Genomic DNA, 72,089 nt, shown 5'->3' with positions numbered 1-72,089 from the left:
AATAACACAATTAAAAATGGGGTTCAGAGCTAAACAAAGAATTCTCAACGGAGGAATGTTGAATGACCGAGAAGCACCGAAAGAAATGTTCAACATCCTTAGTCATCAGGGAAACTAAATCAAAACAACCCTGAGATTCCACCTTACACCAGTGAGAATGGCTAAGATCAAAAACTCAGGTGACAACAGACGCTGGTGAAGATGTGGAGAAAGAGGAACACTCCTCCATTGCTGGTGGGATTGCAAGCTGGCAAAACTACTTTGGAAAACAATCTGGTGGTTCCTCAGAAAATTGAAAATAGTTCTACATGAAGACTCAGCTATACCACCACTGGGCATATACCGAAAGATGGTCCGTCATATAACAAGGACACATGCCCCATTGTGGTCATAGTAGTCTTATTTATAATAGCCAAAAGCTGGAAACAACCCAGATGCCCTTCAACAGAAGAATGGATAAAGAAAATGTGGTACATTTACACAATGAAGTACTACTCGGGTATTAAAAACAATGACTTCATGAAATTCTTAGGCAAATGGATGAAACTAGAAAATATCATCCTGAGTGGGGTAACCCAGTCACAAAAGAAGACACATGGAACTCAATGACAAGTGGATATTAGCCCAAAAGCTCAGAATACCCTGAGACAACTCACAGACGATATGAAGCTTAACAAGATGGAAGGTCAAAGTGTGAATGCTTCAATGCCACTTTGAAGGGGAAACAAAATAATCATGAAAGACAAACAGAGGGAAGGAGGGGGAGAGAGGGAGAGAAGGAGAGAGGGAGGGAGGAAGGAAGGGAGAGAGAGAGGGAGGGACTGGGTGGAAAAGGAAGGAGGAGGGATAAAGGGAACAGGATCAGGTAGGGAAGAGAGAGGAAAGAATACCAGAGGGCCAGGAGAATGAATAGAAATATGTAGTGGTGGGGGTGGGGAACAGGGCAGGAGGGAACCAGTAGAAAATCCCAGAAACCTGGGATGTGAGTGACTCCTAGGACCCAATAGGAATGAAACTAGCTGAAATACCCAACAGTGGGGAGAGACCTGAAGAGACCACCTCTAGTACATAGACATGGCCCCCAGGTGAGTGATGGGGCCACCCACCTATCTCAAAATCTTTAACCCTGAATTACTCCTATCTAAAGGAAACACATGGACAAAAAAATGGAGCAGAGACCAAAGGAAAGGCCATCCAGAGACCGCCCTACCTTTGGATCCATCTTATCCACAGAGACCAAACCCTGACACTATTGCTAATGCCAAGGAGTGCTTGTAGACAGGAGCCTGGTATAGCTGTCCTTTGAGAGGCTCTGCCAGCACCTGACTAAGACAGATGCAGATACTCACAGCCAACCATTAGACTGAGCCTGGGGACTCCAATGGAAAGGTTAGGGGAAGAACTGAAGGAGCTGAAGGGGATTGCAATCCCATAGGAAGAGCAACAATATCAACTAACCAGACCCCTTAGAGCCCTCAGGAACTAAACCACCAACCAAAGAGTATACATGGGTGGGTCCATGGCTCCCTCTACATGTAGCAAAGGACTGCCTTATCTGGCATCAGTGAGAGGGGAGGTCCTTGGTCCTGTGGTGTCTTATAGCCCCAGCAAATGGGGATGCTAGAAGGGTGAGACGGGAGTGGGGAGGTGGATGGGTGGGTCGGAGAGCACCCTCTTAGAGACAAAAGGGAGGGGGAAAGAGTAGGGGGTTTGTGGAGCAGAGACCAGGAAGGGGGACAACATGAAATGTAAATAAATAAAATAATTATTTTTTTAAAAAAAGAAAGCATGAGGTAGTTGCATTGCGAAAGGTCACCTTCGTGTTGTTCAGGAAGGCAAGTAAATACACAGGAAGGTACAGTTTCTTTCCCTAATAACTTGAAGACAGGGACCATATTGTCTCTGATTTCTACAACTTTATAGAGAAAGAGGTCCAGCTGGCCGTGGCAGGAGTGGATCTGAAGTTCTGTCTATTCCACTTACAGGACAAATTTGTTCAGAGCCTTCTCTTCATACCCAGAATGGGGCCAAAGCAGCCACGCTCTCGTCCAGAAAAGACACAGGTTTTGATAACCCCAACCATAAATAATAAAAAAGAAACAACTGCCTCTGATAGGTTATTGTCCAAAGTTTATTATAATACCCTCATCTTGTTCTGCTCTTGATATTCCTCCAGTGACAGAGTCTATGTCTCTTCTGCTTGGACCTTGGCAGACCCCTGTGGCTTCCACAACCAACAGAGCAGAGATACTCTGAAACTCCTAGATCATACAAACACCTTCACACCCACCATGTTGTATTTGGGTGCTTACTTTTGGACCCTAACCACTGTACCTCACAGAAGCCAGACCAGACCACGCAGAGAGGCCACGTGCAGATGTACAAGATAAGAACCTATCTGTGGACCCAGTCAATAGCTAGGATCAAGTGACGGACTCGAGAGTGGACATACCTCCTGATAATGTCCACCCCAAGCCATTAGGAAAACCCCAATGTCAGGACCTAGGCACCTAAACTTCACAGAGTCACATGTGACAAGTTCCTGGATGATTCTTCACCCCCAGAATCTGCTCTGTATGATCAAGGTGGTTATTTTGGACCACTGAGGTTGGGGCTGTTTTATTTCACTGGTAAATCATCTTGCAAAGCCTATGAGCAAAATCTTCCAGCCCAACATATCATCTTTCCTGAGAACATTTATCCTAGTTTTCTTTTGAAAAAGAAAGCCTTCCATTGTATTACTACAGATCACGTGATTTCTTTTTCAATGACAGTAGTACAACATGCATTAAATCCAAACTCCTACGTCTTTGTCTTATCATCGTTCGCCATGACTAATTAGGGCCCATTGTCAGTTATTTGTGATAAAGCAGGACTTTCTCAGGAAGCCAAAGAAAGCTAAAGATGATCTCGACTCTAATACACCTGGACTCAGAGTTCTCTGTATACCTGCTATTGCTAACTTCCCTTCAGGCTTGGCAAAGTTGAGAGTCCCCAAATGTTCCCTTCCCAGGCTATAAACAAAAGCTCCATCTGTTGTAGTAACTCTGGAGGATTTCAACATCTGATTCTACTGGGATGAAAACGTTGGACTCAGTTGACCCACTGACCAAAGAGCATACATGAGCTGGACCTAGGCCTCCCCGCACACATGCAGCAGACGTGCAGCTTGGTCTTCATGTGGGTCCCGAACAACTGGAGCAGAGGCTATCCCAAAAGCTGTTGCCTGTACGTGGGATATGTTCTTCTAGCTGGACTGCCTTGTTTAGCTTCAGTGGGAGAGGAAGGGCCTAGCCTCACAGAGAGTTACAGACAAGGACATCCAGTGTCATCTTCTGGCTTCTGTGATGCCCCAACTCCCTCCTCCATCCTCCAATCACTGACTTTCAATACGGAGTAAGCAAAGCAAAGCTGCCATAGCTAAACTTTGAGACTTGGGAGCCTTGCTTAGCAGACTGTGACTTTATCTCTTCATCTAGATGATAAATCACCCTACATCATCAAGCAAAGCCATTGGTTCTCAGAGACAAATTCTGGGCATCTTATTTTTCTGAGTTTTTTTTTTTTGGAAAATATTAATTAGGCATAATATCAGGTTTTGTTATGATGCTTTATACATTTTACATGTAATGTATTTTGATTATCCTTACCCTCTGATCTTCTCTTGTCTTCCATTCCTACTGATAGCCTTCTTCCTCCCAAGTAGCCAATTCTACTTACGGGGCAGTAGAGTGTGCCAGGAAGCTTGGTAAGGCTGAGTGGGTTCAGAGACCCCGGCACCCATCTGAGGACAGTAGGAGTTTCCCTCCTTCCTACCGGATTCCTGGCCTGGAACATATGACTGTACTCTCCACATAGAAATGTGACCAATAATCACAGCATAGAACAGAGTTCTCTATGCTAACGAGGTATCTAAATGGCCCCCCAGTGTTTAACCAATTAACTTCCCTTCCCAGACATTCCTTCTTCCAAAAGGTATTTAATCTCTGCTCCACCCTGAGGAAGTGGTGTGCACCCATTTTCCAGGATGAAAAGTCAATGAACCGTATGGACAAGCCCGGATTGTCTCTCTCACTGCCCTGGGGAGCATGGAGGAAGACTTTGCCTACAGAACCACACTGCCTAAGTCTCCTGCAGAAGGCACCTCCATGCCCTGCGACGTTCACCCCCTGAGCTAAGCTGGAGTTCTCCCTCCCCCAGCCCCAGGCTCATCTTCACAGCCCCCTCCATTTTAACTCCTCCATGAGGTTTCCAGCGGTGTCTGGATAACCCCTGATACCTCAGTCTCAGCCTAAGCATTTCATACCTGGGCTGAGATCTCCACCCCAGGCTAAGTTCTCCCACCCAGTGAGTAGTGACTGCATCAGGGCTTCCCCCAAGTCCAGGAGCCAAGCACCTCCCATTTTGTATGCCAGGCCAAGTTCCCATACCCCAGCAGAGAGGCAGAATGCAAAACCATGTCTACTTTCATGCCTTTTAAAAATATGCACATACGTGTGTGTGTGCATGTTCATATGAGTGATAGTTATATGTAGGTGGTGGCCAGAAAATAACTTTGAGCATCATCCTCAGAAATGCTGTCATTTTCTTTGAAACAAGCTATCTCATTGGCCTGGAACCTACCAATTAGACTCTTTCCTGTGTGTGTGTGTGTGTGTGTGTGTGTGTGTGTGTGTGTGTGTGTGTGTGTGTGTGTGCATGTGTGTGTGTGTGCATGTGTGTGTGTGTGTGTGTGTGTACACACGTGCACGTGCGCGCGTGCCTGCAGCTGCCCTGAGAACAGAACAAAACCCCCTCCCTCCTCCTCTGCAGGGCTGGACCACAAGTGCAACCACCATACATCACAGCTGCACATGGATCCTAGAGATGAGACTGAGGGTCTCATGCATATGAAGGGCACATTCCACTGGCCAGGCTTCCTCTTCAGCCCTATTGTTCTTTCCTTGGTGACACACTGAATTTAATCAGTTACTGAAAGAAGCACGGGCACCTTGATAGTGTCTATGGTACTGAAGAAAATGTCTGTCAACCCAGCGACTGCCTAGAGCCCCTAATAAGGAATGGGGGTCCATGACATGGACAGTATCTGTATCCTATTTACTGTTTTAACAAAAGAGTTTTTCACTGGGTAACAGGTTTCCTCAGGGAAATGGAAATAGAAGGTGACCACAGAATTCAAAGCTCAGCACATCAGAGGAACTCACTATCATCTTTCTTTCCTGCTTTCTTTAATTTCTTATTACTCTCCCTGATCTATCTGCTTTATGCTTTGGGTCCCTTTTAGCCCCAGTCCCTCTGGCTGCCCCCTTCTGTGATTCAAGGGAATGATCCCTTCAAAGGCAGAAAGAACAGAGCTGAGAACAATAAACTTGAAAACTAGTGAATGTTATCTACACAGCATTTCAAGAGAGCCAGCCCCATCCCTCCCGCTACCTCAGTCTTCCCACCCCAGTCCTCCCATGCCTTCACCCAATCCTCTAAACTACGCCCCCATACACAGTAACACAGTAGATTCAACCACGCAGCCTCTTGGCCCATTCAACGAGTAACTGATGTACACATATGCATCTTGTGCCTCTCTCTCTCTCTCTCTCTCTCTCTCTCTCTCTCTCTCTCTCTCTCTCTCCATGTCCTCAGCCCAGGATCCCAGCCAGGGAACAGTGTCACCCACAGTGGCATGGATCCTCTGACTTCAACTAAGGAAAGCAAGAGAATCTCTCACAGGCATGCCCGGGGTGATTCTGGATTCTCTCAAGGTAAAAATTAGCATTAAACACCTCATACCCATTTGCATCCGATGAGGAGTTCTTCCAGTAGGCAATTCCACCATCAAAAAAAGAAATTAAAAAGTTCCCATTTGGCTGCAAGAGAACTTGTTTGCTTAGCACCACGGTGGATTCTCCCTATACAACCCTCCCCCTCCCTCATCTATCCCACAAAACTCATTGTTCTTTTGTAAACCTTTAGGTTCGAGTTCAGGTTTTCAACATCTTACAAAGCCCTAAATGCAATGTTTAATCAACTATCACCAGAAATTTTTTAAGTAATACAACAAAGATAATGAGTAATTTAGAAGAAAGGGTCCTTTCTTCCGGCCATGAAGGGATCGAGCCAGCAATCATGCCCCTTTGCCACATTTTGTCCAACGTTCTCTACTTCTTTTCTACCCAGCATTCCAAAGTTAACAGCCTACCAGTGCCACTAAATCTTGACTGCAACTCAAGAAAGGCTTACTGGTCTACCAGTGATACCGGTGGTAGACAAGGACTTGTTTCCAACCCCTTCCTTCTCCTCCAACCACCACACCTTGCTATTTTCACCTGCTACCCCATCTTGGAAGATTAATTAATAAACTGTCATTCTGAATGATACAGACCTTGAACACTTCTGAGCCATTTATCCTGAATGCTTCTCCTATGTAACCTTGAGCTCCCAACTGCATGATAGATAGTTGGGGATGAGATTTGACCTGATTTTTTTTTTCATTTTATCTTCTACTGATACATCTAGAAAGATTTATAATGGGAAAGAATTGTGGCCTGTTTACCTGTTCAGCAAGGTAGTCACTAGCAGACGCTTTGGCCTTCGGATTGATATACTCCCCAGTGTGACTTCCTTTGCATCTAGCCTCACTAACATGAGCACTTGGCTTTCACGAATCAAATACTTTAAGCCCCTCTTGTTTGTGAAGCTATCATTTCTTCAACTTCATCCAAAGTTAAAGATATAATATTGGATATATAATGACTTGTAGTCCTTAAAAATGCTGCTATGATGGTTAAATTTGTAAATAGGTTGCTTAGGAAGTTAGCAAGGTTCAAGTCTAGGTGTGCATGTGGTGACACTTCCTGCAGTGACTGAATCATGAGGGCCCTGATTGAATCAAAGGATTAATAATACGATAGGATTCATGTCATGCTAACATGATGTATGGAAACAAAAAGAGGTAGGACCCAGTTGAACACAGTAGGCAGTGGGGTGGGGGTTCTTGGGGCCTGTATCTACCCTGGGTGTTCATCATGACATGGAAATTTTCCTACTACATGCCGATGCTTCCATAATGTCCTATGCAAGCACATAGAGCAGAAAGCAGAAGCCAAAATCATTTCTGTTAGGCGTTTAGTTGCAGTGATTCAACAGTAGCTATGACATCTGCCAACAATGTGCATGTCTTTTTCTGCTCCTCCTGGACCTGGATGGTCAGGGGAGTGTTTTGACCTATGCATTATGGGAAAAGGCAGTGTGCTTGGAGTTCAGGGGTTAGATCCGAAGCTTTATAGGCATCTCTGCTTCTTCTTCAGCTACCCGCCAGCTCTTCTATGAAAGGCCCAAGCCACATGGCACCGTGACAGCCAACACTGGCACTAAAGAGAAGAGCTACCTTCATCTCTTTGGCCCAGTGAGCTCTAATTGTGTAGCCTTTGACTGTGTACCAAGGAGTTGGGAAACAGCCAACAGAGTCCAGTAAGCTGTAGACTCCTAGTAGAACAACATGGGTACAAAGCACCATTTTGAGGTACTTTCTTATATAGCAATAAATAACAGCAAATTTGAAAAAAAAATCCCACTTAAAAACTAACGTGAATGTGTGGGCAATGGATACCCACAATCCACAGGTGGGAGAAAATCCATCTGGTTACTACAGTAGGTAGTTTAGAAGCATGTATTCACAATATGAGTGTGAATGTTCTATAATTGAGAAATTATACTTCCAAGTACCTCTTCTAAGATGTCAACCATACATGTGCCAAGGAACAGATATAAATAGACTTGTTTCAATTGGACGAAGAGACAAAAGGAGATGATCCATCACCAAAGGAATGTTCATGGGCCTAATATGGAATTTTTATGTGCTAAAATAGAGGTATATCCTCGTTTCATTCCGATGCTGTGAGGAAACACTTAGACCAAGCAACTTGGGAAGTAATGATTTATTTGGCTTACATTTGCAAGTTCCTATCACTGAAGCGAAGTCAGAGCAGAAATCTACAGACACGGAACTATGAAATAATTCTGCTTACTGCCTAGTTTCCTGTATCGTTTTCTGGGTTATACTGGGATCATCTGCCTGAGGAGTGGAGCATCCCACAGTGGGATGGATCTTATTTCGTCAATTAATAATCAAATCAACAACCTATTGCTAATATGACTAGGGTAAACCCTAAGCTATTTCAAGTTGACAGTCAATGCTAACTAGGAGAGTATATCCTTAGGAACCAATGTAAAACACATCTCCTATATACTGCTGCGTGAAAATAATAAAAAGTGACACCACAGCATGCAGAATAAGAGCTTTAAGAGCAAACATGCACGCGACAATACGCACGTGAATATATTTTTGTATTATATTATTGCCTGTATATCAGAACACTGTTGAAAGTCTGAAGGAGTTAACTGCTTTTGCTCTTGTGATAGAATTGGTTATACAGTAATAAGCACCTCTAAGATTTCCACAGTTTAGCATAATGAGAGCGAGTCAATTTCCTCCTCTTAGAAAATGTGATGTGGGTCAAGTGGCTTTCCTACGCAGCTCCCTCCGTAGCAGCTCGTGGATATCTTGCTTCCATTCCATTGACAATGTGGCCCACATGGTCTTTAGCCTGCTTTCACCTGGGAGAAGAGCTGTGTGGGGGGCACATTAGCTTTTAACTACCATAGCTCAGACACGGTAGCATATCATTACTGGCTAGACCCACAGTAGGTGGGTCCCAACCTACTGCAGTCTTGTTTTGAGACATTTACATAATTCTAATTATTTCTCATCATCATAGATAATACCACACTGTGCGTGCATGTGATAAGCTAAAAAAAAAAAATCTCTTAATCCGTTATCTCACTTTAAGCTCACAACAATCGCGTATGAAAGGCAGGCTGTGAGTCTCACCGTTGAACAATAGAAGAAACTGCAGCCTGGAGACTCTTGACCAGAATTTCGTGGCTATGAGGCAGCTGTGATTCAAATGAACTCCGTGGTGGGCAGGTTTGGTTCTCCTAGGATGAAACTGCTGGTTACCTTCCTTCTCTGCATCACGTCTTTTGAGCTAGCCCCAGTACGAGAGGATGAAAGGAATTTAGCCAGAGAATAGATAAGGATTTTTAGGACATGAAAGAAAGAACTATTTCAAGAATCTGGGTCAGAACGATTTTGAAAAATGTTTGTATTCATGTCTGCCGCCTTGGCTGGAATGTGGTGTTCTAAATGGGATAGGCCCTAGTCTCCCCCTGCAATCCCACTGTCTGCCACAGGGCCTACCCATGAGCAGTAGACAGACATTTATTGGATGGATATGTATATGGACGGCTGGACGAAGACAAAGATATGCTTTCTAGAGCTGGACTAATAAAAATCATTTTTTACCTTGAATAAATCTAGACCCTGTCTAGTCCAACTGACTTCCTGAAGCAGCCAATATCAGCTGCCAAGAATGTAGAATCCACAAAGAATCTCAGCCCTCACTGTAAGACGCACTAAACTAAAAACCTTTATTTTTAATAAGACCTCACGGTGAGTCGTATGCATCTTAAAGTCTGGGTCAAGACTGATGCACTGTCCTGAGTTACCTCTTCTTACTACAGAGACAGAGCAGCCCCGTAGATCCCCGAAAGTCTCCAAGATGCCCCAACTTGTGTGGAAACTGATCTTGAAGCAAAACCATACCCTCAACCTCACCAACCTGATGCTTGTTTGTCTGAGAGCCTCTTTTCAACATCAAAGAACTACACGACAAACTAAGCCTGTTCAAATTTGAAGCATTTAGTGTCTGCGTGTGGGTAGGGTTTCAGGATGGGATCTTTAATGACAAAATTTGATACATTATTAAACATGTACATTTTCAGAAAATGCAAGATGAGAAGCAGCACACGGGGGGGGGGCCACACGTAAATCTTCTTTTTCTTGTTCTAGTGCCCCCTCCTTTCTTCCAAAGCTGCTCCAGAGGCATAGTTAATCATCATTGCTCAAACCCATTCAGGGCACAACATGTTAAAAAAAAAACTAGAATGTATTCACATCTTGAAACATACTAAAATTAATGCCCACACAGGTAATTCCTGTAACTCGTATAAACGGAGGGTGGAGTTATATTTGTATCACAGACACAGGAAATTAAGACAAAAAATTATTAACTTGTCCAAGTCGCTTTGGAGATTCAGAATCTTAGCATCTAAAGTCCAAGATGGCCTGAGATGAACCCTGTTAGACCAGCTCGATAACTAACAGCCGACATGGGCAGCAATATCCATTGTTCCAGCAGAGGATGACGCAAAGGGGCAGAGGTCAGCTGGCTCTAAGATGATAGCATCTGGGCCCATTAGCCAACAGTGGCAAGAATTATCAGAGGGCTGCCCAATTCTAGACCTCCTGGCTACACCCCAGCCACATGCAGAACCCCGGAGCCCTGGAAGTTTATTCTGGTCTCTTCAGAGATTGCATGTAGCTCTTCTCCAGCCTTGGAGAGACGGATGTCCTGAACAGCATCCACTCTGTGACTACAGACACCAAAGCAGCACCGCATAAGTGACATCGTGAATCCACCTTATTCCATGCTAAAGAGGTAACAATAACTATCCCTTTGATTAGATAATACTCTTCTCTTTCCCAGAATTCCTCCCCTAGCACAGTCCCTGTCTTAGGGTTTTATAGCTGTGAAGAGACACCATAAACACAGCAACTCTTATAAAGGAAAGCATTTAGTTGGCACTGGCCTATAATTTTGGAGGGTTTAGTCCATTATCATCATGGCAGGAAACATGATAGCCTGTAGGCAGCCATGGTGCTGGAGAGGTCACTAAGAGTTCTGCATCTGGATCCTCAGGCAGCAAGCAGAGACAGTGAGCGCCTGAACTTCTGAGTCCTAAGCCCACCCCTAGTGACACACTTCCTCCAGCAAGACCACGCCTACTCTGACAAGGCCACCCCTCCTAAGGGGTGTGCTGCTCCTAAGAGGGCCTATGGGAGCCATTTTTATTCAAACCACCACAGTCCCTATGAGCCACACGAGTTCTGGGTCTGCCTGCTTTCTGAATGGCATTTCCCTTTTTCTTCTGGATGCTGGCCAGAGTCCATGTGTGCCTTCTCTGGTCATTCCAGCTTACATACCTTGCTCTCTGAAGCTTCCCCACCTCCCCACCACTTAACTGTCAATCTGACACTCACCTCCATGCCAGCTTAGTTCAAATGGCATGGCATCCTCGCCCCCTTTTCTCCATCTCTCTCTCCTCCTGTCAGCTGTTGAGATTCACAGCTAGAGTTTCTGATGAAGTCATGCTTGGACTTCCTTTTGAATCTATTCTTAATTTTTTTTATTCATGAGACTAGGAACATCCCAAAAGGGACTCCTATCTCCCCTTTAACAGGTGCAACTCTAACGAGTCTCCCAAAAATTTCTGGTGACACACACTGTTTCCGGAATACTTTGGGGACTCGCCCAGCATCAATGCTCCCTTTCAATTCTACTACCCCCCCACACTTACATTCTGAGTAGCCCCCACCAACTTATCCTTTATAAATAATAAAAATCTGTGTTTAGAAAATGATAATATATTATGAACCTTTACCTGAAAAAGATAGGATTATATAACTACTGGAAAAGCTTGTAGCTACAACAGGAGATTGAGTTTGAGTGAAAGAACTTCTGGTTTAAATGTAACCAGCCCCAAAGTTCTGGAGAGGAAGCAGGATACAGAATCCCCAAGGGTAACTATGAATCCTTGCCCATCCAAGACTAACAGTAGCCTCTGTAATCCACAGAAGCACCTGGCTGAGCTAACTGTTGCCAGGGTCACTGATCTGGCCCCATCAGCTCACTGAGAGAAGAAACTGTGATGTTTCTCCAGGAACACAATTGCATACTTGCTACCTAGTGAGATTGAATGAGACTCTGAACTTCAGGCACCTCAAGGGTTGAGAAGGTATTGATGACCACATCACTACAATTTCTGGAAAAAAGAGGTTTTCAAGGAGTAGGGGACTTTTGAGTTAAAAGCAAATGATTTCAATAAAATCTCTTGGGAGCCCATTGTATACAGTAGCTAGAAAAGAAAACACATCGCTCTCTAAATGGGAGTTTGTTTCCTCTATGGACTATGGGAGATTTGGGAGTTATACACACAGGGAGGGGGGGAAGGGAGAGAGAGACAGAGACAGAGAGAGAGATTTTCCCTCCTGCTTTTGAATTATGATTTCGGGGATGGGGAGCAGTAAGGGGTACAGATGTTTCTGTTGCAAAGCTCTAGTCTTCTGGAAGTCTCTGAGTCCAAATCAAACCCCATTTTAGTAATTCTGTAAAAGCTCAAATTGGTTTCTTGACAAAGTTGATGGTGAGCACCATCTACTGGGCATTACCCAAAGTCTGCTTTAAGGATGTTTCCATGAAGTTTGAAAAAGATCGGGATCCCTGTTACACAATGGCTTTTTGGTACATTTAGGCAATATTCTGGACGACTGGCAGCTCTGCTCATCCAGAAGTACTGTCTTGGTTCTCAGAAATTAAGTAGAGAACAAAGGCCCCTAGACAACTTTATTAAATGGCTATAATTCATGGGTAGACATCTGACAGGCTGAGGAGTTTCTGTGCATCCCCTCCTGCTCTTCTTATTGCTTTCAACTGGCTGGAAAGAAAGGTCCAATGCCTAAGGGACTATTCTCAAAAGGTTGCAATCCCAGAATCCTCATTTCTAGTTCTTTAAAGTAGACTGGTATTTCCTCCTAAAATATTGTCCCTGCATTCATTTCTCTTCTGGGGACAAAATACACATACACACAGACAGAGAAGAGCGAGAGAGCGAGAGAGCGAGAGAGGGAGGGAGGGGGGAGGAAAGAGAGAGAGAGAGAGAGAGAGAGAGAGAGAGAGAGAGAGAGAGAGAGAGAGAGACTAAAGTAGCTGGTCTTTTAAACTTCCAATACATTACATTCTGGTTGTAGCCTCTGACTGAAAAATGCCACACTTCTATGAAGTAAACGAAATGTCTATCTCTGGGCTTTCCTTACATCAGAATTAAGCTGATGTCTGTGTATGGAAGATTTCACACAGTTGCTGCTGCTGCTTTCCTCATGAATCCTTTATGATGCTATTAGTCTCTGGGGTGCTCTCTAAAGTCAAAAGAAGATCTGACTCACACTGAAAAGTTTTCAAATGAAACAATAGCAACAGAAGCATCCTATGGAGGAAGGAGAGAGAAGGGAGGAGGAAGGGAGGAGGAGAAAGGGGGTAATTTTTGCTAAGAGTGGGACAGCAAGAAACTACACAGGGCCTGTTTGAATTCCACCTTGCCCATTTCCTAGAGGGATAACTTTGAACGGATCTAAATCTTAGAATCTTCTTTTTCTGAAGAAAAAAGGGGGGCTAATATCACCTCACCAAATGATATATAAAATAATGTTTGAATTGTCTGGTGTACATTGACCATAAAATCGCTCTTTGGTTTCATTTTCCTCTTCAAAAGACTTTTGTAAACTGGAGGTGTAAAGAGGTCCTCCCAGGACGTCTCAGTAGAGCCCTGAGGTTCCCTTTGCTGTTTCACTGCAGAAAAGATCTGCACTGGAGCTACAGAGTCAGCTCATGAACTCACTCCAAATAAGTGTCTTCACCCAAGAGCCCAACCACTTCAATGCAGGAGTCTAGAAATAAACAGGAAGGTTTTAGACGCTTCTAAGGTACACAAGAACATTTGCCAAAGAAGTTGCCCAAAACGTACTGAGAAAAACTTACCCAAGCAGAGAGATCAAAAACAAGCAAACGGCATCTTAACAAATGTAACCCCCTGACCTGCCCAAAGTTAAGGCTAAAGACTTGTTTCTGACATTGAGCCCCTTCCTTCCATTCATGGGTCACAGTTTCAAAGACCATTGGTTTAAAGCAGTAAACCCCAAAATGTCTTCCTAGTCCTTCAGTGTCAGCAAGAAATGCTATTATCTATTCATTTGCTGACTTACGCAACGCTTTCATACTGCAGTGGGTGAGACAGTTAAAGTTCCCCTGTGCCATGGAACATTGTAACAGGACATGGGTCCCTAAGGTCTGTACTCTGGGATCCTCTCCGATAAGGTTGTTCGAAATCTGAATTACAAAGCAGGGCCATGAAACCATTGGGGAGAAACCGTTACACAAAAAGAGAGGTCAAAAGCTGTCTGAGGTGGGAACTAGCAAGGCTTGCTTAGAAAGCAGAAGCAAGGATGCGAGTCAGGCCGTGGGTAAGTAGGCCTGGGCGGGAGCTGAGAGTCTTCCTTTCTAACAGACTCCCATGAGGTGCTGATGACGCCGATCCACGGAGCCCACTTTGAATGGCAAGGACGTAGAGCCTTGGGTGCCATGGAGAAGTGAGTTTCCCACTAGGAACATTGGAAAACCACGCTTATCTGATGCTCTTTTAACCTATGGAGCCCTTCACAGCTATTTAAAGGTCACAAAGCTCTCTAGCATTTCCATACGCCTCACAAAGCTAAGTGCTCAGTAGATACATTGTGAATGTCGGGATTAAAGGATAAGAATGATTATCCAGGCCCTGCTTTGTGGGATCCTGGAGTTTAAACTAAAAAAATGAAAAAAGAAATGAAGAGTAAGTAGGAAAGATCATACACAGGCTTTGAATCATGTATTTGTGGCTTCCAATCTTTTTTTTCTGTTTTTTCTTTATTAACTTGAGTATTTCTTATTTACATTTTGAATGTTATTCCTTTCCTGGTTTCGGGCCAACATCCCTAACCCTCCCCTCCCTTCTATATGGGTGTTCCCTCCATCCTCCCCCATTACCGCCCTCCCCCCCAACAATCACGTTCACTGGGGTTCAGTCTTAGCAGTGGCTTCCAATCTTATACTAATTTCTAAAAGACTTTCAGTAAATGGCCAGGTTCTCTGGGAACTCTATTTCATTAAAAAATAGTATCAATAACTACTTCATTAGGAGAGATATGAAAATCACATTCACTAATAAAGAATAAGCTATATGGTTTCATAAATACTCAAAAAATGTTCATTTTCTTTTCCTCTCCTACTTCAGATTCAATTCCAATCCCACGGCATGTCACTTAAGTCTGAAAGTTTTCCAAATATCAGCCAGTTTATGAATAATGAAATAAAATGCATATGCACAAATTGGAACACTGTTCAGCAATATAAAGGGGGGAACTGTTGACAAAATCAAAAGCAAGTGAAATCTGTATCAGTTACTTTTCTCACGGCTGGGATAAAACATCTGACAAAAGGAACTTGAAGGAGGAGGGCTCTGCTTTGGCCCACAGTTTGAGGGTGCACAACCCATCATGGCAGGAAAGGCAAAGCAGTGGGAGCTTGAGGCAATGGACATCTTGGACCCACAGTTGGGAAACAGAGATGAATGTTGGTAGTCCACTCACTTATCCATTTTTATTCAGTAGGATACTCCTGCACCATGAAAAATTGCCGATCATATTTAGGGTTAGGTCTTTATACATCAACTAACTTAACCTAGAAAGGCCCTCACAGCTATTTCCAGAGGCGGATCTCCTAGGTGATTCTAGATCCTATTAAGTTGACATTAACTACTAACCACCCCAAGTCCACTCCTCCTCAGGAGTGATCTCAGGTTGATCACATAAACATATCAATTTTAATCCAAAACGTTTTACCTCTGTCTCCATAGGTTCATGTTGTCTCACAATGCAAAATGCATCCAGACCAGCTTCACAAGTCAACATCATCTTTAACAGTTACAACGGTACTCAAAAGTATCCGTGTGGCTGGGGAGATGGCTCCACAGATAAATTGCTCAGCACACAGGCCAGACAACTAAGTTTGGATCTCCAGAACTCAAAGAAGAGCCAGATGCATCAGCATGATATCTTTAATCCTACTATTCCTATGGAAAAACAGAGGTAAAGACAGGAGAATCTTAAGAGACCACAGGCCAGTGGGCCCGCTAGCCCGACTCCATAGCAGTGAACAAGAAAGACATGGCCTCAAACAAGGCGAGGATCAAGGTTGTTCTCTGACCGACACTCACACAGTGGCTTGCGGATACCCGCAACTCACACATCCGAGCATACACATCATACACAAAAGAGAAAAGAAGTGATTTCTATATCGAAAAGTCTAAGTGAAGAGCATCTTCTGAGACTCGTGAGATCTCTTAATGATGAGCCCTTATAACATCAAGATAGAAATGACGTACTTCCAGGGTACAAAATTATGAAGTAAATATAAGCATTCTAAAAAACTGGATAATGTATAATATACATACATTGGGTAATGTTTTTCTTCTTTGTGACGACCAAACCCAGGACCAACGCATATCAAATTGTTCAGGTTGGATATGGAAATTGTAGTGCATGGTAATTTTATCTGGGTAAAAGGCTGCTAGAAGTAGAAATATGCAATCGATTTGAAGTTGGGTGGCCTGGAAGACCCAGTACCCTGAGCTATGTGTGACGTTGGGCAAGTGACCCCTCCTCTCTAAGAATCTGTCTTCTTGTACAGTGGTTAGAGTAACAGCTGTCTGATTTTTATTTTAAGAGTCCTTGGGTGCCACTGGCAGAAAGAGCATACTAATTCCAAACCAAATTACCTCTCCAAGCAAATATAGGGTTTTTGCACCTGTGCGTATTCAGGTAAGAAAGCGACCCCTTAGAGCAGGTGATTGAGGAGGTTAAACGAGAACGTTTGCATAGATCATTTGGGCAGTACCTAGTTCGTGGGGAGTATGCAATAAATATTTGCCATCATCCTAAAAAAGAATCTGTGAGAGCTGTGTAGCCCATTAATTTCCAAAAGAGAAGTGCAAATCCTGCACCCATGCAAAGCAGCTGAATGCTCCCTAACGTTTGCCTGTTGGTGCTCCAAAGACTCTCTTCAGAGGCTCAAGACGATCTACCCAGGCTCAAGCTCTCGCCCATCTTTGAGCTGCACACAGTCTGACAGAGGCTGGACAAGCAAGCATAGGAAGGGGGAGAAAAAGAGACCAACATGTCACTAGACGCTGACAGAAACAATGCTGCCTGAATCAGATGACCCAGTGGATCAAAGACTTGGGGGAAGAGTTGCCCTGCCTTGGAATAATGTGGAATGGTGAATGGGAAGATGATGGTCGTGTCGCACACAAAATGGGCTACTCTAAAGAGCTCAGTTATCTTCTCTACACTTTAACAGAAGTCTCAGATTTTCTGTGGCCATCATCAAATAATCCACTGATTAAAGAAATAATTTCAAAACTGCTGTGTACGTGCTGGTGAATCTTGATTGTCAACCTAACGGGTTTGAAATCACCTGGAAGATAAAACTCTGAGCACGTCTGTGAGTGCCTTTTCAGGAAGGCTCAACTGAAGAGGGTAGATCCAGCCTAAATGTGAGCAGCACCTTTCCACAGGTGAAGGTCCTAGACTGGGTAAAATGAGAAACGCTCTGAGTATGAGCGTCTATTTCCCTCTGCTTCTTGACTGGTGGTGCAATATGGCCAGAAGCTTCCACCCACATGAAGTCCTGCCACGTTAGACTGTGGTGGTTGAGTGAGAATGACCCCCATAAGCACATAAATTTGAGTGCTTAGTCACTGGGGAGTAGAACAGTTTGGGAAGGATTAGGAGGTGTGGTCTTGTTAGAGGAGGTGTGTCAATGGGGGTGGGCTTTAAGGTTTCAGAAACCCAGACCATCTCTCTCTCTCTCTCTCTCTCTCTCTCTCTCTCTCTCTCTCCCTCCCTGATACCTGTGTATCATAATGCAAAGCTCTCAGGCACTGTTTCAGTACCAGGCCTGTCTACTCCCCACCAAGATGATTATGGACTAACCCTATAAAACTGCAAACAAGCCCCCAATTAAATGCTTCCTTTTCTAAGTTGCTTGGTCATGATGTCCTTCACAGCAATAAAACAGTAACTGAGACAGGAACCGTACCCTCGAGCCAACCAGAGGCTGCAAGTTCTGTTAAATAAAGTGATGGAGTGCATAGTCCTACTTGACCGCTGTGGTATTTTCCAATCCTGGTTTGGTTAGCTTTGGTCTCAGAGGAATGAGTTCCCTGCTTAAAAAGGTGGCAGGAGCCCAGCAGCTGAGACAGTTGAGGCAGGAGATCCAAGTTCCTACACATTAACCTTGGACCTCGCATTTCCTCATCTCCTTCCTTCCAATCCCATTATTCCAGGAACCAGAGTGCCAGAAATATTATCTCATCCCCGCTCAACCTTTAATATTTTTAAAAGCAGCTGACATCACAGGGAGAACCTGAGAACAAGACCTAATGGAATCAAACGTGTGCACTCCTTTTCCCTCATGAAGAAACGTTATAATGTTTTGTTTATACTTAAAAAGAAACTTTGATACCAAAATAAATCTGTAAAAAGTATTTGTGATGGCCTTTCTTGATTGCCAGCTTGACTCTATTTGGAATTCATTAAAACCTAAGTGACTGGGACAGTGGTGAGGGATTTATTTTTTCTTGATAAGATCATTTGAAGTGGGAAGATCCACATTTCATCCAGGTCTTTGAGGTGGGAAGATCCACAGTTATTCTGGGCCAAGCCTTCTGTTGGCAGTCTATATAAAGGAGAAGTTGAAAATGTTTATGGAAGATGTTTCAAGATTTACACATGCTCTGTCTTTGCTGCCCACCCACTCCTCCCTCAGCCAGGTAGAATTTTCACCAGATGTTATTTACATATTTTTCCTGTTGCTGGTGTGTTGCTATTACAACCACATTTGATGAAACAGCTAAAACTGCGTGAACCTCAAGGCGAAGCTGGAGGGGTACAATGGCTGTGAGGAGCGTGGGCTGAACAGGGAGCTGTGTATCTCATCTAAAAGTGTATATCTTGGAGAAAAGGCTCTTCTGGGAAACCTTAGAAATAAGCAGAAAGTGTTTCTTTAATAAACAGATTCTGAGACAGGCATGATGTCATAGCCTATCACCCCAGCACCAGTGGAGGCAGAAGAGTCAGAAGTTCAAACATATCCTTGGCTACATAGCAAGTTCGAGACCACCCTGGATAACCTGAGAGCCTATTATTATGGATGGCTCAGTGGTTAAGAGCACTGACTGCTCTTCTAGAAGTCCTGAGTTCAATTCCCAGCAACCATATGGTGGCTCACAACCATCTGTAATGGGGATCAGATGCCCTCTTCTGGTGTGTCTGAAGGCAGCTACAATATACTCATATAAATAAAAATAAACCTTTAAAAAAAAGAGGGGGGAGGAGAAGGGGAGAAGAGTGGGAGGAAGAGAGGAGAGGAGGAGACAAAAAGTTGCTTCTGACTGGTTTTCCTTTGCTTTTTTTCTCCAGAGAAGACCAGGTACTTTCAGCTATGCTGACAAAAGAAAAAGTACCAGACCCACACAAGGGGAGAATCTTTTTTTAGCTTTGTTAACCCTCTACTTGAGAGGGTTTTTGCTATTGGCTTCTTTATTCTGAGATATATATATATATATATATATGTATATATATACACATATATATGTATATATATGGATAATATATAAAGATTATATATATGGATAATATATAAAGATTATATATATATATACACACATATATGGATAATATATAAAGATCATATATGGATATACATAAAGAATATATATATGTATATATATATATATATATACTTTAAAGATTAAATAAACAGGGCAAAGACTTCAAAACTGACAGGGGTCCACAGTGTGCTCTAGGAAGCTCACGGCAGCCGCAGATCACCTGGTCATTAAGGGGTTAAATCCCGTGTGCCAGAGGTAGACGTTTCATCGACCAAATTATATGTGTGTTTTTCTGATCCACAGGTCTACAGAGCAGGCAAAGGAACAGGTGCTGCTTACGGAAAACACGACTTCTTTAGTATCATCCCTGCTCTCTCCCAGCCAAGGGCACCGGTAATTACTGCTCCTAGGCTGAACCCTCAACCCCACTGTGCCGCGCATACACACACCCGCTGCTGCAAATTGTATTGGCAATTAATTTGTCAGGAAAATGCTAGGGCCTGTGAACACTGGTAATTTTACACCATAGATATTCAAATTAAGCCTCCAGCCTGCGTATTTTTGGTGTCAACTTGTAGGATTGTTGCAGAAGAGAAACACAACCTTCTCTTGCTAGCTCCTGGGGAGGACCAGAAAGAATGCCACGACGTAGATGTAACAGCCCTGGCTCCATCTGTAGGCTTGACTTGGGAACATGGAGAACAGAAACACTAATTGTGGGTGACGCCCCCTGTGTTCCTCCTCTAGTGAAAGGGGGTGCAGGGGTTGCTTTTTCTGTACCATTCCCTGAGTGCTCAGAATCTTTCTAATGAAAAACAACCATGTCAGTTTCTGATGACCTATGGATCCCAGGCCGGCATCGCAAGGTATTTTCCCAGAATCACGGTACAGGTGTACAAGGATGATGGAAAGACCCTGGACCGAGAAGTAGGCAGGAAAGATTCACAGGGCCTGAGTGCCAGAGAGCATCAGCGGGCAGTCCCTGAAACCACCTCAGTATGCCTCGGGGACACAGAGGCTTCATTAAGGAGAAAGGCATCACCCCAGTTTCACTTTGTCACTGTGATAAAGCACCCCGGGAAAAGTCAACTTAAGGGAGAAAGGGATTATTTTTAGACTGTGATTCCAAGTTACAGTCCATCACTGCAGACAGGGCTGGGCAGAAACAGCTAGGCACAACCTCAGTCAGGAGCAGGGAGAAAGTGAATGCACGCACAGATTTGCCTAGGCTGCCTGGCAAGCAAGCCTCAGACATCCTCCTGTCTCTGCCTCTCCAGAAGCACACCGCCATACCTGGCTTTGATACAGGGGTTCCGGGGATCCAATTTAGGTCCTCGTGCTTGAGCAACAGCTGACTGAACGTTTACTCTTTAATACATGATACAAACTGAGCGTACAGAATCAACTCCATACGCATGTTTGGCATTGTTACATGAGAAGTGGAAGTCCCAGATACCTAAGTTTAAGCTCCACAGAAAATACAACCACTTTTCAAGCAATGAATAGAAACATAAGCGGCTTAGTTTAGAAGAAAGCATTAATTGTCCTTGAGACAGGGTCTCACTATTTAACCCTGGCTGACCTGGAACTGACTATATAGACCAAGGTGTCCTTGAACTTGCAGCAATCCTCCTGCCCCTGCCAACTGGAATTATAGAGATGAGCCACAGCACTCATCCTGAAGAATCTAAAAATAATAATAATAATAATAATAATAATAATAATAATAATAATAATAATTTCCTAGTCACTAATTTGATTCTATTAAGCCAAACTCTTTGCATATGGGACTCAAAGAACTGTATTTATTTGGTAAGTTCTGTATGAGATTAGAAAACTCTTAAAGACTGAGAACAACCATTGAAATAGATATTATAAAATAAATGTTAATTACGCAGTACTGTATCTAAATAGGATTCGAGAAGTGTGCAGGGATACAAAGCCTCGAACAGGTGGCTCTTGTCCTCAGAGAACACGGAGTGGCACAGGATTCCCAAGGGAGAGTTTGCTCATACTGAGATGCGAGGAGGCAATCCTTGAGTATTTTTGAGAACTGTTTTCTTCTTATTCCCCCACCCCACCCCCTCTACTTAGCACAAACACCATCGTTCCTGCTGCATTTGATTCTGTTTTCACAGTCAGACGTTACTTCTTTGACGGATCCCGGAAGTCAAGAATGGGACTCCACCTCAGTTCCCTATCATGGTACCTGGGACCAGCTTGTTTGGTTCCGGGATCTGTGAAGGAAGCCAAGCCCCAACGTGAGAGATAGAAAACTCAGAACTCTCAGGCTCTAGGTAGACTCTGAAGGTCAACGTCAATGGATCTGACATGACTTCCTGAGTAGTGTGCGAGGACAGAGATTTCCCAGCCACATCCGGCTACAAAGGAAGAGAAGGGGTTGATCCTGGAAGTGGGGAGAGAACGCAGCAGGTATTTGCTCTCCTTCCTCAGAGACATTCTGAGCTCCCAACATCAGAGAACTCTGGAAACATCTCCACTTCCATATCCCATGTTCAGTGTAAGAGAAACTTGATGCGGGGTTGGGGATTTAGCTCAGTGATAGAGCGCTTGCCTAGCAAGCACAAGGCCCTGGGTTCGGTCCCCAGCTCCGAAAAAAAAAAAAGAGAGAGAGAGAGAAGCTTGATGCAGAGAGGATAAATCCCCCCAAAGATGCATCAGTACTGGTTGATGCCGACCAAGAGAAGAAACGTTTTATCCCCTCCCGATCCAGCTCTGTCTCACACCGTAGAGACATCTCACAATGAGAAAATTCCCTTCAACTCCAGCCAGATCTGTTACACAGCTTCCGGAAGAAACACCAAGAAAAATCTTCTCAATGCCAAGTCAGAGGACAGACGTCCCGCACCGCAGGTTGAGACACCCACCCTCCCCACAACATACAAACTTGACATACAGCCGTGAAGAAATAATCTGGAATGGTCCAATTCATAAAGAACCAGCTAGTTAATGACCAGCTCCATTCATCTAGACAGACACCTTTCCAGGAAATATGTGGGCAAGGAGAGTTTTTCCGGAGACAACATCTGCTCTGTGAAACAAAACAGACGCACACAGTGAATACTGAATGCACGCTGTGTTTTCTAGCCTGGAAATCCCTTGGGCTGAGAGATGGAGACCACCACTTGAGAGAGGTGTTACAGATTCTCCTCCTACAGAGCCAACAGTGAAAGGGGTGGCCTCCTCCTGGTGGACTCTCAGATATCACACTTAGGTGCAGTGTCAGCAGTGCAGGCCAGAGGCCTGGAAGGAAAACCGCCATTTAGGCATCTTCGTCATCTTGAAACCATTAAGTCAGTGCCTTTTATGTGACCCTTTTTTCTCTTTATTAGTCCTAAGTAGCTTAAAATATTAGTCCTAATAGCCTAAAAGAAAAGAAGTGAAGAGATAGAGAGAAAGGGAGGAAAGGTGGGAAGGAAAGACAGAGAGAAGAAATCTCATATAAAACATCTTTTCTGTTTCTAGGGCAATGTGCCCTTGGTTCCATACAGACTCCGGTGTCCTGTGTAGGAAGCCTAATCCAGAGTTACAGAGACGCCTGGGAGGTTAAGAGCTCTTGTTGCTCTTGCAGAAGATCTGTGGTCCAGTCTCAGCGCCTATATCAGCATTTCTCAACCTGTGAGTCGAGACCCCCCGGGCAGTCACCTAAGACCATCAGAAAACACAGATACTTACATTGCTGTTCATAACAGTAGCGAAATTATAGTTATGAAGCTGCAATGAGAATAATGTTCTGGCTGGGAAGTCACCGTGACAGGAGGAACTGTATAAAAGGGGTGCAGTACTAGGAAGGGTGAGAACCACCGACCCACATGGTAGCTGACACCCTCCTAACTACTGTTCTAAGGAACCTGTTGCCTTCTTCTGACCTTGGAGGGCACCGTGCATGCACATGGTACACATTTATATATACGCAAAACATTCACATGTGTAAAATGCATGAATCTTTAAAATTAAAATAAAAGGAGCCTTACTCTGACTCACTCTGGAATACAGACATTATTTACAGGTGAATCACAGACAGAAAGAACTGAGACCCGAGGCTAAGGACACAGACAGGCTGGGGGCAGTGCCTGCATCTGTATCCTGGGTGCTTGGCAACAGAAAATGAGATTCGATTAAAGAGACGCATCTCCTTCTTCAAGCATGAAGCTTTTCCTGACTATCATATCTAAGGCTAGCCAGGTCTGATTAGCGGTAAGGATAAGGGATGACATGAGGGAGGCAGGGAACCGAGGCTAGACCCTTCTGCTAGATTAGCGGGCAGACTCCATCGGGTACTAGTTGATTTGGGGACTTTGTGGAAACAAGGAGAAAAAGTGCCTGCTCAAAATATTTTGCCGCCATCTACTGGGATGTTGTCAAAATAACTCAAGTATTTAGGGTGGCTGCCAGTGAATGCTGCCCCCTGGAGGTGTGGCCTGTTACTGCACATCCCAGACTATTCTAACAGAAGTACACCTGAGAGGACATCGTTTCTGGCAGGTAAAGAGGGAAAATCCCAAGACTGAGGAAGCAAAGGTGCCGGACAGAGTTTATGCTACACCGTCCGTGTACAGTGTGCAAATGAGAGGAAGCATAAGAATATAAAGAAGTTAAATGGGGACCCAGCTCCAGAAGCCAGTGAGGCATGGTCTGGACGAGGCTGGTCACACAACCGCAGTTAATGGAGGCGAAAGGTTCCTGGCCCAAGTACTAACCAGACTGAGGAAGCACGGTGGACTCGCTGAGCCAGACAAGGATCTTCAGAAAGTGACTCTGAGTCTCGGCGAGTGAGGAAAGTAGGACTCCAGGTAGAACCATGCAGCCTCAGCTGTCAGTATAGCAAAGCTTCAAATTCTGGTGTCGTGGCAGGATTCAGCAGTCATCCACTAGACAAGTACTGGGTTTCTACTCTGAGTTAGGAGTAGGTGACTAGAAAAATGGATCAAATCATGGTTGTAGGGCTACCTTCATGATTTAAATCAAAGATTCATGGACTAATAAAAACCTCCAACACACCTTTTAGATGCTTTGTAAATTCATTTTAAAAGATCAAAAGATATTAGTGAGTACTATATATATATATATGTATATATATACATGTATATAATATGTATATATATATATATATATTCCTATATAAGCAGTGGAGAGCCATCAGTGAACCAGAACAGTCCCTGCATGCAAAAGTCTATTCACAAGCAAACAAATTGTCATAACCATGGTAGCACAGTGGACTCTATTTGTTGGGGGTAGGGGGAGGTACTTTTTAGACAAAGTCTCATGTATCCCAGGGCTCAAACTCACAGTGTATGTAGCTAAGAAAGACCTTGAATTCCTGATCCTCCTACCTCCCCATCCCAAGTGCTAGGCTTACAAGTGCATGCCACCACACCTGACCTATAACACCACAAACTGTCAAAGAAGAAGAGAGGCGTTGACCTCAGTCTTGGGGAAGGTAGAAATGGGCTCCAGGAGAAGCGATAATGGAGGTAGACCCTGAAAATACTGAAGTTCCCCATCTCAGAAGACTTGGGGCAGGAGAATACACCAAGCTATCCACACATGGCTACTGAGTCCTTAAAATGTAGCTATGACATTGGAGGCACCAAATTAAAAACTTAAGGTGTTGTGGCTTGAACCCAGGGCCTTGTTCATGCTAGGCAAGCACTCTACCCCTCAGCTACATCCCCAACCCTAATTTTATCTTTCATTTTGTTTTTTTTTTTTCTTTTTCTTTTTTCTTTTTTTCGGAGCTGGGGACCGAACCCAGGGCCTTACGCTTGCTAGGCAAGCGCTCTACCACTGAGCTAAATGCCCAACCCCTTATCTTTCATTTTAAAACATAGTCTCAGTAGTTGTCTGCATTGGCCTTGAACTCACTTTGAATCCCCAAGTAGGACTAGAACACGTGATCCTCCCGTCTCAGCCTCCCAGGTGCTAAGGTCACAGACCTCCATCCCCTGGCCAAACCAAGAAACTATAAATAATTATGTCCAGTTTTAATTCGTTTAAATTTTAAATTTGAGGCAGCACAATTTTCCTTTAAATATAGCTTTTTTTTGGAAGCGGTTTGTTGCCCACAATCACACCACTGCATGTACCTTTGCCTCTTATAAAACTTTATATCATGTGTGTGGCTCTCAATCTATGTCTATGTCCTAGACCAAAGAGATAGCCACGGGGCTAGAGAAGTGGAGAGGCATACCCATTAGAGTGCTGGGAGAGGTGTCTGCTACTTCCTGGCTCTTTCCTGGAAACGTGAAAGCACAGTGCTCTTGGGAGGTTCTAAGTGGCGGAGAAAACTACTCTGGTTTAATACAAATTGAAACAAGGTGACCTCATTAGGAAATGAGTGGCACGTGCCTAGGCAAAGAAGAAGCAAGACCTCTTAGAGGAATAGCGTATGATCAGGTTCGTTGTGGAGGTCAGCTGCTTATCGGCAGCACATCCGTCAGTGTGCATTAGACAGGCAAGGACATTGGTTTAAACCTAGGAGCCATTCACTGCATAGCAAGCCCACGGAGAGGAAGCTGTGGCTGGTTCAGTAGCCCAAACATATCTTCAAGGATCAAGCAATGGCTACTCTTTCTACCAGCAACCTAAGAATTGTGTTCATTTCCTGAGGCTTGTCATCCTGAAGATTTCAAAGAGGCAACAGGAGTCAGAAGGGCCAGTTGGAATGTTCATTTAGACCATTGGCAATGTCTTTTTTTAAGCCCTTTGCTCTCAAGGAGACAATGGAAACTAGAAAGCCATGACATGTTTACACTGCTCATAGGTGTCCTGTCCTCAGGAGGACAGTCAGCAAGGACTAAGGGACGTCAGAATGTCAACCACACCTCCCAACCCTGTGAGATTTATTGCATGATCCTTAAATATCCCACTGCCCGATTCTTAGGGACTAGCTGGGTAAAAGGCATCCCCCTTAAATGGGAACACAGGAGAATCTCATGTTTGTATGTGAAGGCAGAAAGATGTGCCCATAGTAACCCAAAGGCAACTTATTCCAATTCCTCATTCTCACCTAGTAACAATAATGTCATCTCAGAGCACCGTCTTCAGAAAGAATGACATCTGAGATTCACAAGGACCATGAAACTTGTTTTATTGAGAAAATAATGTTTATGTTTCTCCAAAGGGGATGGGGAAAATTCAAATTGCCCAACGTTCTTGAGCCAAGAACAAGTTAATTTTCAAATTTCTTCAAGAAACAAAGACCACTAATTCTACTGGGATACATAGGATTTTTAAGACAAATCTCTACAGACAAATAAGTTAATGAGAGCCACAAAGTGGAGCCAAAAGCAACAGGACTGATCACTGAAGCAAGAGGATCTTCAAGTGACAGTCATGTAGAAGTTAGGAAATTAGTTCCCTTGTGATACACCTTATGGAATCTATGTGAATTCGTCATGTGAGATGACTGGGAGAAGCCATAAGTTCACCCTCTGCTAGGACACACCAGATAACTGAAAGGAACAATAAATACATTTGAAAATCAAGTTAGGACTTGACACCTAGGAGTTAGGGGGACTTGTGACCCTTTCTTTTCTAGAGGTGTTTATTTAGTTATTGTTGACACTCAGTTCTGGATATGAAGGTAGATGTTGGCAATACAAAGGCAAAGAATACCAAGTGCTACCAATTTTCTGTTCAGAGCCTAATGGAAGAGACAGGAAAAGAGATCACCGCTATTCATAGCACACAGGGGCTTTTATTAATGATGCAGTGACTTTAAGAGTATGTCTTAGCTAGGGCTTTATTGCTGTAGAGAGACACCATGACCAAAAAGCAGGTTGAGGAGGAAAGGGTTTATTTGGCTGATATTTCCACATAATAGTACACCACTGGAGGAAGTCAGGACAGGAACTCCAGCAGGGCTGGAACCTGTAGGCAGACAATGATACCGAGGGCATAGAGGGGTGCTCCTACCATTGGATCACATGACGCTGCTCAGCCTGCTTTCTTATAGAACCCAGGACTACCAGCCCAGGGATGGCACCAGTCACCATAGGCTGAGCCCTACCCCTTGATCACTAATTGAGAAAACCTCTTACAGTTGGATCTCATAAAGGTATTTCCTCAACTGAGGCTCCTTTCGCTCTGATGATTCTAACTTGTGTCAAGTTGACACGCAAAATCATCCAGTACACAGGGTCACACAGAATGTTTCACATTGCTGTGGCTAAAATACCTAACAGAAACTACACAGGGGAGGAGGGACTTACTTAGCTCCATCCAGTGACAACAGTGCACAGCAGGAAAGGTATGGCTGGATCCCCTGGGTCCTTGACAATGGGAGCTGCTATGAGACCTTTTCCTCATGTATCAGGGAATTGGAAAGCAAAGATATAGAGAAGAGGTTTACCAACCTAAAATTGCCCCAAAGCCCCACATCCAAAAAATTCCATAATCTCTGAAAACAAACCCACCAGTTGAAGACTAAGTATTCAGATATAAGATCTTGTGAAGGATGTTTAACATTCAAGTCACAACACAAAGTCATGATTTGCTTGAATTTTTTAAATGATTAGATTGAGGCTGGAGAGACTAGTGACACGTTGAGCACCTCCTGCTCTCCAGAGGACCCAGGTTTGATTCCTAGCACCCATATGGCAGCTCGCAACAGTCTATAACTCCAGTTCCAGCAGATCTGATGCCCTCTTGTGGTCTCCTCGGGCACCATGTATGCTCATGGTGCACAGACACACATGCAGGCAAACATTTATGCGTTTACCCTGAATGTAATAAAGTTCATTCCTGGGCAAGAACCCAAAAAGGCAATTTGAGGAGAAGAACAGTGTTTGGGGAGCTAGGAAGAGACTTGCAGAAAGTGGGTCAGAGAGAGCATTAAAATTTCTTCCAAAAAAAAAGAATGCTGAGAAGACAGGGAAGGAGGTTTTGAATAGCACAGAACTGTCCTACACACTTCACATCATTGTAATTTTTTTAATAAGACATTTCCATTTTATGAGGCCTAATTTTCTTCTTCATCTATAAAAAGAAGGCAATAAGCATTTCCCAGAGATCTTGGTGGATAAAATATGACAATCATTAAAGGGACTGGTGAGCTCTCTAGCAGTGTGTGGACATCTGTGGTTGTGTTTATCCTTATATGCGCATGGCAGATCAGCTGGGTATAAAAGCAGCACAGTGTGCATCAACTCCACAGCCTTTTAAAAAAGTAATGCTACTGTTTTCCATTGACACACTGGAAACAAAAGACCCAGCAGACCAGTGTCAATTGTAAACATACACAGGGATGGCTGAAATCATGTTAATTTAATGGCATAATGACTCTACAAGCAAAGAAAGCTGAAATCTGTTTCAGGGAGCACTAAGACCTTAGCAAACAGGGTATCCAGGTAACTTTGTGATTTAGAGGAACCTAGAATCCAGCCTTGCATTTCTGTATAACTTATTAGCTACCTGGCATGCCCTAGTCCTTTCTCATGGAGCAAGAGGCTGTGCAGCCTTGTTTTTGGAGGCATTAGCCAAATATAATCGTAATAGCTTCACAACCATGACCTCTCCTCATGGTCTTTCCTCAGACCTCCAGCTCAGGAACCAAAAACTCCACCTATCTCCTTCCCAGTTATAAGCTGTTGGTGTCTTTAATTGACCAATAGTTTTCAATTAAGGAGCAAGGTCACATTGTATGCCTGTATTTTCTCACCCCTGTGGGCAACCAGGACTTTAGGGCTAGTATTTTCAGCATCAAACTACACAGCAAAAGACCAAACCTCAACAGTTCTTATCCATAGGAAGTTCATAGGCACTGGTACTGAATGACAACTGTATCATGCATGGTTTTATACTTCCTAGTAGCCATAGCAAAAAAAAAAAAAGAGGAAAATACACATGACAGTTACTAACGTTATATTTAGCCAAGCACAAGGAAAAATATCATCTCAAACATGCTGTCCATACTTCTGAAATACTAATGAGAAATTTTATATTTTCCATATTAAGGCTTTAAAAAATCCAATGAGTATTTTACATTTACAAAGCATTTCCATTTAGACTAATTTAAAATATTCCATAGATGCCCGTCTTTAATACTCCCACCTTAGACTGCACAGGATTAATAGAGAAAGTCATTATTTTAGAGATTAATAACTACCCAGACTGACAGTGCAGAAAAGTCCTGAGCTGCGTGGCTAGCAGTGGTACAGCAGTGGTTGTGTAGCAACTGTAAAGAAGGAGAGTACAAGATTCACAGTGATTTTTTTCATTTCCATGGTGATGGTGATGCAACCAAATACCAGGCTACCATGATCCTTTCCTTGGTATCATTTGTTCTTTGGGTGATAAGAAAACAGACTTCCCTGTGCTAGAAGGGGACCACAAAAGTCAGCCATGGCCTTTCTAGTTAGAACTACAGTCAGTCAGGAAACCAACAAACAAGGCCTCATGAAATTAAAAAGTTTAGAATACAGTTACTCAAGTGAAAAGACGGACTATAGAGGGAGAGATAGCCTTTGTTCACTGTGCATATGACACAGCATTAATATCTAAATATATAAAGAACTCAAAAAACCCAACCACTAGAAATCAAATAGCCCAGTCAATAAGAGGACAATAAAATAAACAGGGTTCTCAAGAGATAAAATACAATGGCTAATAAACATATTTTAAGAATATTCACCTTCGTCAGCCATCAGAGAAATGCAAACCAAAACTACACTGAGATCCATCATCCCTGTTGGGGTGGCAGTCGTTAAGAAAACAAGTAACAAAACATGATAGTTGATGTGGAAAAGGGAAACTCCTACACACTGCTATTGGCTATTCAGACTAGTCCACTCTCCGTAAAGTCCATGTAGAAGTTTCTTGGAAACATTAGGATGGAGTCATTGAAAGGACTATAAGTCAGCATAGCAGAGAGACAAGTGTGCACCACTTGTCTACTGCAGCCCTCTCCAGAATGATAAAGTTCTAGAACCAAATCCCCTGTCCAACAACACAGGAGCAGACAAAGACAATGTGATGGATATGCAATGGTTTGGTTTCAGCCATAAAGAAGAATGGGGTTGGATATCAATGCCAAAATACTTAATAAAATTCTCACAAACCAAATCCAACACGTCAAGACAATCATCCATCATGATCAAGTAGGCTTCATCCCAGGGATGGTTCAATATATGAAAAACCATCAATATAATCCATTATATAAACAAACTCAAACAAAGAAACTACATGAACATCTCACTAGATGCTGAGAAAGCATTTGACAAAATTCAACACCCCTTCACGGTAAAAGCCTTGGAAAGATCAGGAATTCAAGGCCCATACCTAAACATAGTAAAAGCCATATACAGCAAACCAGTAGCCAATATTAAACTAAATGGAGAGAAACTTGAAACAATCCCACTAAAATCAGGGACTAGACAAGGCTGCCCACTCTCTCCTTACTTATTCAACATAGTACTTGAAGTCGTAGCCAGGGCAATTAGACAACAAAAGGAGGTCAAAGGGATACAAATTAGAAAGGAAGAAGTCAAGATATCACTATTTACAGATGATGTGATAGTTTGCTTAAGTGACCCCAAATGTTCCAACAGAAAACTCCTAAACCTGATGAACAACTTCAGCAAAGTGGCTGGATATAAAATTAACTCAAATCTACTCAAAGGATAAACAGGCTGAGAAAGATATTAGGGAAACGACACCCTTCACAATAGTCACAAATAATACAAAATACCTCAGTGTGACTGTAACCAAGCAAATAAAAATCTGTTTGACAAGAACTTCAATCTCTGAAGAAAGAAATTGATGATCTCAGAAGATGGAAAGATCTCCCATGCTCATGGATTGGCAGGATTAATATTGTAAAAATGGCAACCTTATTTATAATAGCTACTAGCTGGAAAGAACCCAGATATCCTTCAACAGAGGAATGGATATAGAAAATGTGGCACATTTACACAATGGAGTACTACACAACTATTAAAAACAATGACTTCATGAAATTCATAGGCAAATGGATGGAACTAGAAAATATCATCCTGAGTGAGGCAACCCAATCACAAAAGAACACACATGGTATGCACTCCCTGATAAGTGGTTATTAGCCCAAAAGCTCAGAATACCCAAGATACAATTCACAGACCACATGAAGCTCAAGAAGAAGGAAAACCAAAGTGTGGATGCTTCAGTCCTTCTCAGAAGAAGGACAAAATACTCACAGGAGGAAATATGTAGACAAAGTGTGGAGCAGAGACTGAAGGAAAGGCCATCCAAAGACTGCCCCACCTGGAGATCCATCCCAAATACAGTCACCAAACCGAGACACTACTGTGAATGCCAAGTGTTTGCTGACAGGAGCCTGATATAGCTGTCTCCTGAGAGGCTCTGCCAAAGTCTGACAAATACAGAGTCAGATGCTTGCAGGCAACCATTGAACTGAGAATGGGGCTCCCAATGGAAGAGTTAGAGAAAGGACTGAAGGAGCTGAAGGGATTTGCAACCCCATAAGAAAAACAACAATATCAACCAACCACACACACCCCCAGAGCTCCCAAGGATTAAACCACCATCCCAGGAGTACACAGAATGGACCTATGGCTCCAGCCACATATGTAGCAGAGGATGGCCTTGTCGGACATCAAAGGGAGGAGAGGCCCTTGGTCCTGTCAAGGCTCAATGCCCCAGTGTAGGGGATGTGAGGGTGGGAGGTGGGAGGGTGTAGGTGGGTGGATAGGGACCACCCTCATAGAAGCAGGGGGAGATACCGGTTCTGAAAACTGGAAAAAGGGATAACATTTGAAATGTAAATTAAAAAATCCAATAAAAGAAAAAATGTCAAAAATAAAATACTTTGAACCAAAAGAAGAAGGAAAAGAAGAAGAGGAGGAGGAGGAAGAGGAGGAGAAGGAAGAGGAAGAATGGGGTTATGTCATTTCCATGAAAAATAGATATATCTACAGACTTCCATATCAGTATTAATTCTGTCTCAGAAAAATAAGTATCTTTTCTTTTCTCTCATTTTTTGGTTCCTAGTATTTATATACTTGCATGAATTATGAATAAATGCATTGTATATATTATTTTTTTTTTTGGAGCTGAGGACCGAACCCAGGGCCTTGCGCTTGCTAGACAAGTGCTCTACCACTGAGCTAAATCCCCAACCCCCCATTGTATATATTAAAGGAAAATAGAAAGGAGGCTGTCTAGGAGAACAAGAAGAACAAATTGGAGGGGAGAAAGAAAGGGGGGAAGAATATGCTGAGTGTACAACACATACCTGTATAAAAAAATTTTAAATCTAATCAAATTTTAAAATACTTAGAACAACATAGATCCCAAAGAAGAAATAAAATAAACCTTATTATTGAAAATAAATCAGACATTGGAGAGTGTGTGACCTGTTCTAATAGGCAGATGATCTAAAACCTAGAAGAATGACTACCCAAGGAAGTCCTCCCACCCACTCATCTGTGAAACAGGAACTACGATGACTAAATCAAGCAAATAACGTATACGTTCCATTCATTTTTGTGATGGTGATGTTTAGGAGCCACCCTTTTAGCCATTCGTAAGGATTTAACACTTGGTTGACTGTACGCACTCCATTGTACAAGAGAGCTGCTAGACTTATTTCTTCTTCCTGCCGAATGTGTGCCCTTTGTTCATTCCTGATACCTTCTCCTGCTCAATGAGTTTTCATTAATAATACCTTCTCCTCCACATAGTCAGGACGGAACTTACTAAAGGATGATGGGAGGCCATTGAAAGAGCCTAAGAAAGTCCCACTGGAAAGATGAATAGTGTTACACTGACTGCCCTGCCCCCTCCACAGCACACGCCAGCTGTCCAGGAATGTGGTTTCCTGGAGCGATACAGTTGAGTCACCTTTGTCCGTGTCTCTGTGGTTCTAAGCACTAGTAAGAGGGGAGAGAGCATGATTTACTCACGGACCAGTAATTACCACGAAGTAATTCAATCTCCCAGAGAAATATTGTCAACCAATTTCCATCAATCGCAGTCTCCAAAGCTCCAGTCGTGATTAATGGGCATTTCCATCAACGCTGCTCCCACAGTAGACCTTAACCAGATGGTGGCAGGCGATTAGCAGATCCACATGATATAGGGCCAAGCATTAATAAGTACCATTATTTATCAAGTGTTTCCTTGAGCTGGTTCCAGCCACACAAGCCGATACGTTCTGAGCTGTTCATGAAGACTATAATGATGTTCAAGATCTGAGCCAGGTGGGAGCCCTCCAACCAGCATCCTCCCGTCAGGACGTAGAACGACCTCCTGATAACTCACACCCCTGAGTTCAGTTTAGAAGACGCAATGCAGGATCATCACTACTGATCTTTTAGTGCAAACGTACAGGATGCTTAGAAGCACCCAGAGGTCTGGTAAAGTGTCCAGAAAGTCTCGTGGTACAAGAATCTCCCAAGAGGAGGTGATAATAGAAGGATTAGGGTTCTACAGGACATCTGCATGGCCTTCAGGGAATAGTTACATTAACAAGTTATTTTGAATATAGATTTAACATGTTGCCCTGTATTATGTGTATGTGTATGTGTGCACAGACACACATGTGTAAGTAGGCATGTTGATGGATAGGTACATATGTTGATGTGTCTATGCATATATGTGCCCATGGATGTGGAGCTCAGGGGTCGATGTCGAAGGGCATCCCCCAGATCATGGGTAGCAGCTGGCTACCATATTCTCCTCTGTATCGACAGCCCCTGTGCTCCCCTGTTGAACAAAAAAGGGATTTATTACTTTATATACATAATCTTTAATCCAATCTTTATGCTTTAAAGTGGACTCGAGGCACTATCTACTGTTTTCTCTTTGGCTTTACAGAAATAATAAAGCCCTCCCTTGTTTTATTGGCTAGAAGGGTCTTTGTCTTGTTTTTGAGTTAGTTCAAAGTCCCCAGGGCATCTAAAGGTTTGTCTTGCTTCTATACTAATCATCACAGGCTCTTCTCCTCTCACAGCAACTGCTATTCAGAGTCAACCACACAGAAAGTGCTTGCAACATCTACCACATAAATAAGCCGGATTTAACAGGACGTGAGCCCTTGCCTATGTTACACACATAAATAAATGGCAGAGACAGGATTCAAAAGCAGGTGTGACTCCAGGACCGGTAGTGGGATGTGTCTGCTGCAAAACCTCTCCACAGGGCTTGCTGGAGAGCTTTGCTGTTGGGCACTGAGGAATCTTCCAAGAGTCAGACCCATCACTGGATTTGTTGGATAGCCCTTCTTCAAAGAAAGCCAACGGATCTGCTTGACATTTTAAATTCATTACCACTTGGGCTTCAGTAACAGAGCAGCAGGAGTTCGAGAATAGACCCAGGTTTGTAGTCACCACGGGACTTGGACTATGGCAGCAATCCTAAAGAGAAAAAGGACAGATGTATTCAAGGCCAGCGGCCCAGCAAGGCACAGGAGCCTGGAGATTCTGGTGAGAGAAGTGTGTCATCCTTCTCTGATTGTCAGCTGACCCCTGTAGGCTTGAGCAGAGAAAGAGGGCCACGATGGATGAGAATACAAGGCTTTGATCTTCAAAACCACCCTACCTGTCAAAAGAGTATCAGGAGTACTGTGTTCTCTGGTGACGGGTGACCATTGCTTAGCCAACAGTCTCTGGACAGTGATGGCCCCAGTGAGGCAGCAACAGTTTGGTCAGGAAGTGTCCAAATGAGACCGCAAAGGATTATTCCAGCAAATCATAGCGTGAGAGGACTAACATTGAAGGCAGAGTCTGTGGAGGAACCAAAGCCATGTGAGCCGTGCTGTGCAGACTTCCAGAACTCTTCAGGGAAACTAATAACCCACAAGACAGCTGGGGAAAGAGGCCAAAACAAACTCATTATTTCTGTAAAATATCCCTAGCCCCCAGCTGACTTTGTCTGAAGTAACGAGGGTTCATTAAAAACCATGGCAAATCCATTCTTTTTATGCAGTTTTCAAGTTCAAAGATAGCCTTCTCTCCATCCTAACAAGATAATGAAAAAGAAAATAGAAGAAATAATTGGTGTAAAATATCTTAATACATACATCCAAGAATGCCTTTCAACATAAAAATCTGTGCTTAAATAGATAAGTATGGTTTTTATCCTGTCATTAAAAAGGACTAATTCCACTGCAGATCTACTTCTGGGTTTTGCCAAAGGTAATACATACTTTAAGCCCCTGAGCATTCTGTGGTCCCTTGTAGGGGTCAGTTAATTTAATATATTTTTGTACAAATCTACTATTCTTTCTCATATTATTCTGAAAACTATGATCATGGCTATTAACAGGAATTTTCCCTATAGCATTGGCCCTGTTCTTTACAAGTTACCAAGAGCCTCCATGACCATTTTTTTAAACTCACATATGCTCTGTGGGTATGCAGGGCAGCCTGAGTCTGTCATACAGGTTAGCTGCTTATTAAATCTCTGTTGAGTCGATACAGTGTGAGTGATACGTGCTGTAATAGTTACCATTTGTGAAAGAACTCTTACAGCTCAGACACTGTGGTCAGCTCCTTTCTTTGAACTGTTTAATCCCAGAAGACATTGGATATAGGCCATACAGGCAGACACACCCACCAAGACCCTGTCAATTGAGGTAAAAAACCCCTTCAAGATGGATACTTTTCTTGGAAAAAAAAATGCTAACCCAGCTCAATGCATAGCCCTGTGTCACCTCATTCCCAAAGCTGATGCTACCAGCTTGATGGAAGCTGATCAGAGCCAGAAGGCCCATGCTCTAAAGGCTTCTGCATGGATGTTCACTGGCTTAAAAGCACCAGGGGCATGACAGAGTGGAATCTTGGCCCTGTGTTTCTTGATTGGCAGAGAGAGAGAGAGAGAGAGAGAGAGAGAGAGAGAGAGAGAGAGAGAGAGAGAGAAAGTACCTTCAAATCTCCCAAGCCATGAGATGAGGCAGGGACAGATCCAAGATCTTGGGCTTCAGCTCTTCAGTACTCTTCAAAGGAGACACTGAGACAAGGGATTCTGGAGCCAAACTGTACTTGTGGGTCATGAATTGCAAGCCAGGGTGTGAGGTATGCGGTATCCACAAAGCACTGGGTTTGGAAGTCTGGGATTATATTCACAACGTTTTACTTATCAATGCTGAAGATTGAACGCAAGACCTCAGACATGCAAGGGATCTGCCACTGAGACGCTTTTTGTTCTCTGCGCGTTATGATGCCCCTTGTGGACCTAGAAGAGATCATCCTTCCTAGGTTGAACTAATCTCTAGGGACCACAAACATCTTACCTGACAGCACACACTTGACTTGCAAGCCAGCCAGCCCCGCTCACCTCACCTCCTATTGTCCGGCACTCTAGCCTCCTAGTCATCCTAGAGCTGGACATCAGAGAAGTCACCGCAGTCCCCTTGGCACCACAGTCCACTGTGGTTATTTAAACCAGGCAATCCTGAGTGCATATCATGCCCTGCTTGACCAGGTTCATCCACTCTTTCCTGTGAAGATTGTAATAAAAGGTCTAGCCTGTGACTTCCTTCCTGATGGTTATTCCTGTTCTGTATGCCTTACCCATGTCTGATTGAAACAAATGCCAGGTTCATTTTTAAAAAACAGGCAAAATGAAGTGCAAGAATAAGAGAGGCTGGAAGCTGAAGTCAGCAAGGCCAGTGTCTTCACATGGGATGGTTTTCCTTGATTTATATGTAGGAGAATGTCTGGGTTGTGTAGTAAGTCTCTGTCCAACTGTCAAACTGTTTGCTGAAGGGACACAGCCTCTTGTCTTCCCACAGGAAGCGTACTAACGCTCCCGCCTTCCACGTCTTGAACACTCATACTTTTTTATTGTATCTGTCCTCGTAGGTGTGAGGCTGCATCTCATTGTGGTTTGGATTTATATTTGATTTCTATTCAGATTGATTACATTAGCACAGACTAATGACATCTGGGATCTTGCCCGGTCTGATAAATTCTTCAGATAAATAAGTTGTTCTATTCAGATCCTTTATCCCCTTGTGTGTTTGGAGACAGAATCTCATGTATTCGAGGCTGGTCTCAAACTTGCTATGTAGCTGAGGGTGACCTTGAACTCCTGACTCCAGGTGCTAGAATTACAGTGCACACCCCCATGCACAGATCAACGCAGTGCTTGGAAGGGACTCAGTCCCTTACACAGGCTGGGCAAGCACTCTACCAACTGAACTATATCCCAAGGCCCCTTTCTTTATCTGTGTCTTTGATCAGGATGTCTTCTTATGGTTGAGTTGGACAATTGCTTGTATATTTTTGATTACAATTCTCCTCAAAGTTTTCATTCTCAATTTTTTTCTTCTGTGTCATTGTGGTTCTGTTAATTGTGACTATGAAGTCACTTTCTAATCCAACCATCACAGCAACTTTTATGTTTTCTATTATTCTGGGTACTGTAAATGGTCATGTAACTTTAGAATCCATCTATCCATCTCTAGATTCAAGATACTGAATTGAATATTGAATATTGTGATAGAGCTTTAAAATTTTTCTCATTTAATTCCATCACATTCAATGAACATAACTTGTACAAAATAAACTTTTAATAATCAATAGGTGATAAGATGAATTTTAGCTTTTATCATATTATTTCTAAAGGGTGTGTGTGTGTGTGTGTGTGTGTGTGTGTGTGTGTGTGTGTGTGTGTGTGTGAAGGTGCCAATGGGGCCAGGAAAAGGAACTGGACCCCCCCTGCCCTGCACCACAAGCTGGAGTTACAGATGGTTATGAGCCAACAGTCATAGGTGCTGGGAACTAAACCCATATCCTCCAGAAAAACAATATGTGCTCTTAGCTTCTAAGCCATCTCTCTATCCTCAACTCTTAGCTTTTATATAAGACCCAGAATATAAGACCCAATATAACTTTGTGCTCCGAGAAGGTAGAATGCCACATCTCTATGCAATGGGTCTCCCCGCACACAGCATGGTGCCTTTGGTATAATTCAACTCCTCAGATATTAATGGAATGAATAAGGTCATGGATGAATGAATGAATGAATGAATGAATGGCTATAAATGGATATATAATGGAATAAATGTAAATGTATGAATGAACCTGTTTATCCATGTGGACACATGAAAAGACAGAAGGAAAAGAACATTTGGTGCCATGTTAAGGAAGATCTGCTCAAAGATCTGGTTTAACTGAAATCAGTAAAAGGAAACACAGGCGGCACCCAATACGGCACAGGTGTGGAAAGGGGCGTTCCAAATGGAACTCCATTCGCCTGGGAATTGAGACCAACCATTTCCAAGGAACTTCATAAAACTAGGAAGCTCCTGCACAGCTAAGGAACGAATCGCGGGAAGAGGAATCCCATGGACGTGAAAGAATCTTGCCAGCTATACATCTGACAGAGGGTTAATGTCCAGAATATATAAGGAACTTAAAAAAAATCTAAAGAAAACTGCGACAACCCATGTAAAAGTCTGTCTCCATAAAGATTTCTCATCACACTGTAAGAAAAAGAAAAGCTATTGTCTGAAGGTTTATGAAATCCTGACGTACACAAAGGTGGCCTTGTCTTTACCGCAAAGCTTCTAGAACCTTCTGCTCTCCGGATGTGTTAATGGGGGATGGAGCCTGCAGTGTTTCCCAGGCTACTTTGGGCACTGCCACATGGGAAACTCTTCTCTATACACGGTGCTTGAGAAGAAATCAGCACTCCATAGACACGGAAAGACTTGGAAAGAAGGGTTCTGATGCCTGAAAACAAAGGTTTCTAGGTCCGGATTCCCTTGGAAGCAAACTCTGAAGGACTCTGAGCAGAATCAAGTGTAAGTGTTTGGGGAAGTGAAAAGGACGTCGGAACAGAGGGTGGGGGAGTGGGGCAGGCAGGATAGAGCGTGCATTTTCCAAGCAGCTGTCACACAGTGGACAACTGGAACTCTGTCTTTCTGGGACATCTCTGGCCACACTAGGTCTCAAAGGTTGAGGGAGCTGAAGGTTTTGTCCCATGATTTCCATCAGTCATTGTGGGGACTGTTCCCTGAATATGTGCTTCTATCTTGTCAGGTACATAACAAAGAGGACAGGCGGCCAGAGACGGCCTTCAGTAGTAAAATCTAGTTCAAAGGAAGGAATGCTTAGTTTGGTTCTTTGGGGTTTTTTTTGTTTTGTTTTGTTTTGTTTTTGGGGTTTTTTTTTTTTTTTGGTTGTTTTTTTGTTTTTGTTTGTTTTCTTTTTTTTTTTTTTCCTTTTTTTTTTTTTTTTCAGGGATTTGAAGGATGAAGCACTTAATTACACATTCTGTAATTAGTTTGTAATTCTCACAAAAGTCACACAGGAAATGTTATATGGAGGCTGTGCACCATGCAAGGAGGCCGAGGCATATTTCGTATTAAAGGACTGGCCCAGGGCAGGGGTCCATGGAGCACATGGGATCACCTTCGGCTTTGTGTGCCTACCGGAAATCCTAAAGATGGCTCCCCTCAGTGCAGTGAAGGAAATGGGCAGAAGTCTTTACAGAATAGTTTGCCAAGGCATCCGCCCAGGGAGCGGACTTCTCAATTACCTTAGCTTTGTGGGACTATTGGTCATCCCCCAAGAAGGAGATAAAATAGCACTGGGACAGTCCCAGAAGTCATGGGGCTTGACTGGCTTTCTTGAATTCTTCCTTCCACCAGCGTTCTACGTTCCTCGCAAAGATGGCTCCCTCGGGTAGCAAGCAATTACCGGAAGCTTTTCAAATATGAAGGACCGTGGGGTCTATTCAAAGCAATCAGGACCAAGAAACCTGCTCTCCAGGCCCAAGACCAAACAGTGGGGCAGTAATCACTGTCTTTCCTCCCGGTCACTCAGTGGGTGACTGAGAAGGCGTGGCCCGGTGGGAAGAAGAGCTGATTTCCTGTATAAACTATAAAGTGACTTAGATTCCAATTTCTTGCCTCTGCCAGCTCATAGAAGAAAAAGAGCAAATGGATAGATTGTTTGCAGAAAGTGGCCTCAATTACTCCCCCCACGTATCCATACCTGTTTGCAGGGCGAGTCTGCAATTCTTCCCATTAATGTCTATTTTCCAACCTCCTGCGTCTGACCTGGTTTCACGCTCTGCTTGGCCAGGGGGATGTTATTGCAGTAACATGAGACCAGTGCCCAGCCTGTACTTGAAGAGTCCTTGAATCTTTTTCTTAGAACCATACCCGCTACCAGGCAAATGAGAAGCCCAGGCTAGCCTGCTGATTAACAGGCCAGCATACTGTTATAGATGTGGGTCTGAGTCCAAAGAGGGTGTCTGCTGAGAGCTCTCATGTCTGGACCAACAAACTGAACCTAAGACTTGTGGTTGATAGAAATAAAGACAGTTGGTCAGAGAACAGAAAGATGCTCTTGAGTGAAAGGGAACTAGAGAGCCAGGCTAGTCCTGAGACCTGCAAGTGGCTAGCCAGTATCTTCTCTGGGAGATCTCAGGAATACACACATGTTCTCTTTTGTTACATGAAGCCCATGGCCAGAGGGGTTTTCTATGAATTGACGACTGTAACATGAGAATCTTGATCTACACACACACACACACACACACACACACACACACACACACACACACACACTATTCCATTACAGAATGGTCCAGTCCCCACCACGTCTCAGTCAACATACAGAATCCATTCAGACTTAGCACTTCCTAACTGACTCCTAACTGGATATATACCTGAGCCTAGGTCTACACCTCCAACCCACAGAATGAGGAATTAAATTAGTGGTGATAAATCTAAACCATGAAATTTCCCCATGGTTCCCTAGGGCTGCAAATCTCTGTGGAGAGAGCATCTTACAGCCTATTCTAGTGGTGGAGGTGAAGCCAGATGACGCCAGAGAAACGACACACTGGGCTCCTGAGCGACTTGGCCACTGCAAAGGTCCATCATAGACAGATTTTGCAGCGGCCACCCATGCAGCCCGCCTTCTGCATCAGGCCTTGGTCTTCCCACCTGGAAGGCAGTGAAGACCAGGTCCCGTACATACAGAAGCCTTTCCCCCATCTGTGGAAGGAGCTCCACCCCTAAGCCATCACTGCTTATGCCCCATCTCTCTGTTCAGGTTTCACTTGCTAGCTCAGTTCCCACCACTCACCCGCTCAGACTGTCCTGCTGGTCTGAGAGAGCTCAGAAGGGGTCTCTGCCTCCTCTTCCTGGTCCTGTTCACTTCCCTGCTTTCTGACCTCTGTCCACACGCTTGCACAGGAACAATTCAACCAGGGCCACTAATGGCCTCTTAGGTCCTATGTTGAATGGCCTCATATCCATTTTCTTCTTAGTCAACATTATGTAGTACTTGACACTTCTCTGTGACCTAAGAGGGCTTGCTTATGAGCGCTTCTGAGGAATCTTGTTTTAGATCTCCTTTTATTCAAAAAAGTCTCAAGGCTTGAACATGAGCATCACAAAGGACTTGCACCATCAGAATCCTTTCTAAAGAAAATGGAGCATCCTTTTCCAAAGAGATGGCTGCTGCAATGTGCCAAATGTGAGTTGTTTGGTTCTTTTTATTTTGTTTTGCCATTTGGGCTTTCAAGGACACCACAAGAACATGGCCCACAGATCAACTAAGCATGGGGGCTCACAAAGATCGACCTGACAATCAGGGAGCCTGCATGGGTCTGACCTAGGTCCTCTGTGTATTTGTTACAGTTGTGTAGCTTAGGAGTCTTCTGAGACTCCTAACGGTGGGAATAATGGTTGTCTCTGACTCTTTTGCCTCATTTTGGGGCCCTTTTCTTCCCACTAGGTCACCTTGTCCAGCCTGGATATGAAGATGTGTGCCTAGTCTTGTTGTAGTTTGCTATGACTCATTCGGTTAATGTCTCTAGGAGGCTTGCTCTCCTCTGAAGGGAAACATAAGAAGTGGATCCAGGAAAAGGGGGAGGTCTGGTGGGAGGGGCTAGGAGGAGTCAAGGGACGGGAAATTTCTGTGAGAATGTAATATATGAGAGAAAGATAAATAGATAGGTAGGTAGGCAGGCAAGCAGGCAGGAAGGCAGGCAGGCAGCCAAGCAGACAGACAGACAGACGTTGAGGACTGAGACCCGGTTCTGGATCTCCCCGCTGCCTTTCTGTGTAAACTACTTAATATCTTTGAGCAGCATTCTATCATCTGTGAAACAGAAAAAAAAATCTGTCAGATTACAACCACCCACAAGTATAATTTCTTTGTCTATTCATTGGTACTTAGAGGCCCTAGTGCTCATTGCCTACAAATGGAAGGTACTTGGTAAGTGTTCAAATGTGTGTTGAGTAAATTTTCAAAAGGCCTGCAAGTTCAGAGACACAAAATCATAAACTCAGCCAGCCTCATTACCACTTCCCTAACTTGCCAAACCCACTGCCTGGAATTGTTCCTGATGAGCCTATGAACAACTTTTCCCCTGACTGGAGTTGTCAGCAATGGGACAAAAGATAAATGTCGTGTTCAGTGTTGTCAAGTTGGCAGAATCCAGTTACCTAGGAGATGGGCTGTGGGCATGTCTGGGAGGATTATTTGATTGTATGAACTGGGGCAAGAAGAATTGCCACTGTGGGTAGAGCCATTCTCTAGGCTGGGGATCCTGGGTTATATAAGGTGGGGAAAGCAAGCTGGGCACAGGCATACATGCCTTCATCCCTTGTCCCCTGACTATGACTATGGTGTAACCGGCTGCATTTTAGTACAGTAACCAGAAAAGAAACCAAGTTGATAAGTTTTGTCACTGCAACGAGGGCAGGCCACCGAATCACACGAGTAAGTGGCTGTGTCTGTGAAGACTGCGCTCCTGGGTCCCGTTCTCACGAACCCCAAGTCTTTTTGAAAAGCCAAGTTCTTGGAATGATTCTGGTGCCTGTGGTCTCTGCTTACGACTTGGGATTCACGCTTACAGCTCAACGCAAACCTCCCTTCCTCTGCTCCAACCATCCTCAGAGAGTCTTAATGTTTTTACCCATCTCATCCCAGACTTGAGATTTCAAATGCATTTAATTACACTACTACTCAGAGGGGAACGAGTTTCTGATCTCCAGAGGTAGATGAGTTCTGGTCCGAAATAGTCAGAACCCATGGAACCGGCTTAGTGAGAGAGGCTCAGTCCATATGAAGCTATGAGTCAGAACATCTTTTCCAGTCTTGAAAGTGGATCAACAAAGCGGAACAAAGTCTTTGAAGCATTGTTTTCCCTCATAACAAAGGGACGAGCATGCATCTGTTTAAGTTGGTGCCGTTGTTATGGAAACTACCTACTTTGAGTGGGCAGGAAAGCAGCACACACTCCCCTGGAACCAACAGGCTCACGAGGGCTTAATGGTTCTAAATGGCCGTATTGCCTGGCTCTCTGTTCCCGTGGATGTGTCTGTCTCTCTTCATGGAGACTTTGAGGGATGGGTCCTCAGAGCCCTCTCCCTTCATTCCCTCTGGCATAAGCCTTAGGATTCCCAGATACTCCAAATCCTTTATTTCACACACCCTGTTTAATCATAAGAGGAATGGAACTGGCTCACCCTCTCTCCTCTATGGCATGAGGGTATCAGTATGAAAACTGTTGGCTCTTCTCATGAAAAATAATCTTGGATCGCCTTGGACCCCATCACTGAAGGGAGAAGGAAACATCCACACCAGCCTGGACGTCCTCTTAGTGGGTGATTCGAGAGATTACAGTAACCCAAGCCTAAGTCAAATGAGGCCAAGTTTCCGAAGAAAGCCTGAACAGGAACACTCCCCTACTGCTCATTTCCTTCCTCATTCTCCTTCCTCTCCTACCATGTATCTCACAGATACCATGAAAGCTCCTGTGGAGAAAGACACTTTGCACTGTGTTGGCTCTATATATCAGGTGTCTGTGGCCAAGATTAAAAAGGACGTAATAGAATAAATATTTCAGGTATTCTACACACAAGCGTTGGCTCTGTCCTTATAACTAAGAAGCAAGCCAGGCATAGTGACATCCACTTGTAATCCCAGGATTTAAGAGGATGAAGCAAGGGGCTGGAGAGATGGCTCAGCGGTTGAGATCACGGACTGCTCTCCCAGAGGTCCTGAGTTCAATTCCCAGCAATCACCTAGGAGCTCACAACCATCTGTAATGGGATCCGATGCCCTCCTCTGGTGTGTCTGAAGACAGCTACAGTGTACTTATATATAATATGTCTTTAAAGAGGATGAAGCAAACCCCAAGGTCCAGGCAAACTGGAGCTACATAGACAGTCCTGTCCTAGAACTCGCTGTGTAAACCACAAGGCTTAAGCCCTGCCTTTGTCATAGCTGGCAAGCCTGTTGAGATTTTATTTTAGACAAGAAAACTAAGAAGGAGCATCAGAATTGGAGCATCTAAAGAATAACATGCTAAAATGAGATTGAAACATTCTTGAATGGGTTACATCTCCTAATGGAGAGTCTCAATTTAGAGGCAAGAAAGGAAGGACATCCAGAGGCGAGCCGCCCTTCACCATCACAAGCTCCGTGGAAGGTGCTAAGCCAGCGTGCTATCCAGGCTGACTCATTCTGTGTGATAGCATGCTGGGTCAGGGAAGAATTGTTCCTCTGGTTCCTTCCAGTATGAACAGCAGTCAACTAGATGAGAGTAGGCTGGCCTTGCTTGATTGCAAGCAACAGAAAGCTCAACCCACGAACCAGGCACAAGTGGTATACACTCGTAATCCTAACACGTGGAACATAGAGGTGGGAGGATTAGGGGTTCAAAAGTCATCAACTACCTAGAAAACGGGAAGGTGGCCTGAGCTACCTGAGGCCCTATCTCAAAGAGAGGAGGCCGGGGAGAAGTAAGAAGGTATCAGTCTAGACACCCACGTGAGAGGAACATTGCTACAATGGTGCAAACATCTACATTGTCTCCAGTTCCAAGCCAGAGGAAAGAGCTCCTGCTTCTACTTCGCACTCCATGAAAGCCTAAAGATGCTTCACTGGTTTAATCATAGAAAACTCACCTCAGTGGCCAGAATGCATACAACGGCTTATGCAGCCTTCCACAGTGGCGCTTGAGAACAAGCGTGATCAATTAAATCCTGACCATTGGTAAAAACAGACAGAAACATCCAAATAAAAGCAGGCAAATAAAACCTGGCCCTGTAAGTATATTCCATGTATGTTAGAGATATGAGTAGATAAGTAGACAGACAGACAGACAGACAGAAAATAGAGAAATAGATGGGTAGATAGAGAAATAGAGATATAATATGTTGCTTTTAAAAACTCTTTCCTGCTAACAGGCTCCTATGAGTTACCCTCAAGAAACCATAACCCAGAAGCAATCATGAAAATCTACCATGTGTTTGTGTTTGGGTTGCCGGGAACATAGTCAATAGGCTCCATCTATTCTTGTACCTCCCAAGAAAGAAAAGAAAACAAACCCCATATTCTGCTTTAGAAAGATGCTCTTAAAAAAAAAAAAAAAAAAAAAAAAAAAAAAAAAGCTTGTTGGGTTGGGGATTTAGCTCAGTGGTAGAGCGCTTGCCTAGGAAGCGCAAGGCCCTGGGTTCAATCCCCAGCTCCGAAAAAAAGAACCAAAAAAAAAAAGAAAGAAAGAAAGAAAGAAAGATGCTCTTTTTTTTTCCAAATTGAGACTGTGACTTGTGGGGGTTGGGGATTTAGCTCAGTGGTAAAACACTTGCCTAGCAAGCGCAAGGCCCTGGGTTCGGTCCCCAGCTCCGGAAAAAAAAAAAAAAAGAAAAAGAAAAAGAAAAAAAGAGAGACTGTGACTTGTGGTATTTCTCCCTTGTTGACCTCAAAGTGCCAGCAGATAACCTACTCCTCCCCCCTTTAGGTACCAAAATGAGAAGATTCAAAGGTACACACAATCTGGGAAGAAAAATATTTTCAGACAGAAATTTGCCTGATTACTATGTTTATTAGTTGAGGAGAGCCAACAGGATAGCATTGAAGGCAGGGGTTTTTACATCAGCAGCCAGGCTTTCCTGCTTGCCTTCCTCACACTTCCCTGGTCTCTGGAGACAGAGAAGCTTCACACACTGTTACACTAAGGGACAAAGGTTCCAAGGATGTCTTTGTCTTTCTGAGTCTGAGGATTCAGCCTGTGCTGGCGGCAGTCAAGTTTCTGCTGTCATTCTGGCTATTCGTGTAGGAGAGTTTGAGAGTCTGGTGATGGGCAATCTAGCAAAACTGACAGCAAAAGTGGGTTGTGACCAGCAGACCAGTTGTCATGTGCCACCCTTCCAGATTACTCCAGAGAGTCACCTACAATTACTCCATAGGGTTACTGATGCAAAACGTAGGTGAGTTACAAGATGGAAAGAACCTAGGCCGTGTTTAGAAGCAAGGCTGGTAAATGTTGAAACGCATGGAAAGCCAGAAGGCTCTCGTGCAGGTGGTGTGGGCTTCATTAGGGAAGAATTATATCCATGCTTGTCCCTGCTATCCTAGTAGAATGGTAGGTAGGTGGACTGCTTCTCCAACACACAAACAATGTGTGGGCATGTATGTGTGCACATTTGTGTGTATGCTGATACCTGGGGAGGGTAGGGGAGAGTAAGAGGCCAGAAGTCAACTCCAGCTGTTGTTTCCCAGTTGCTATTGAAGCAAGGCCTCTTGGCCCGAAGCTCAACAAGTAGGCTGTGCTTGGTCGCCAGTGAGCCTCAGGCACCTTCCTATCTCTGGCCCTGCCCCAGCACTGAGATTAGAAGTGTGCCTTGCTGTTACCAGATTTTTTTTTTTACTTTATATGGGATCTGGGACCACACTCAGATCATCATGCCTGATTATTATCTGGGCTGTCTCTCCAGCCTTGGCCTTGAAATTTTAATGTACTTCTTTTTGCAAGTAAACAAGTTATAACATTTAATTTGCTGCAACTCATTTTACTTACTCATTTCCCTCAACGTACTGTCTTTTATAGAAATTGAGGGAAAAAAGCACAGGACACTGAAAAATAGAGGCAAATTTATTATGGGTCCAATTTACCAACAGTAGCATTGATTTCTCTTTGTCCTTCCCGTAAAGAAAGACAAAGATGAAGAGACATGACATAAATGGGGAATATGAAAATTCAGTACTTTGTGTCATAGGTTGATGAGTAGCTTTGCAGAGGGGATACCTCAGAAACGCACAGTATTTTTAAAGTGTGCTTTCAGTTGCTTGAGGCATCCCTGTAGGCCAATATAAGAAGCTAAGGGCTGGCAAGATAGCTCCCTGGAGAAAGGCTGCTATTCAAGCCTGATGACCTCAGTCAGATCCCGGAGTCTCACAGTGAAGGAGAGAATCTATTCCCAACAGTTGTACTGTGTACTATGACCTCCATATGAATGCTGTGCCACATGCACATATATCATACACTTATACAAACACACATACACAATACATATGCTCACACGCTCATAAACATACATATGTACATGCACATGCATGTACACATGCACATGTGCCCACATACACATGCCCACATGTGCATATATATTTATATATATATATACTTAAACACACACACACACACACACACACACACACACACACACACACATTTAATGGAATGAAGAAACCATTAGCCAGAGAGCAGCAACCTATAGCCCAAGGGGCCAAGCCCACACCTGGCTCTATAACTCAGGTTGGTGTGAACACAGTCTCACTAGTTTATTTAAATTTGCCCTGGCTGCTTTCACACTATAGTGACAATGACAAATGGTTATCATACAGACAATCACCTAGTCTTAGACAAATAATGAAGGTTTTCCCAGCCACTGTCCCAAAGGCCAGAACCCAATGGGCCTCTCTAATGCCCCTGTCTTAGTGTCTGGGTTTTACCGCTCCGGTGGCAAGGAAAGTGTTGGAATAATCTCTTGTATGAAATATCAACTGCCTTAGTGTTTTGTAAAATCTTCTTCTTTGCCTTCTGATTGGTTTAATAAAGATCTGAATGGTCTATAGCAAGGCAGGAAAGGACAGACAACTTCCAGCAGAGTTAGGAAATCTAGGAATGAGTCAGAGGCGGATTTTCCAGTCAGACACAGAGAAAGCAAGTGCTGGTACTCAGGAGATAACGAGACACATGGTAGAACTTAGATGGGCAGAGATGGGCCAATTTAGTACAAGAGCTAGTTGGGAACAAGCCTAAACTAAGGCCAAGCCTTCATAAGTAGTAAAAGGTCTCCAAGTCATTACCTGGGTGGCTAGACAATCCAGCTATCGGAAAATCCAAGAGCAAATGCACTGAGGTGGAAAGCAGGTGTAGCCTTACGGTCCTAGGCTCTCACAGGGAGAGACTCCTCCCTCTTAAGAGCTGACACACTGGACAGACCCGGAAAGGAAGTTCAGACTGACAAGTATCAGGTACCATGACTGCTCGACAACTGGATGAGTATCCTCTCATACTCTCTCCCTTTTATTTGTTTGTAAAGACTGAGTTTTTACATTATGTGCGTGTGCGTGTACGTGTGTGTGTGTGTGTGTGTACGTGTGTGTGTGTGTGTGTGTGTCTGTGTGTGTGTGGTTTTAAACGAGGTTATAAACTACCGCAAGAGTAAAACACAGTCCTACCTGTTGAGCTGTCTCTCCAGTGCCTCATGCTCCCATTCTTATCGTCCCCCACAGCATATGTTTCTGCCACCTCAGACAGACTTTGACCCCCCCTCTTCTTTAGTACTTCCCTTCATAGCCATTCCCCAAAGAAGAAATAATTGCTGAAGATAGATTAATAGTTGTGTGCACCTTCTCATACCCAATTTATCTTCCTAACATTCTGACCCAGTTACCATCTGGTCTGGAGCCCATCCTATGAGCAACCCTTCCTAGGATGGACTTCCCTCTTTTCACTGCACTGTGGGGGAGGGGGGAGGGGAGGTTTAATTACTATCTCTGTAGAGAGACCCATGGCCAGGAATGAGTTAGATATCTGCCTGCCTTGGTATTGCATGGAGTTCTGAAAAAAGTAGGGTACCGTGGGAAAGGTCGTTCACTCGGACCAGCTTCAAGAATTGCCACGTGCAAAGCAGATTAAGGACTCTGGGAATAATGCACTGGAGAAATCTGTTTAACTTTAACCTGGTGTGTCAGGCAGCTGTTGACCCAGTGATGCTGCCCCACAACCAAGCTCTCAACTGGCTTACAGAGATCACGTGTTCTCATAGTCACAGATCTGTTGTGGGGTATCCACCAGAGAAGACTACTCAGACATGGGTTAAAGCCAATAGAAAGTCTTTATTAGCTGGCTGTCAACTATACTGGGTGTTCAGGATCCCAGGGTAGCTTCGAGCCTTTCTTGAGGTGAGCTTTTAAGCACAAAACCCATGTTCTGGGTTGACATACTTCAGTTAGCAAGAACAGTTGGCCAGAAGCAGAACTATGGAAGCCGAAAAGCAAGGTTTGTACATTTAGCGATTTTCCCAGAACTCTATGGACTTTGATGGATTAGGCCTTTGTTTTAGTTTTGGCAGGTGGTGCTGTCTATGTCTGAGTTTTACGGCCTGAGTGGCTCTTCCATGGGGTCAGTTGTGCTAAGGCCTCAGGACCTAACAAGGTCTGGAGTCCTGTGATAACTATAACTTAACTGATCTGAGCTGGGCTTCTGAGTACCTTAAGATAAAAGTTACCTGGGTTTAACCTTAAACTGTCATTGAGTTCCTGCCAACTTCCCGAGTCAAGACTAAAGGAGGACAGATACTCACTCAAGGGAAGATCTTGAACACGTTCACGGCCCAGCTCCTAGCAGGCTTCCTTACATCTCATTGGTCAGATCATGGACAAGCCAAGCCCAGAACTGGGCAAACTCTCACTTACACCAAGGTTATGGCATGGCCACAGGGTTGTAACTTACTGCCCCTGACAATCCATTGGCCTTTTGCACTGATTCTGCCTTGGCCCCACCCATATTCCCACTACCATCCTCAGAAGCTCTCAACTCCCTTGACCACAGGCAAAATTAATAATCTCTTCTGATAAAATTAGTTCCATGGAGCGTCACTCAAGCTCTTCTGCACGAGATGCTTTGCCACAAAACGAAGCTTGCTTTCTGATGATTCACACAAGAGGAAAAAGACACAATGGAGAGAGCCTCCAGACCTCAATCTAAGCATCCATGTGCATCATCTAAATGATATCACACAGACTTAGAAAACATTTGCAAGACTACACCAAAAAAAAAAAATGATGTGGCAAATCTCTACAGACTACATGTTCTTCTCACTTACAGGACCATGCCTTTGCCTCTCACAGCTCTCACCGGGAGACCACTGCCAACCTCGTGAGTAGATGTACACTAGGAGTTATCAACTCTCATACTGGTCAGTCAGAATTCCAGGGAACTAGCCTGAAAGCCCAGACTAGGCTGTGAGTGAGAGGTGACAGCTTCTCTCTGATCTAGTGGAACTCACTGTGAAGGAGATCTAAGCAGCAACGTGAGAGGAAAGTGAATCTGTAGCATCCTCTGAGTTGGCTGTTCCGGTTGGCAGAAAACAGTTGTTGGATACAGCTAAGGCCCATTAGCTGAGCCATGAAAAGAGCACTGGTCAATTTGGATCGGGGAAGATCCACCAGCTGGAGCTTGGAGACACCACAGATAGACTTGATGATCATGTACATGGGATTGACTCTAGGGTAGAGCATCCCGAAATATGTGCAGAGGATGGTACGTCCTACCTATGGTGTGCTCGAGACTAGCACATGAGATGGTGGCGGATAAGCTAGAGGGACTTCTTAGTGGGGTTTTGAAACCCCTTTATGACGATATCCATGGTGTATATGCAAGAGGGTTATGTGGTTCACTGCATTTCCAAAACTAATTTCTTAGTGAAACGGTCCTACCTCAGAGCATCTTCAAACACACCTTGAGAAGTATGGAACATAGCAATACAAATCGATTAACTATTGTTGCAGATTATTTGATCACACTGTGAACCTTGGGATTGTGTTATCTACTTGGTGGGGGGGAGTCTCTCATTGTGGTGTGGCTTAGCCCTAACACACACCTTTAATCCAAGAGCTTCCGGATTAAATAAAGATTAAATAAAGCCAAGCATGGGTCAAGAGGTGGAACAAGCCAACAGTTGACAGGGAGTGAACACAGGGAAAAAACACAGAGAGTGGGAGGAAGTCAAAAGGACAGATAAATGCATAGGAGGTAGAAAGGAGGGACATTCAGTTTGAAGGGATTTTGAGGGGGAAAGCTGGCTTTTCCTTTTGGGGTGTCAGCTGAGGAGGAAGGTCAACTGGATGATTTCTCCACCTCTCTGAGATATCAGGCTTTCTCACCCCAGTATCTGGCTCCCAAGTCTATTGGTAAAATCTGATGTTAGAGATTTTGTTAAAAACAACAAACGATGCTTCCCACTAACAAGCTGCCCAGTGCCGTGGTAAAGGGAACAGAAAAATGCAAATACGACAAGTTATGCAGTCATGAACTTTAGGATCTCTTCTCTCATTGTCTCTTCTCTTTATTTCCCAAATGTAAGACAAGCAATTTTACCATAATTGAGCATCTTTCCTTTATTTCCTTGCACCGGACTTGCTGTGATCGATCTGAAACATTTATTTCCCCTGAGCAAGTGACGGGTGGCTATACCAAGAATATAAAAAGAAAAACAGTTAATGCCCAGCTTCATGGCTCCAAAATGGGATTTTGTAGCAACTTAATGGCTTATAGAAGCAAGCTTTTTCAGGAGAAAGGGGATTTCCTAAATCTCTTTAACTCCTCAACTTAGTAAAGCTAAGCTAATCATACATGTCCCTCCACCTCTATACTTCCCGTGTCTGTATGTGCACGGAAGTCACCTGGGATCCACAAGGACCCTGTAGAGCCTGAAACTGTATCTCTTATGAATCCCCAGATGATGCCTCTGGGCATTCAGGGATCATGATCAGTGAGAGATCATGGCAGATTACCTTTGGGTATTCGATGGCTCATTGTAAGGCTCTCTTCACTCAGGCAGAAGAAATTTCAGTGCTGAGGAAGTGAAAAAGCCATGTCTCTCCCATCTCAATTGGGGGACTAGTAAGAGAGGGCCAGGGGGCAGCGAGGTGCGCCTCAAGTTCTCCTCTTTAGATTTCAGAGCAGACATCATCAGTATGTGAAGGGGTAGAGGAAATGTCGTAAGGAGAAAAGACTCTGTCCAGGTGGGACTGTCAGTGCTGGGATGCGTTCGTCTTGGTTTTCCTCTGTTCCGAGGTGAGCCCTTAGCCCCAAATCAAACCGGATGATGACGCGGGCTTCTGCAAACTCTTCACGGATGCCTCTTGCTCCCAAGGAAGGCTTCGATGGTTTCCCAAGTCTCCTGAAAGTCAATCGGAGGAGTCTCACAGAGGCTTCTACAGAGGGATGCTCCCGCTAGACCCCAAAAGCACCAACAGTACCCCAAGAACCTAATAACTAAGCTAATGGGGAAACCTAGTGCAGCCAGAGAGATCCGACTAGAGGCCACAAATGCAGCCGATGTCAACAGTAATCACAGCCAGCTGAACACTCCCCAGGGGAACTGGTTGACCTTGGGCTTCCCTAACCCACACAGCATCCCAGCCCCTCTGCCAAAGACACCAGGATGGTTCTAGAAAAAACCATCCTGACCCAAGAACCTCACTCCTAACACAGTGGGCAAGGCCACACAGCCACACCATCTAATGCCACCCCCACTTAAGATATGCAGTGGCTGAAGACAAGAATCACATGTGTGTTCTATTTGGAAGAAAAGCTACATCGCCCTATAAAAATTGGTTAAGCTTGCTGGCCTGTGTTCAGTAAGGCTGGGTTCAACTGTGACCGGCTGCAGATTTATGACTACTCATAATTACTCGCCTTTGAGGACAGTAGCACTGGAAAGGAATTCATTTCTTCCCATCTAAACTTCCCCTTGTTTTCTGGAGCTTCAGATTAATTAGCTGTAATTTCACTTTTCTCTTCCTCCGATATTTTTCCGGATGTGTGTCCTGACCCACTGACAGGTGTCTAAGGGAAATAAATGCCTTCTTACAAGAATTCACAACACACTAGGAGACTCTAGGTAATTAAATAATGCTCCCTCTGAGCTCTCTGCAGACTCATGCTGTCAGAAAGAAATGTAGAGGTGTTCTCTGAGAACCTCCCTGGTACAGCGCTGGTCCTGCCCAATGAGTCGCGTGCTTGCTCTTGAGTCCCAAATGGGAAATGATTTGACCTGCCCAAAGGATTCACAGACGGGATTTATGGCACCCCTCCTGACCCAGTAGCAGAGAAAGAAACGGTGTTGTCATAAAACGCCCACAGAGATGGGGAGGGAGGGAAAGATAAAAATGCTGACGTTACAGCCATGCCTCTCAGTAAAAGCACCTCAGAGAGTGGAGAGGATTTCTCAGGATTTCTATGATGTCTCTGATGTCTCCTGTATCCCCATTCTCCTTCCCACGGTGATGGTGAAGCATTTGTGCTTTCAGCCTCCACCTTCAACCTCATTCCCATTCCGATGAGAGCCATCTCGGCAGAGATCTTCCGGGACCAGTGGGGAAGCATTTTGCTCTCAAGTTGCTCAGAAGAACTTGATAAGAAGGGACAGGAGGAGGAAGAGGAGAAAGAGAGAAGAAAAGAGAGAGGAAGAGAGGAAGGGAGGGAAAAGAGAAAGAAATATGAGATGGTTCAGTCAGTAAAGTGCTTGCAAACACAAGGACCTGAGTTCAAGCCCCAGAACTCACATTTAAAGGGGGAGGGGAGGTGGCTTTGTAATAAAAGTGCTGGGTTGGCAGGGACAGGCAAATCCTTGGGACTCGTTGGCCAGCTGGCCCAGCATAATCTAAGAGCATCAGGCTTTGTCTCCAAAAATCGATGTGGACGGTTCCTGAGGAATGACACCCAAGGCCATCCTCTGGCCTCCACGTGCATGCACACACATTGTGTGCACCTGTATGCACAAATGGGGGCACGTGCACACACAAGCACATAGGTATGTACACAAAACAAGAAAAAGTTACAACAGAAAGTTCTCACAATGGGCAGACACATTCTGTTGTGTCTCTAACCCAAATACAAGCTGAGGGTTTGCAAATGTCCTGAGAAAACAGGAAGCCTTTTACAAAGCTTACTTGAAAAGGCATGGTATTTTAGACAATTACGTAAGTAAGCACTAGAGAGCAGGGTCGGGGGAGGCAGGGAGGCCGACAGGTGATTATGCATAAAAAGCAAAAAGCATCCATGCCGAGAGAGACGGGATAGACAAAGAAAAGTCTACACACTGAGTCATAACTCCCCCCAGGGCTGTTTATGAGAGCTGATTACAAGCCCATGAGTGGTTAGAAGATGTACTTCTGTCTTTTGCTGTCTAACTTCCCAGCTAATTGGACCTCGTTCTCATTGCAGAGTCCTCAGCTAACCCTTTTATTATTGTCATAAAGATCTAGGTATACTCATATTTATCCAGACAGAAACTAAGCACACCCTACCATATTCACAGTGTCAAGACTATAGTGCCCCCCCAGCTGGTGATAGGAAAAAAATTGGGCATCTGCGCCCTGCCCTCTTCAAAATTAATGACACACGCCATTCTTAAAGAAAGAGGGCTGCGTTCTTCTTCAGTACGTATGGAAAACCATCCAGGAAAAACAAAGCTCACTGACGGCCAAAAAGTGGGTTTTATCCCCCAATAAATTATGTACAAGTACAGTAGCCTCCTGTCAGGCCTTACACACACACACACACACACACACACACACACACACACACACACACACACACAGTACCCACTGGGCTCACTTCATGTCCTCCTAGCCTTTCTGAATCATCCTCATCCATTACGGTTCAGATCAAATTTCGCTTCCTTAAAGAAGCCTCCCTTGGCCACTCAAGCCTCCATTGATCTCTCCTTCCACAGAAACTTCTAGAGCAAGTATCGATTGTTCTGTAATTGCAGTATTTAATCACATACTGTCTTGTATCCCTTAAGTTCGTTTTTAAATGCAAAGGCATTTTCCAAAAAGAGGTGGAAGATCTTGCTACCAAATTCTCAATAAGGTTTCTCAATAAGGGATTGGGTCCTAGGCTTTCCCATAATCATAATTTAACTCATTTTTAAATTATATGGTTTATTGATGGAAGCCCACTGTTTCCTGCTCTTACCACAGCAATGGACCACTGGAACACTCAGTGCAGAAAGCTACCTGGGAAGAGGCTGGGACTCCCAGAGACGCCTGATAAGCCCACTCTTAGCACTCACCCCAACCCAGCTCCTGGTTTGCCAGCTACCATCCTGTCCCTGTAGCTCCTCTCTCCACTCACTAGCAGGGCATTGTCATCTCTCCTGAGAGACAGCCGCCTGCCCTCTGCCTCAGCTCTCCAGGCTTAAAGATGCTTATGTAGAAGTGTTCTTTGCAAACACTCCCCGGGATGCCAGCTCTTTGCTGCAAAGTTAACATCTGCCTGATTGATAACCTTGGAGCACAACGCCTCTCTGAGCCATTTGGCAGCTCTCTGCTGCCCCCTTCTGGCAATTTTATGACACTGCGTCTAATCTTTCAAGGAACTCAGCCTCCCAGCTTCAAATTCTAGTTGCATTTTGTAGATGGGGGGAAGGGGGATGCTAATAGCAAAAAACAAACACAACCCCATTTTAATATCACATGAGAGATTAAAGCTTTCAAATTTACCTACGTTTTCTTATCACTTACCTATTTCATCTTTGGCTACTCCAATCAGCGCCCTCTGCATCATTGGATACTAAGTTTTGCTTAAAAGCAGTAGTCGCCAGATTTCTGTATCAGACACGTCTGCAGATGCAAGATTCGTGTATGTGTGAACCTATGTGCTCTCTCATTCATACAATACAAAAGTTAAGCCTGAGAGTGCACAGTGGTTAATTCACAAAGATTAGTGTATATGATTGACCGAAAAGCTTGTCGAAAACCAAAATTCCTAAGCATCTCCCAAGAGAATCTGATTTTCCAAATGGAGGCCAGAGACTCATTTTTAACCGGCTCCAGGTAATTGGACAGACTGTGGCAGACATTGGTGTCCTAACCATCTTCTCCCCAATGAATCCATTCCTTGATTCAGCCATAGACAAATAATCTGGGGTTTAGAAACCAGCGCTGCAGATAGGGGGAGGGGACTAGGGGAGGGGGACACGCTTCTCGGAGTAAGCATCCGAGTACAGCTATCAGAAATTCCCTCTCCTTTGCAGTGTGATAATTGCAGTGCCCAAAATACGCCTGACGACAGCATCTGACACAGGGGAATATGACAATGTAATAACGCTCTGTTCCGTAATTTATCCCACAAGACCTCGCATCACATTGAGCCACCTAATCACTGAGTCAGCGAAGGTTAAGCACCCACAAACAACTATTCAAAACACACTGTGGCTCTCTCACTTCATTAGGCCTAGAGATGAGGTCGCGAAGACGTTTTGTTCCTTTCAATTATTTGCTTATGCAAATGAAGAGGTACCAGACCAACCTGATTTCTTAATGGTTTATTTAGCAGAAACTTCTGCAAGTATCGTAAACTTTTCTTCACCTCAACGGTGGTGCGCCGTATTAGCGCTTAGATCGTTGTTGAGGTGTAGATTCGTTTTCGGGTCTAGCGTGCACGCCAGATTCCGTGGTTTCTGTGAGTTCCGGTGAGAGCTAGAGCTGTGCCTGCACTAACCGGCTCGCTCACCTGCTCTTGCTGCTCTTCTCGGTTTTCTGGCTCCTCTAATTAGGCATCCCAAGAGCTTTGTCACGGTTAGTACCTCTGGCAAATTGGTCACCAACTTGGTTGCCCTAATTTGGCTTTCAAAGACAACTTAGGTTGCGTGGACCTTCAAACCTCAGAGGCTAGAACTTCGCTCACAGCCGGCGAACACTGCTGTTCTCTGAGCATGCGCCCTAGGAAGGGCATTACGTTTAGGCTGTGCAGCAACGCAGACCACAACTACTTCGCTTTCCCAGCCTTCAATCACCTTTCCCCACACTCCAGACCACGCTGCTGCTTTAACCTCTAAGTGCACTGTTTCCTCCGATTCTTCGAGAGGCAGATTTGAGGCTTCCTGCCCCAGCTTCACAAGTGACCTCTTCAAGAAGCAAGCCTCAGTATCAGTTCCCACATGGTCTAGCGGTTAGGATTCCTGGTTTTCACCCAGGCGGCCCGGGTTCGACTCCCGGTGTGGGAACATGAGATCTTTAGCTGGATCCTGAGATGAGCTCTTTAGTTGAGTGTTGTAATGTAAGACTTGACTCTTTAGCTGAGTCTTGAAGGAACCAACTGAAAAGCAGAGAAGTTCTCTGCCGATTCAGGCCAGCTTGGTGCACAAAAATAATAAGAAAAAAAAAAAAAAAAAAGCCCACACACAAAAGATTCAGCGCTCTCTTGTCCTCTTTCTTATTGTAATTTATTATCATTCACTTGTGTTTTTTGTACTGTCATGTATTAACTAGTTTTTGTAGTGCTTGGGATTGAGCCCAGGGTGCCACACTTGTTAGGAAAGCACTCCAGCACTGACCATCCTGGCTTTCTTTAATTTTTTATGTTGAGACAGTGTCTCACTGAGTTACTCAGGAAACTTTGCAACACGAGCAAGCCTTAACTCACCGGCAACCAGCCTCTGATTCCGGAGTAGCTGGATTTACAAGCCTGTGACACCCAGTAAAACTCTTCCGGGATTGGCAAACTGCACTGAAGGCAGGCTATGCCGGTTACAGCCAGTTACCTGTTCAGCAACAAGGCTTGCCTTCAGCTTCTGCTCCGAAGATGGCTGTCTGTCTCATAATCCTGCAGGCAGCCCTTGTTAACCTGCCTGAGGAAAGGCAAGTTTTCCGTATACTTGGTCTTAACTCTGGCAAGCAGTCGTTGTGCGAATTAAAGACATGGCTGAGAGATTCCTGATTGGTGGAAACCTTCCCCTTATTCAACACGTGACCCGCTGCTTTCCCCTCCCACTTTCTTTAATATTCCGGCCTGACTCGGGTTCTTCACCACCCCCAAGCTATCTCCACTTGTTCACACAGTGGAGATGGAGAAGGGACTGATGACACTCTGCTGCTGGCTTTAAAGGACAACGAGCCAAAGACGGAAACAGACACTTTGGACTGATTCTCCCGAGAGGCTCCTGAGAGTGAAAGTCCAGCTAACATTTTGCCTTTAGCCCACTTGAATGGAGCTGAAACTTGTACTTCCAGAGCTCTGAGGGAAGAATGCAGACCAGCGTTGACCTGTGCTGTAGTGGACTCCCGCACCACTCGAGTGCACCAACACGAGTCATCTGGAGCTTCTATATAGATGTTAAGCAACTATACAGAACAAGCAAAGTATGGATCAAAGCTATCACTCGCTCATATACAGAGAGAAAGAGACAGAGACACAGAGAGAATAAAAGGCAGAGTTGCTGTTTCAGAGAGGGTAATTATTATACGCTGTACACTCAATTGACATATTCGGTTCTGACGCCGATCTTAGTAAAGAAGAAACTATTGCTACCCCTGACACACAGCTAAAAAGAAACCAGAGCTCAGTGAGTTAGCTAACTGGCCCGAAACCATTGCCCAGAGCTGAAACAAAACCATCAGAAGTCTCCCTAATTGCATTACAATGAGAAAGGGATCGTCCTTTCAAAACCCAATTTGCCCTAGAGTGAAACAAAATCTATCAAGTGCCACATAATGAGTCTGACTTGTCATTTTCTGTTCAAAGAAAGATGAGACCAGCCTGTGTCCTGTTTAATGAAAGCTTGGGTGCCATTCCTTTTCTTCTAAAGTGGCACATAATCAAGAGCCTTTTGATTTTTTTTTTTCTCTAGGGACCTCTGTAATGCAGCAGCCTTCAAGGAACCGTCAAATGGAAACCAGGAGAAATCTCCATGCGCCTCCCATTCTTCCCTCCACAGGCATGAGTGATCGCTCTGACCCAGCTCAATCAGACCGGTCCAGTTACAGTTACATAGGAGAGTGAGCTCAGACTGCAGTGGCCAGCGTGCTCTCCTTATGTGCAGTTTGATTCTTCAGACGACAAGCAGCATACACGTTTATTACTGACATGTTTCAAGGGAGGGTGGCTCTGTTAACAAACTGCTTCTCTTGCAAGCATGATGACCTGAGTTTGATCCCCAGAGCCAACATAAAGATGCTAAGTGTGTTGAGTCCCAGTGCTGGGTAGACAGACAAGAGGATTCCCAGGTGCTTCCTGCCAGCCAATCTAGCCTGACTGGTGTGCTCTGGGCCAATCAGAGGCTCTTCTCAAAAGAGGCAGATGGCCTTCCTAAGGATGACACCCGAGGTTATCTTGAAAATAATGTGCCATACACACACGCACACAAACACACATACACACGTGGGGGTGACAGACAGAAACACACACACATACACAGAGAGACAGATACACATACATACATACATACACAGAGAGACACAGACACATACACAAACAGAAATACGCACATACATACACACCCACACAGAGACATACACATGCACACAGAGACACACACATACATACACAGAGACACACACACAGAGACACAGTCAGATACACAGAGAGACACTCAGATACATACAAACACACAGAGAGAAACACAGACACACACACAGAAAACTGATACATTTTAAATTTTTTGGAATATTTAATATTAATATACAATAAACAGAAGAAAATTATTCTTTAACATTATGATAGTTTTGATGTTTTGATGTATGAGTTTAGTTCTCACAGGGCAAACACATGCCTACAAGGTGGCTCAGCTGATAGTCACCTGCTGCCAAGCCTAGCGGCCTGAGGTCAATCCCAGGCAGCCAAAGATCTGTGAGAGAGAGAGACAGAGAGAGAGAGAGACCGTGTGTGTGTGTGTGTGTGTGTGTGTGTGTGTGTGTGTGTGTGTGTGTATGTCTGTGTCTGTGTGTTGGTGTGTGTCAGGGTCCACAAGTTGAATTTGTTGGCCATGGGGAAAAGATACAGTGGTTAAGGGGTACATCCCTGTTCTTAGAACAGATGGTCCTGGGGTACAGTCGCCCTTACATCTTGACAAACAAATTTGAGATCAAGTCATCCTCACCCTCGGAACCAGCTTGGAAATACATCTGTGAACTCACTTAGCCTTCCCTTTCAGCCACACTTCTACCTCGTCCCCACTTCTTGGGTTCAAGGCCATGTGCACATGACGCTTACCGAATGTGTGCATGTGTGCATACACACAAATAAATAAATTGTTAACATTTTCGAAAGAATTCACACCAGACATGGTGGTTCTTGCCTCTAATTTTAGCACCTGGGAGACTGAGGTTAACCTGATCTACATATCAAGTTCCAGGTCAAGCACAAGCTATACCTTAAGACCCTGTCTCAAATGCATATATGGTACATATATATTTCAGAAGTCAGGAGGCAGAGGCAGAAAGTTGGAGAGTTCAAGTCCAACCTGAACTATACATACCTGTGGTTTCAGAAGTCAGGAGGCAGAGGCAGAAAGTTGGTGAGTTCAAATCCAACCTGGACTATATAATGACCTTGTGTCCATAAGTAAAATAAGAAAAATAAATTCAAGTGCAGGTTTATGCCAGAGGTGACTCTAGGGTATCCTGGGAGAGGATAGGGAATGAGGAACAGGAAAGGGAAGTGACTAGAAAAGGCATATCATCGCCAAAGACACCCCTGTGAGGAAACAAAACAACTCTACCAGGGGGTTCTGGGGCCAATCAAAAGGCATAGCATCTCCCACGTGCCTCACAGAAAAACACCAATGACCTCTTTCTCTGAATTTCTATTGGCTGTGTGCATAAAAGGCTCTGGCTGCCAGAAAAACTCTTGAGAAAACACGTGCAGAGGCTGACCATTGGAATCAGGCCAAGATGGACTATTGAGGTAGAGGCTAAAAGAGAAACTGAGAGGGCATCTATATTGTCTGCTAAGAACTCTAGGCCCTCGAACTGGAGGAGAAAGCACGCACAGCATTAACGTTTCAGACTCCAACCCAGGAAGCAGGTATGAGACGGAACCATGGCTGAAAAGGAAAGTTGTGTGAGCTCAAGGGCGTATTTCTAAGATGGCCGTCGCATGGGAACTCGTACAAGGATGTCTTGATCTCAAAGTTGTCTGTCAAGATATAGGAGGTGCTGCATCCCAGGACCATCTGTCCTAAGGAGAAGAATGCACCCCTCAACTATTGAATCTCTTTAGCCTGCTTAAGGAAAACCGACTCTCCCCTCCCTGAGAAGCCATTAACTGTCCACAGCTCCTCAGTTGGGGCAAGGGGTGGAGGGGACACCTTAGCTCCCTTCCCTTTTTCTTTCTTTTTTTCCTCTTTCTTAATTACTTTTCCATTGCTGTGATTAAAACACCATGACCAAAGTCAATTATGAAAGAAAGCATTTAATTTGGACCATCGCGGCAGGGATCGTGACAGCAGGCAGGCAAGCATGGTGCTAGAGTAGTAGCTGAGAGCTTATATCTTGATCCACAAGACAAGACAGAGGGGAAGCTAACTAAGAATGGCATGGCTTTTGAAACCTCAAAACCTACCCCCAGTGGCATGCCTCCTACAACAAGGCCACACCTCCAAATCCTTCCCAAACAGTTCTACCATCTGGGGACTAATGGGGAGCCATTCTCATTCAAACCATCACAACCCTTCAACCTAAAATGTTGACTGCCTTGACTTTGTGCGGCCAACCACAGCTGCTGTTAACTCTTGAGTGCAGAGTCTTGCGTTCAGCCCTTCTTGGTATCTGAGTCTTCAGTCTTACTTCCTTTGTGGTTCCTGAGCCTGGGGGAGGGTGTATAACACACATGTCTTGAATGTGGCTGCACACCCCATTGTTACTTACTCTCTGCACGTTGACCGGTTGTGAGTTTTGGTATAGCCACCATTCAGAGCATAAGAGAGTAAATGTAACATAGTGACCCAGATTGGATCCTTGAAACAACAACAAAAAAGAGATTAACTAATGTTAGTGGGAAAGGCAGGGACTTCTCTATACTATCTTTACAACTCTTTTTTGCAGGATTAAAAGTTATTTTAAGCTTAAGGAAAAGGAGTTGCAAAGGGTATGGATAATTGATTGATCCTACAGAAAAAAAAAATAGAGGTACACATAAGGTGTGTGTGTGTGTGTGTGTGTGTGTGTGTGTGTGTGTCTGTGTATGTGTGTGTATGTCAGTATGTGTGTGTTTGTGTGAAGATGTGTATGTGTGTATATGTGTAGGTGTGTGTTTGTGTGTATATGTGCGTAGATGTGTATGTGTGTATATGTGTAGGTAGGTGTGTATGTATGTGTGTATATGTGTGTTTGCATGTGGTTTTGTGTGTACACAAAGTATTTGTATAGTCCCAATATATGTGACTATACTTGAGTTCTGGTGTTAGAAAAAGGATTGGTTTATGAGTCAATGGGCCTGGGCTCCCCTGCCAGGGAATCAATTAGCCAAGATATTTGCATAACCCTTAGAGCAAATGCTTCTATCAGTTTGGAGCTCTAGACAAGCCTTTGCTGTATCCTAGTTGAGCATGAAGTTGCCAACTGAAACAAAAGCCTAACTCAGGGGGCACCTGGATTTGAACCAGGGACCTCTTGATCTGCAGTCAAATGCTCTACCACTGAGCTATACCCCCATGGCTAACACAAGCCTCATGTAAATATTTGTTCTGCCTTTGTGACCTACATCACACCTCACAAATTACTCTCATGCCTGACATTCCTCTAGGACTAAACACCACCCTTAATTATCTTCTCACCACAGGGCCTCCTGCTTTTCCCGGAGCTTAAATATTTTCTTTCTTCCTACCACCTAAAGCTCAGACCTGTCTCCTCAGCCTAACAATCTTGTCATCAACAGCACATGCATCTCCAGGTAAGCCAGTGCTCCAATCCAGGTAAATCAGAGCGGCCACCAAAGAGGTGGGGCTAGGAGAGGATCCAGACTTAGGAGTCTGTCTACAAATGGACTTCAGAAGTCATGTTGGACTCTGAAATTAGAGACAAATGTAGCCTATGCACCTGTGCTGTGCATGTTTTCATCTGATTTCCATGCAGGGACATCAGATCTGCTTCAGAGCTAAAGCAAAGCAGAGAAAGATAGTTTGAAGTTCACGCTTCACCCGGATTCGTATTCCTTCAGGTTCTAATCTAAGAACTCTCAATCCTGTGCCTGGCTAAAATTGAGCCAAAAACTCAGGGAAGTGCCTGTCACTGTAACAAGCTTGCCCTGACAAGGCCTGTCAGCCACGGTAGGGCCAGAGAGTAAACAACAAGAAGCTGGGGCTATGGATCAAAGGCTTTCTAAAGGCCTCAAATACCCACTTCCTCCCTCTACCCTGATGCCGAAGGGGACCTTACATTTCAAAACCATTATGCCCCAAATTAAACTCTTGATCTCCCTGCCTTACATCTCCAAGTAGTTAGTCCTTTTGTAACATTAGCTCAAGGCTCAAAACCAATGGCCATTTGCAGGGTGCCCTACAATGTCCTGAACATTTACACACACACACACACACACACACACACACACACACACACACCAAAAAAACATAAACGTTAGTGACAGTGTGTTTGTTTTGCCAGTGAGAAATGGAGGCCCAACATAGTTGAAGTATCTAGTCCAAGGTCCCATAATTAGTAGGTTATAGGACTGGGATTCCCATATAAGCTCAGGACTCAGCGCTGGGCCTGCAGACCCACCCATCTGACAACCTTCCTCCTCCCTACCTTGCTTGCAGATGCCACTGTCCTCTAGGCCAAATATCTCAGGCAATTCTGAGCCACGCCCATCTCCTTTTCCTTGCTGTTGATTTCAGGTTGACCCCATTAATCCCCGCCCTTTTTCCCTGTCCCCACCTCCACCCACGCCCACTCCCTGGGCCTATCGGAAAACCAAGTCTGCTTACATGCACCTTGCAAATGCCTTCTCAATAAACTCCTAAACCAATACTCAGTGCTCTTCACCCTTCATCTCTACTTCCTTCAACTTCTCACTCCCCACATCTCACTCTACGAAGTGCTTCTTCCGGACCACTGCTGTCGCTTTCGCCCAGAGCCGCCTACGCCACCTTCTCTACCATCCACCTCCGTTCCACGCTCCATCTGCGGGACAGTATTCTCTGAAACCGACTGGCCATAAGCTCCTCTCTGAAGCCTCCTCTAACCTCCCCTCCTCTAGACAGAAGTAATCACACCACCTCTTGACTCTGCTAAGCCCGGCACATCCAGCGCAGCTCACATTGCCTCCCATGGTCCATGCTTGCCTTCCCACTGAGAGTGGATAGACGACAGGGGCTGAGGTTCACTCACCTCCCGAGTCATACTTAGTACAGTTCACTGTACTAATGTACATGATGTAATGTCATTCAAACAGTTATCAAACAGCCACGTTTGGCTACCCATCCACCGTAAGCCAATGGAAAGAGTCAAATAAATAGTGAAAATCAGAAAAAGAAGATCCATCCGGTATGGGCCACATTGGGAGACAAAGAGATCCTGCAACCCCTTACCCCTTCCAAGTCCGTCTTCTGGGACCTGAATTGAGGGGAGGGTTTCGCTAAAAAGCAAGGCATGTGCACAACTATGCAGCCTGGCTAAGGTGTTGGTCCCCGGCCTACCATTGCTGCAACTCCAAGTCTCTCCAGCAAGGTCATCCTACTAATGCAAATCTTTCCAGGAGAAAGACAAGTTCCTCCTCTGGCTGTCTACAGAATGTCATACATTTTTCCCCACGGTAGGAAATCCCTGGGGAAATTCTGATGTCTTTGAGTTCCTGTTTTCAATAGTCTAATAGTCAAAGACGGGTTAACAAGTGTCTCTTTAGAACACACTCATTCCTGCCAGACTGCTGATTCCTGAATCGACTTAAAGACATGGCCTTGCCTATGCGGTGCACCCCCGCCTGGTCCCCAGCTTAGTGTCTAGGTCCTAAATGAAGGCGGCTGAAGTAAGAATGATGGCTACTGGGGTTGGGGATTTAGCTCAGTGGTAGAGCGCTTGCCTAGGAAGCGCAAGGCCCTGGGTTCGGTCCCCAGCTCCGAAAAAAAAACCAAAAAAAAAAAAAAAAAAGAATGATGGCTACTGAAGATAGGCGGATGGAAGGTAGCAGACATCCATCCATCAAGCTCTAGAGTATGAAACAGTGGTACCCACCCATCCTGATGCTGTGACCCCTTACTACAGCTCTTTGTGGTGTGTTGACTCCAACCATAAAATTACTCTTGCTTCTACTTTGTAATTTTACTACAGTTATGAATCATAATGTAAATATATATGTGGTTTCCAGTGGTCTTCGGGGACCCGTGTGGAAGGATCCCTCAACCCTCAGGGCTCATGGCCCACAGGTTGAGACCTGTGGTGCGGAAAGCACATAGTTCTGTCTCTGTCTCTCTGTCTCTCTGTCTCTGTCTCTCTCTGTATATGCCTGTGTGTCTGTGTCTGTCTCTCTGTCTCTCTGTCTCTCTGTCTCTCTCTGTCTGTCTGTCTGTCTCTCTCTCTCTCTCTCTCTCTCTCTCTCTCTCTCTCTCTCTCTCTCTCTCACTAGGTTGGAGCCTCACACATACTCTGTCACTAACCTACATCCTCAGGATTTCTTTCTTGGCCTCTCTCAGGGCACAGTCACTAAATTTCTTGAATTTCCTTGCAGCCACAATGTGGTAAGGATCCAGGGACCTTGGAAACCTCCCACGAAAGGATTTTTACCACAAAGTGGTTTGGTTTGGTTCCGTTCTTGAGACAGGGAATCACATAGCCCAGACTGACATCAAGCTAGCCTGGAGCTCCCCATCTTCCCATTCCTGCTTCCCAAGGGCTGTGTATGCCTGACACAGAGTTTCCCATCAGAACAGTAAAGTAGGTGGTATAGTGAGGTCCCTGAAGGCATGTTCTGAGTTCAAATCCTGACTTGCCTTCTGCCGCTTTTGACTTTTACCCAGTACTGATCATCCCTGAGTCTCAATCTACATGAAAGAAACTCACACAGTATTCACACTGGTAAAACTCCTGGGAGAAATGCGAGAGACAGTGGAAGTAAAGAGAGCCTAGACTGGCACTTGCAATGTTCAAAGAACTCAACGGAAGTTGTTCCGATTCAGTCAGCCATGAACTACAGAGCATAATAAAGTACAAACTCGATCTATATATACTCAAAAGCAAAAGTCAAGAGTGCACAGGGGGCACCTGGATTTGAACCAGGGACCTCTTGATCTGCAGTCAAATGCTCTACCCCTGAGCTATACCCCCAGTGAGATGGATTTGTTTTTATAGTGTATCTGTCTCTCCACATTCTGGTTCTTAAAGCCTCTGGTGACTCAGGGGAGCTATAATTAGGAGTGCTGCCTGGAAGGAGACTGGGCATTAGAGGTTCTAAAGGAGATTTATAATGAAACAAGACAGGGATCTGAAGAACTAAGTTCACAGGGCCAAGAAAATCTCCTTTAGACTGGCCGGTATTCAACGCTTCATTCCTGCCTATTGTGTCTCATAGAAAGCAAACCTCACTTCCATGGGAAAAATCACCGGTTTGGCCACAACTGAGAACACTGATATAAATATGAGTGATTGGATTTCCATCATGACTGCCTCACTCCTACTAACATGGACTCTCACTGCTCTCCCTGGCCTCACAGAACACAGCTCCAGGTTGGGACTTGAGAGATCACTGTGGCATTAAATTGACTTAGGGAGGGACGTCCCAATAACGATTGGCGAGAGACAGCTGTCCAGAGCCATGACTCTAAGTTGATTTCTGTCCGCTGAAAACAGATGGTCCTTGGCACTCCTACGTAACATAAATATTAGGTTATATATAACAGAACTCGCCTGAAACTTGCAATACTGTCTACTCTGGAAGGTCATTTGATTTAAGAAACAGAAATGGGAGCTAGAGGCTCACAACTGGCAAACTAAATTATCGACCCCAGTCCCAATGCCAGAGCTTCTTAGCTTCCAAACGTGCCCACAATTCCAGTAGCCTGTGTTTCATGACCTCGTAAACATTTTCTCTTCCCCTAGTAACATGCATGGGAGCATCCTTTGGAAATCAGATGCACACACCTATTGGAAGTATTTCTCCTGACAATTTCCCAGACTGTATATACCTATTATTAAGGTCTTTCCAAGCATCTTAGTTTTGGGAGTAGTCAATCAGTATGAAGGCTGTGGTGATTGGGATCTTGGCAGTGGGGAGAGATACCACCCCGTTCTTGAATGCCCTGCCTCACATTGGAAATGAGTGCAAGAGTTACTTTGGACCATTGTGACAAAATGGACCAGCTGACAAACACAGCTTAAAGGAAGAAACGGGACTGTACCTTATCTGATGATTTCAGGGACTTTTGGTCTGTAATGGAAGGCAAGGCATGACTGAGTGAAAGCTGGGGCAGAGGCAGTTTGTGCTGGAGTTTTTACATGGTGATATGAGAAGTTTATTCTTCTCTTAAGATTTAGTCATTTGTTTAATGTATATGGGTACACTGTAGCTGTCTTCAGAAACACTGGAAGAGGGCATCGGATCCCATTACAGATGGTTGTGAGCCACCATGTGGTTGCTGGGAATTGAACTCAGGACCTCTGGAAGAGCAGCCAGTGCTCTTAACTGCTGAGCCATCTCTCCAGCCTGAGAAGTTGATTCTATCCGTTTTTGTTCTGCCTGTCAATATTCCATAAGCCACCCTTACCTTTGTAAGAATTTTATGCAAACCTTTGGATTTCCCCAAGCTGATAAACCTTTGTTTACACAAAGGTCCAGCCACATTCTCAGAACCCAATGACCTTGGACAGCAACCCCTTCCTCTTTCCCCTTCTTTCCTTCTCACCAATTGTTTTTCAACTAGACAACTGTGAAAGACTGCGAGATCAGACCCCATCCAGTGAGAAAAAGTGACATCCATGAAGGGCATTAAAATAAAAACCAAGTGAATGTCCTGTCACTTGTGTGTTTGATAGCTGGGTCCTGGTTCAAGCGCAGCCTTTTTTGCAACACAGGAATTGCATTGCTGAGTGACTCTTTGTTTGAGTGTTCCTTGTGCGACACCAAGACTATTGCTGGTTTGTTTCCAACGGTGGCAGGCTAGAGAACACAAAATGCATTTGAACAAAAGGCCAGACCCCACTGGTTAGGGAATTCATGTTCAAAGCGTGATTTTGTGAAGAGCCTGCATGCACAGTGCGTTCTTCATTTACCCCTCATTCTCCTCTTGCTGTGGGCATCAATGGGGACTGAGATCTTAGCAGTGCCATGGAGCCATGTGCTTTATACTCACGGCCCCAAGTGCTGGAAGAGATTTAAAAATCATCCCAATCACTTCCTTTATACACAGTGAGAAATGACGAATGGCCTTGCTTAAGATTTGAACTAGAGTCTACTCTACTCAAGGTTCCTCACATGGGGGGAAGAGGCTTGGAAAAGTCCCATGCCCAGGGATGATGCTGGAGCTCAAATATTTGTTGGATTATGCTCACCGATGATCCTGGTTTTCTGGGGATTTCCCAGATTTTAGAAGTAAGCACCCTGCATCTCAGGAAACCCTTCAGAAAAGTGGATCCATTATCAACCTAAATAGCATCTCACACACATGCACACACACACACACACACACACACACACACACATGCACATGTGCACACACACACATGCACACACACATACATACACACTCATGCAATGCGCACACACACACACAAACATGTGCAACACACACACATACATATACACACATGCACACACACAATCATCCCTAACATTTCCCAAACTGATCACTCCCTTTTCCCTGTCATAATTACATGTCCCCTGTACTAATGTTGCTGGTACTGACTAGGGAAGTCCCAAACATAGAGGCTATGGACAGAGATCTTACCAAACCCACTGCTTCCGGGTTCTAGTCGACATCTGAGAAAGAATCCAGTGAAAAGTTAAAGTAAGGGAAGTTTATTTACAGGCTAAAAGTACACACCCAAGGCCGGGAGTCCCAGCTTCTGAAGAAAAAGCCTCACCGCCCAGCCCTCTGGATAGACTCTTCCCGGACAAACTCCAGCAGATAAGAGATACATTCATTAAGTGACTATTGAATGTCAGGGACTCTGTATCACCCTACTCCCCGAGGCTCAGGGAACATTGCGGTAAGTTGTGTGGAGAGAATGTAAGACCTAGAGAATGGGGGAGGTGTGTGGTGAAATTGTGTCTCCTGAATGTTGAGTGACTATTGCACCCATGACCTCACTGTAGCTATGGTTACCCACACAAGGTCAAGCCAACATCAGTCAACATTTCAACCTTTCAACAAACAGCACTAATTAGATTTAGGGAGAGAAAACAAGAAAGGAGAAAGGAAAAAGGAAGCTGGTATTGTGACGCACACTTTTAGTCCCAGCACTCAGGAGGCAGAGATGGGTGGATCTCTGTGAATTTGAGGGCAGGTTGGTCTACAAATGAGTTCCAAGACAGCCAGGGCTACACAGAGAAACCCTGTCTCAAAATACAAAACAACAACAACAAGACAAAGAAAAAGAAGGAGGAAAGAAAAAAAGACAAGGGAGAGGAGAAGAAGAAAAAGAAGAAAAGAAGAAGGAAGAGGAGGAGGAGGGGAGGAGAAGAAGGAGGGAGAGGGAGAGGAGGAGGAGAAATCCTGAGTGGGAGAGGGGATCTTCATGGTCTTCATGCTTAGGGAGTGCAGATGACCCAAGTACACTGATTATGCACCCCATTGTCAAAGAATAAATAAAAGATATTCTAGTAAAAAAGAGATACATTCATGAGGTGCAGCAGGGACTAGGGGGAGAACTCCAAGAGTCAGCCAGGATTTTTCTCCAGAAATGTTTCTGTCATTACAGGGGCTTCTTGGATGTACCATGCCATCAGATGATTATAGGAGCAGGCAATCTGTAATGCTAATGATACAGAAACTTCGTTACACTGAGGCAAAGGGTAATTAGCAAATGTCTTAGTTGGCCATGTTGACCAACCAGTTTGAGATGGTATGTATGTATGTATGTATGTATGTATGTATGTATGTATTTATTTATTTATTTTTAACTACTTGTGTGGTCTCAAGATGTTCTACTGTCTGTCAGACAACTCTGAGGTTGCATCAGCCTCTGGCTGCCCCGCAGTTGGCCTTCCTGGAGCCTCTGTATCCTACCTCACTGGTGTTTACTGAACATTTGCTATGAAATCAGCCCACTGTTTTGTTTTGTTTTTTTAAGTTAGCCTCATAATAAGCAAAAATATCCTGGAAAGCCAATCGTATTTTGTTCGTTTGCACACTGAAATAAACACATAACTATTGGAATGCATTAAAACTTGGGTCAAACACATGCTGTATTGACAGCTTGCAGGCAATGCTTCTCCTAACACGTTTAAAACGCTGATCTGAGTCTTCAAAATAAGCAATGTGGGAGGAGCTATCTTCACCTTTATTATACAAGTGATGAAATCAAAACACAGTGAGGCTAACTTTGCCAAGGCCATACAGCTGGCCAACGTGTACACACAAGAGCCCAACTCATCTTAGAAACCCTCACTGTAGCCACGGTGTGATCGTTCAACTTGAACCATCATTTTGTTTCAACTCGAGTGGGCCACAGGAAGCCCCGGGAATCTCATTAACTTCATCTGGGTATATGGGTGATGGTGGTGCTGTGGTGCTGGAGAGGGGAGGGGGTTGCATGAGATTAGCATTGCCATCAGGAAACTGGGTGAAGCAAAATATTATCTTTAGTGTGGCGGGCCTCATACAGTCAACTTAAAGACTCAGAACAAAATTGATGGGTAAGAGGAAAGTGAAAGCAGGCCTGGTCGCTTTGTGCTGGAGACATCCATCTTTCCTGATTTCGAGACTCAACTGAAATCTCAGCTCTTCTTGAATTCCGTGCACCATCAGCTCTCATGGGCGTCCAGTTTAGTAGCTGTAGACACTGGGATCTTCAGTGTTGGTAACTGTTACAGTCAACTCCAACTCCTTCTCCCAACCTCCCTCCCTCCCTGCCCCCTCTGTTCTTCTGGAGAACTCCTGTTAGTACCTCCATTTTGTCAACGTATATATTTGTGTGTGTGTGTGTGTGTGTGTATGTGTGTGTGTGTATGTGTGTGTGTGTCTGTGTGTGTGTAGGTATACATATGTGTGTGTATGTGTGTGTGTCTGTGTGTGTAGGTATTATATGTGTGTGTATATGTGTGCATATACACACATACATATATGTGAATATATATATATACATATATATATATATTCAGTGAACTTCAGAACAATAAAGTGTGTATAATCACAAAAGCCCCCATTAAATATATACACGCAAAGATGTTCAACATCAGGGAGTATGGGAAATATAAACTAGGAACAAAATTACATGTGCGTAAGGCTGCAGACTCCAAAGGAGCCTGTGCATTGCCGGGAGAACCGTACAACGCTGGAACCGTTGTAGAGAACGGTGAGTTCCTCAAAAGTCTGCAGAGAGAACTATTGCATAATCCAGAAATCTCACTTCTAACAGGAAAGGAAATCAGCATCTTGGCGATCTCTGTGCCCCCTGGTCATTGCTGCATCATTCATAAATACCCTGGACACGGGAACAACCCTCACCACCCACCAACAGGTAAAGGGGTAGAACGAGCACTACACACTTTCATACACACACAGTGGAAGGTGGCTCAACTATAAACATAAGGCAATTCTGCTATTTGCAACAACATAGATGGGACTTGAGGCCATTGCACTAAGTGTCAGACATTGGAAAGAGAAGCTGAAGAACCGTACTGCCTCGCTCACCTGTCGACGCTAACACAAAGGCTGAGGTGTGGAGGGACTGGGGAGATGCTCGTCAGAGTAGGTGACACCAACTCCGTGG

General features: G+C 44.3%; 3 non-coding genes across 3 annotated transcripts; 1 reads left to right on the top strand and 2 right to left on the bottom strand.

Moving 5' to 3' along the window:
• Window positions 1-57,385: 57,385 nt before the first annotated feature.
• Window positions 57,386-57,457, top strand: Trnae-uuc. Its single transcript has one exon. It is a non-coding gene; the product is annotated as a tRNA-Glu (tRNA).
• A 5,352-nt stretch (window positions 57,458-62,809) lies between these two features.
• Trnac-gca lies at window positions 62,810-62,881 on the bottom strand. Its single transcript has one exon. It is a non-coding gene; the product is annotated as a tRNA-Cys (tRNA).
• Window positions 62,882-66,416: 3,535 nt separating this feature from the next.
• Window positions 66,417-66,488, bottom strand: Trnac-gca. Its single transcript has one exon. It is a non-coding gene; the product is annotated as a tRNA-Cys (tRNA).
• Window positions 66,489-72,089: the final 5,601 nt, after the last annotated feature.

Source organism: Rattus rattus, chromosome 8, assembly GCF_011064425.1.
Source record: "Rattus rattus isolate New Zealand chromosome 8, Rrattus_CSIRO_v1, whole genome shotgun sequence".
Classification (NCBI taxonomy): Eukaryota; Metazoa; Chordata; class Mammalia; order Rodentia; family Muridae; genus Rattus; species Rattus rattus.
Note: the sequence above shows the minus strand (reverse complement) of the source record. Positions and strands in the feature narration are given on the sequence as shown.